The sequence below is a fragment of the Rhinoderma darwinii genome, chromosome 9 (genome assembly GCF_050947455.1).
Source record: "Rhinoderma darwinii isolate aRhiDar2 chromosome 9, aRhiDar2.hap1, whole genome shotgun sequence".
In the NCBI taxonomy this organism is placed as follows: Eukaryota; Metazoa; Chordata; class Amphibia; order Anura; family Rhinodermatidae; genus Rhinoderma; species Rhinoderma darwinii.
Genome location: NC_134695.1, coordinates 48,464,513 through 48,536,601, shown reverse-complemented (window position 1 = coordinate 48,536,601; position 72,089 = coordinate 48,464,513). Strand labels below are relative to the sequence as shown.

The window sequence follows — 72,089 nt, the reverse complement described above, 5'->3', positions numbered from 1 at the left end:
AATCTGTATATTTTGACTGATACTTTCTCCCTTATTACCGATACATATTGATACAAATGTGATGTAACACACAGGGCTGTATTTTCCCCCTAGGTGCCAGACAACACAAATTTTATTTTCAACCTCATCTCTTGTCCGACTTGCCCGTGAATCCAGCATGGGGAGGGACGTCGTCTCACTGGTCCTTAACATGCTGTAGACTCGTGGAGGTCTCGCAGAACAGAAGCCATCAACAGGGGCTAATGTCCGCTGCTCCACCAATCGGAGAAGAGAGCAATCTGCAGTCATCACCTGGGGATCCAGGAGGGAGTCTGTGGTCCAGCGACATTTCCTTCTGGCTCCCCAGGTGCTGAGTGCCAACCGTTCTCGTCTCTGGTTTGGTGGAGCAGCGGACAGCAGCCCTGTTGACGACTGCTCTACCAATCAGTGCTTTGCTAACTCTTTTTAGATTTTTTTTACATCGGTGTTGTGGTTTGACAAACCACGACGCAGTGCTGGGTAAGGTTTTATTTAGGGTGTATTCACACTGTGCGGTTTTGACAGTGCAGCGAAACTGCACCAAGTGAATACACCCTTAAGACTTATTTATGATCACATCAACGTCACAATTAATGGTGTAGGTTAATTGCCTTAGGTTGTATACATTCTTGGCCAAGCATGCATGTGTATGGGGAAAGCTGTCATTAGAGCTATCGACCAAATGATAATTACACTAAGTGTATGGGCAGCTTTTGGGTATTATCCCACGGCACAGCATCTGCATGTGGTCAAAATCCTGCCCACAAGCAGGGTCCAATGGCGGCATGGTTTTGCCTGTATATCCGGTAAAATCATGCAACCATTGGCCACTTGTGGATGGGATTTAGACCGCATGTGGACTCGTTGCTGTGGGGCCATACACTTAGCCTTACTCGCCAATAGGGGGTGTGAGCACTAAAAATGCCACGGGAAGAATGAACTCTTAATATGGCCCTGGTCATGTATGTATATCCTTGCACAAGTGCCTGATGGGTACAGGCTGCCTTAGAAGACCACTAAGCGTTTCAATGTAAAAGCTGAATATTCATGTGACACCTTAGGGAGGATATTGCCCTTTTTACTATCTTGTTGCCTATGCTGTTTTGTGTAAGGTTACTTCCTCTTTCTGCTCGCAACTTGTAAACGTGTAAGTGTTGGCAGGCATGTGCAATGCATGGGGCAACTCGGATCTGCAGATTACTTGCCAAGCGGGGCAGAAGCCACAAAGTTGCCTGTTGGTTGTGGGACTCTAAAAAGATGAAGTCGGCACAGTCACTTCTGGCTATAACTTTGTTCTACGCTCTAAGGCCGGATTCACACGAGCGTGTGCGTTTTGCGCACGCAAAAAACACGGCGTTTTGCGTGCGCAAAAGGCACTTAACAGCTCCGTTTGTCAGCCCCGTATGATGCGCGGCTGCGTGATTTTCACGCAGCTGCCATCATGACACTCCGTTTGGATGTTTGTAAACAGAAGCATGTGGTGCTTTCCTGTTTTACATTCATAGTTTTACTGCTGTTGCGCGAATCACGCGCATCCCGTGGAAGTGCTTCCGTGTGGTGCGCGTGATTTTCACGAGCCCATTGACATCAATGGGTGCGTGATGCGCGAAATACGCACAAAGAACGGACATGTCGTGAGTTTTACGAAGCAGACTCGCGCTGCGCAAAAATCACTGACAGTCTGCACTGCCCCATAGACTAAAATAGGTCCGCACGAGGCGCGTGAAAAATCACGCACGTTGCACGGACGTATATCGCATTCGTCTGAATAAGCCCCAAGTGTATGCCTAATCTGGGGCAAGTCCTGTCTGAGAAACCTTTTGTTGCACCATCCTTGTCTGCGTCATCATTCAGTCAGCCTTTGGTACATTACACATTACCATCAAATAACACTGGCTTCATATTGTAGACCTATTCTAAACCTATAAAAACAAACAGATCCCAAACACTCATGTGGGGCCTTACAGCTGAGAATGAAGGAGCACAGATCAAGTATGTTGTGCTTTACTATGTGCCTGGCACTGGCTACTACTATGCCTACTGTCAATCTTATCTTGTCTTGCGGGTCGGACCAGGAAATATTTAGAAGGCATGATTGTAAATTCAAGGGAGGAGCTCATATCTAAGAGCTTGGCATGACCTGCTGTCAACCGGTCCTTCACCAAATACACCCTACCCCCACTATGACCAATATTAGCTTTAACAAATGCAGTAACAGTTCAAATAGCAACATTTTGTGCCCCAAGTTAGGTAATAAACAATGGCAAGAAGATATTTAATGGTTCCATACGGTTTAAACCCAAAAAAAACATATGCAATCATATAACAAGTTAGGTTCTGATCAGTTGCTTATCATGGTAAAAATAGAGCAGCATTTCAGTGCTAGTCTTTCATTCAAAATGACGAAACCCATTGTAAGTCAATGGGGTCCGACGCTTGGTTTTTAAACTTGTGATGATTCTAGCACAATGCTTTGGCTGTCATAAACAGAAGCAATCATGCCATTGAACAGCCTTAAATGGTTAATCAGTTAACCCCTTCACGACTGCCATATGGCTATATACGTTCCAACCGCCGATGCCCCGTTCAGTTGTTTCGCATATAAACGAGGAACATGGGGTTTCATGAGTGCAGTGCTTCATTGAATGCCGTACTGCGCTAATGTCTGCCCCCTTAGATAGCGCCACACACAACCCCCCCCCCCCCCCCTGTAGAAATTGCCACCTAAGCACCCTTTAGGCGCCCTGACCAAGGATTCTGCTCCTAGAGGGAGCTTAGATGGCACGATCTGCAGGGGGGGGGGGGGGGGTTTTGCTGGCAGCTGGTTCTAATTTAAGGAGCACTGGTGTTTTCAGGTGGCTGGGACAAAAACCCAGACTAATGAAAAGTAAAAAATAAGAATTTTTAAAGGCCATGAAAGAGCTGATGGTAAATGGTGTTTAAAAACAGTCAGATGGCCAGGAAATGGATTCACATTTAGAGATACACTGAGGCAAAACAGACTTATAGCCTTCACTCTCCCCTCACAGCAATCCAGGCTGACTGAGCAAAGACTAATTGTTACAGAGCTGCAACAGTGTATATGTATTACACAAGTGTTGGCTTTTTTTTTTCCTCCACCTTTTTAGTGATTATCTGCTCAATATAAAATCTAAACATGGAACTAATTAATCTAGAAAATGAAAGCCTCAAGTCTTTAAAAAAAAAAAGACCCATTTTTAAAAGACCTATTAAGAGTTATCTACTACATTGCTGGAGATTGGTAACTGACCTAGGAGTATGTGTATGCACTCCAGCCATCTCAATTTGTGCTGGTCAACAGACAAAGTTTATATTTCACTATAAATGGGTTATTCTTAGTTCAGCACCAATGTTTCTCCACAGCTTCGTTCTCAAAGTATTTGCCTCTATTGTTCAGTATCTAGCCATGTATGAATGAATGACAGGCTGCAGCATGACTACCCATACAGGGAGGAAAGGTTATTTGTGTCCTAAATACTTTTTATAGGCAAGGTATTTATGGGAAGGTGACCCACACACTTCACTGAAATCTAAGAACGGTAGGGACGGGCATGTGGGGGTAGGGGGGGGTGGTTGATGATCAATGGAGTAAAAGACTGGGTGTACACCGAGCCTTGGGGTACGTTGAAATTGACTAAGTGGCTAGACTGAAAGGATGAACTAGTGTAAACCTCAGATTTTCTTGTCTGACAAATTTCACGAGTTGGTTATCCCTAATCAATGGTGTAGGTACATTGTAACGTGTAAAATCTTGCTATTGTTGCTGGACTTTGAGCGTGTGTGTATGTGTAGTGTTGACAAACCGTAGCCCATGGCTTTAAAGTGGTAATTTTAGGGCTTGATCGCATGTAGCACTGGTCTAGTTATCACTCTGGCTATAGAGATTCTAGCGGTGGTGGACAAATGTTCTATGTCTAACCGTGCCAAACACCAGAAGACATCAAGGAATTTAAGACCATTAAACTATGGTGCACATTGATAGTACGAATGCTGGCTGGGCTAGGTAAGGTCTATGGGCAAACATTTGGGGCCTCTCTGATCTTGGAAAGAGGGGACATTTATTGTAATACTGCTAGAATTCCCAATATAGTGCCTAAATAGTACCATCCTACAGTGCCCACAGTGCAGACCTAGAGTGCCTACATAATGGTGCCACACCGTGAACGCCTAACCATGCCTAAATAACAGTAGAACTACTAAATTTTCTGACTTTATACCACCATTTGTGGTATTATGTAAGCCCATACTTAGGGGGGTAATTGCCCCTTTTGCCTATAATCTGACTATGAATGCTGGGTTAGGCCTCAAGCACACAACTGTAGCCATGTACACGGCCGTGATTTTAGGATCGGCCGGCCGCGGAGTCCTCTACGAGCCGCCCGCAAATCGCGGGACGTGCTCGTGGGCACATTATTTTTTATGAATCTGGACTGCATAACCCGGCCATAATAAGATATGTCCATTCTTTCTGCAGTCCAGGCTCCTGGGCCATGCACGGACCGTGGAAACCACGGTCGTGTGTATGGGCCCATAGAAATGAATGTGGTCGCATTTCTCCCGTGGGAATCGCAGCCGCAAAAGCACGTTCGTGTGCATGGGGCCTTGCGTTGCTCTAGTTATGCGTATGTATGTTTACATAGTATGTAGGTAGACTTCTGAATATCCATAAAGATTCAATTACTATATAGAATAAAACTTTTTTTAGGGATTTGGCAACATCCATCATTGGAAACTCCTATGACTCATTTTCAGTAAATGTTGCAGAATGTAGAGGAATTTTTAAACTGATCCAATTATTTGGGACACGGGCCCCTCTGCTCCTCCTTCCTTTGACTAACTTTCGGTAAATGTTGTGGTATATAGCAGGGGAATTGAAACTGATCCTATTTGGAAACACAAGGCTCCTCCTTCCCCCTCCCATCATATAACTCTTCACTATTCACTCCCTCTCATACAGATACTTTCCTCACTAATCTCTCCAACAAGACTCCTAGATCTACACTTCAAGAATCATGGAAAATAGTATTTATGGACGGGAACTTAACGCACCTCCTCTATATGATTCCAAATCCTATGAGCCCCTGAAGGAAGAAATGGAGTTTCGGCATTGCCCTGGTCAGACTGTGCAATCCACAGTCGTGACAATAATGCCTGAGGGTCCTCCTGTACGTGATCACATTATCTGGTCCTTTTTCAATACCATATACATGAATTTCTGCTGCCTGGGACTCCTTGCCTTTGTATTCTCCGTCAAGGTAATTCGAATGTGGTATTAATTTGTAATGAGAGTGTCTAACATTGTCCCATCAGCCTAAATTGTGTGTGCTTTCTTTTTTTCTTAATTTCTTTATGTAATTTATTATTTTTGTATCTCCTTGATGCAGATAGAGCATTGTGACTGTATCCTGATTCTCCCCCACTCTTCTGTCTATTCCCACTCTTGCTGTAACAGCCTTTCATAATCTGTTTTTCATAGCCTGTCCCAAATTCTGACTCCTACTCTAATTCTGGAGTATAACCTGATCTCCGTAAATGATTGTACGACCGTGTGGTTAGTGCCTAGACTTTATTCTTCTTTGTCATGGGACACAAAAAAAGGGGAAAGTGCAGAGCATACAAGTCCTCGCAGATAAACTATTTGCTCGCTTTAGAATTTAAAGTCCAACATCTGCAAATAATTAACCAAAGGGGCCATCTATGGGGACTTGTAGTCCAAGCACAGGGTTTACAAAACCGGAGGGCATGAATATACAGTACATAGATGGGGGAGTGAGGCCGACTTGTTTAAACGTGTTATTTATTGAACTGCTATTTTGCTTAGCTTTCCGTTTGGTATTGAATTCTAGACCGGCTATATACAGATATAGTATCCTAAGAAGTTATCTTAAAATTGTATCCTAAGAAGTTATCTTAAAATTGTCACAATGCACACACCATACAACCCCCAAATAGATAAATAACTGACTAATCTACCCCTGCTATATCTGTACTCGCATAAGGGCAAACTATTCACTAAGTTCCCTCGCTTAACAAAAAACTGCTAAAAATACAGAGCTGTTTTCAAGGGAGAACTGCCTCTGTCTCAATGTTTTTTTTAAGCAACTTGCATTATTATATATATATATATATATATATATATATATATATATATATATATATTTTTTAAGTGATGTCAATTTGAAAGTATTGTTTCCGCAATATGAGAAACTGTTTAGATCGACTTTTACTCCTGGCTTGTGAACACAGAATTCTTCCTTGCCTCCATACGCTCTCACTGAAACTTCTATAGTGCTGACAAAGAAATTCATCCCCCTCCACCCCTCCCCAGAGAATAAAGGTCTGCAAAGGGTCATGAACAGGAAATCGCCAGTGATCTAATCTGGAGCTATGACTGCAGGCCTGGGCTTGATGGTTTTTGAAAAATATTCTATTGAAATACAACCTGCTTGAGATTTGCCTCATTGACTTCTTTTTTTTTTCTAATTTTTATTTTATTTTTCCCCACAGTCCAGAGACCGGAAGTTGCATGGAGATAGACATGGTGCCCTCAGCTACGGTTCCACCGCCCGGTCTCTAAACATCGCCACCACTGTACTGTCCATCCTGTTTACTATTATCTTTATCATCATCATCGTTATACAAGTGGAGTATGTTATTGAAACTGCTCGGCAGATCAGCCAGATGGAAAATGATAGATATGGAAAGTGATGCAACGTATTCCAAAAAAAAATGATTGCTGCCTGTTTGCCTTCAACCTTTTCTTACCTTTTTTCTCATTGTAACAAGATCCAGACACGTGTTTTTAACACTAAGTGCTTGCTATCCTTCACTTTCATATTGCTGGGATGTAGGTTTTCTGTCTGGAGATTAAAGTGTCTGGGACTATAGGGACCGCACTATTTCACACTAGGGGCACGCTTCCATTCAGCAGTCGCTGCCCCCCCCCCCGGGCAGTTTATAGACACAATCCCACTGTGCCTATAGTTCTTTTGGCGCCTGTATTTGTTCCTTTTTGCCATTATACAGTAACGAACTATCACTCATGGTACACAGTAATCACTTCTTTTTTTTTTATACAAGATGCAAGCAAAGTTTCCCCTCTAAATAGTCGTTTTTTTTTTTTTTGTGTGGAGGGGGGATTTTCAAATATTATAGCATAGAAGCAATAAGTACAATGTATAAATGAGATTGGCATATTGCGATAGTAGAATGTGTATTATACCAACTGATCTGTATTTCATACAAAGTGGTTTAGAAGTACTTTGTGTAAAATTGTTCTGTCTTCATGTATAGGTACTATACTGGTAACTTTTTTCCGTATGTCTGTTTTTGTAAGTTAATTTAATTTTTCTAATTATTTTTTTTTTCTTTATGGGTCTATTCACACTATTTGCATTCTATATTCACTGGCGCATATGTCAAACCTATCTATAGGGCCCTATTTACTCAACAGATTCTGGAATCCATCAGGGCAATATGTCGGTACACAGTGGCAAACGTCAGAGGGGAAAATCCTTTTGACGTGTCTCCCAATGGTAATTGCATATCTATTGTGAATAGACCCTAACTGATGAGCACTTGTTGAATTGTTCTGTGCCCCTAATTGTTCACGTGGTTTTCTTGGTGTGTTAAATTTAAAGGAAGTTTATATTAAAACCAATTGGAATGATGAGCACTGTTCAGTTAAATGATAATAAAATAGATGCTATCCCATGACATTTAGTTTACAATATTTTACTAATGGGAAATAACAACTTTTCCAATAAGTTGAAAAATCTCCTTTTTGATTTAATAGTTGGAGCGTTTCTGAAATTCAATAGCCTGGAAAATTGGGTTGCACTGACACAATTGCACCATGTATGGTCTCTTAAATCATCAAATCCTCATGTGAACATGGCCTTACTATTACATTGTGATGACCTTCTGCATCCAATGCAACTGAATGTTGAATTTTATACAATTCTTAGCACATTCATTACTGTGCTGAAAAGCCACAGATAGCTTTATTGAATCACGATGGGACTAATCCGTGTGTGGATCCGCTGGCACGTCTGCAGCAGAAATTAACGTCAGCCTTGGATTTCTGTTACGGAGCTCTGGGTAGATTCAGACGATTGAACACAGAAGTGATTGTAGTATAACCCCAGAATGTGCTCCTGAATCCAATCCTGTGTTTTCTTCAATTGTTGCAAAAGAACAGATCGCAGCATGCCCGGAGAACACCTGCTGGGAGTTTTTCAATAACACGAGAGCCACAGGTTGCAGATCACTGCCGTAATGGAACGCTAAATGTCAGCATAGGTGAAGCTTAAAATAAGTTGCTACAACATTTTGTCTGAGAGATCGAAGAACTATAAATGTGGGATAAAGTAGTCATGGGGCAGACCTATTTGTGGTCTGTTACTAGTTCCATTGCGGAACACTTTAGTCAGTCTCTCCCTAGACTGAAATGGCAGCTACAAAGCCCCAATAAATAAAACAATAAATTTATATAGGAAGTACAGATAGCGTGCGTTAGTCTCCATTTAAAGGGGTTGTATCACTAAAGACATCGATGTCATATACCTAGGGCATACAATCGGTGGAATTCTGAATGTAGCAGCCCTTGCCAATCTCTAAAGCACCTATTACACTGGCCGATAGTCGGCCAGTACAGTAAGCACCGATCAACAAGACCTGGTTGATCGGCGCTTCTGCCACAAGTGGCCATGTATGGGGATGAGCGGTTGTAGTAACAATTGCTCAGCCCCATACATGATCTTGTTGGCACCACATCTCCCTGTTTACACCGGGAGATGTGCTGCCGACAACAATAATATTTAACTTTTTTAAAACTATACGATCAGCAGATAAACAAGCCTTTGCTGGTTTATCTGCTGATCGTTCCCCTGTTACACAGGGCCATTATCGGCAACGAGCGGTTTATGAACGCTCGTCTGCCGGATAATCACCGGTGTAAAACCCCTTTAACACTAGGAAAAGCACTGTGCCACTTAACCTCTAGTCTACTCCATTTCTTATCAGCTCAGTATAGTTGTTAGCCAAGCATGCAGCGTCTGGGATGGGATGATAAAAAAAACAAAACTGGCACAGCGATTTCTTAGTGCTGTTGCTTAATCATTCTAGTAACTGGGGAAAATCCTACTGTTACCCCCTGCCAATCGGACATTCGCTGCATTTAATAGATGCCATCGAGGACTTTAGTAAGATGACACCCTACAAGTACAGTGTTCCGTGGTTTTTTTTCCCTTTTGTGCTCTATGGTCTAGACTTCTCCAGGCTTCAGCATCTAGGAGAAGTAACTGACATTTACAGTAGCTGTACTGGAGCATATCTCTCAGCATAGAAGCCAGATACTTTACATTTGCAGCGTGTGGATTTAAGGCTAAGGGCCTGTTCACAGCACCGTTCACTTTCTGTTCCGGTGTTCTGTCGGAGGTTTCCGTCGGGTGAACCCCGCAACGGAAAGTGAAACGTGAAACCACAGCTTCCGTTTCAGTCACCATTGAAACCTCCGACGGAACCCCAGAACGGAAAGCGAACGGTGATGTGAACAGGCCATAATTTCTCTAGTGTGGCTTGCAGCAGTATTGCTGATAGGGGGTATGGTTTAAACTTGGCTCCTCTATCCTGTGGGGGTGTGGGCAAAAGTGGTGACTGAATGCCTTTTTTTTTTTAAACCTTAATTAAAATCACAAGAATTCTGGTAAATGTATGATGACCACGCAGAGTGAGGAAGTAACTAGCTTCTCCTCCTATCTGGGTTTTAATAGAAATGAATAAAACCGTAAAGCTAGGGCATGGCTGCATGTAAAGAATGTCAAGACATGCAGAACAGTTTTAGTTTGCCCTCCCTCACCCATGCCCTAATTTTTTTTTTTTAATTTACAGTATATGAAGACACTTTAGTAGCAGCTATTCTCTTTATAATTATTACATGATGGCCTTTAAAACCAGGTGTCCAGCATAACAATCATATGACTTATTACCAATTTGTTCTCCATAATTCAATAATAGACATTGTATGTACAGATGTAGAAATCCTTATCTTGATAACTTGGTGCCTATGTGATAACTTATGACTTAAACCATTGAAGTCAACTTAAGGCCCAATTTTGGCCGTTGCAACGAATGCCGATCAACAAGACAGCTTGGCGCTAGTTTCCTCCTTTCACAAGGCACTATGGATGGGACGAGTGGTTGTTACGCCGATCGCTTGTCCCCATACGTTATGTCGGCCACGTGTCGCCCTGTTTACACAGGGAGATGTGTTGCCGACAACAATATTTCAGGTTTTTAAAGCTATATGATCAGCAGAGGAACAAGTGTCTGCTCGTTAATCTGCCGATTGCTGCCCTGTTTACACAGGACATTTATCGGCAATGAGCATTCTATGAATGCTTGTCTGCCCGATAATTGCCCAGTGTAAAACACCATTTCTTGCAACTGTGTGTATTTAATGCATATAGGCTCTGTTCAAATCTGTGTTGGGGGTCCGATTCTGATGATCCGTCAGCTACACTGGATAAAATCCCTGCTTGTTTCCATGACTTTGGCCATGCACCAGTGACCATTATGCTGCCCCAGGAACTGTTCTCAGGTGGCAAGATCTTATAGAACTGCTAAGGGCAAGCGCAAAAAAATTATGAGTAAGGGTATGTTCACACGGGCTATTTTCAGCCGTTTTTCGGGCCGTAAGCGTCCCGAAAAACAGCTGAAAAATCGGAAACTGAACACCTACAAACATCTGCCCAATGATTTCAATGGGAAATACGGCGCTCTGTTCCGATGGGGTGTTATTTTACGCCTCATTTTCACATAGCGGCCCCGTAAAAAGAAGTGCATGTCACTTCTTGAGCTGTTTTTGGAGCCGGTTTTTATTGACTCAATAGAAAAACAGATCCAAAAACGGCCGTAAAAAACGCTAGTTGCTTGAAAAATGGCTGAAAATCAGAGGCTGTTTTCCCTTGAAAACAGCTCTGTATTTTCAGACGGGTTTTGTTAAGCGTGTGAATATACCCTAACTGCCACTCCTGCTGTAGCCGTGTCCTCCTGCCCATGGGCATTATCAAACAAGCAAAATTCAACTTCCATTGTACTTTCCTGAGCTGCCCTTTCTTGGCCCTCTGCACTTGTTGCACAACGATCCTTATATTTTGCAATTTATCCTATGATACTGTAGCCTACACTCCATAAGGTCTGAATAATATAATCTGCAGAAGCTTTACAATAGTACTGGGGCGCTCTGTTTTCTCAGTTGCCAGCAACACCTGAAACTGCCTAGTTACCCATTTCCATAGTTTGCAGTAGCATGCAACAGACTTTAGATCCAGTTGGATCTAAAAAGACAACATCCGGTACTGAAGCGTCAAAGCCCAAACAACCTCAAAACCCACTCCAAAAAGCGGAACTGAAAGTTTCAAAATAAGCACAAGATATCAAAATAATAACCACCCTGCCAGCAAAAACCTAACAAATGGAAACTATCTGGATGAACTAGCAACAAAGGAAACGCCGCCTCTATATAGGTGTAAGTCAACAACGCTCCTGCCGAAAAACGTACTAACCCTGGCAACAGTTACATTAAAGTGTATGAGACAGAACAGATGCAAGGCCGTATTTGGAGTTAGTGCTGCCCTAGGCACTTCTTTTAGTGCTAACGCCCCCGATAAAGAAGCTTTTCCTCTGCAAAAATTGAAAAATGTGCTAAGTGTTTCATCCTTGGCCGCAGACCATCAGGATTTCTCACCCCTCGACGGCCGCAGCCATGGACTTGTGAGTGCTGGTCTCCATCTCCTCCCCAGGAGATGCGAGCGTTCACTTCCGCTCCGCTGTGTCCCGTAGGGTGCACGCGCACGCTTGCGCCCAGCCTTAAAGGGCCAGTGCGTGCACATGTAAATCATCAGTAATTAGCCCATGATCCTGCTTGCCTGTAAGGCTGGGTTCACACGTGCACGTCCGTTACGGCTGAAATTATGGAGCTGTTTTCAGGAGAAAACCGCTCCTGAATTTCAGACGTAAATTGCTCGTACTCACGTTTTTCGCGGCGGCAATTACGGACATAATTGGAGCTGTTTTTCAATGGTGCCAATGAAAAATGGCTCCATTTACGTCTCAAGAAGTGACATGCACTTCTTTGACGCGGGCGTCTTTTTTATTCGCCGTCTCTTGACAGGGGCGCGTAAAAAAAATGACCGTCGTTACAGTACATCGTAAAACCCATTCAAATGAATGGGCAGATGTTTGCCGATGCTTTGGAGTCGTATTTTCGGGCGTAGTGCGAGGCTAAAACGCCTGAATTACGTTCCTAAATAGGGTGTTTGAACCCATCCTAAGAAGTGCTCTGCCTCGTTATTCCTTCCCTGAGCATTATTTTTTTCCCTCTGTTAGTCTTGCAAATGGTCCCTTAGTCGTATCCTGATCCCTGTGTTCGATACTACTCGTATCCTGTTCCTGTGCCATCTCTAGTATGGAGTCGCGTTGTGTTGTCTATTATGCCTGCTGTGTTACACCACACATGGTGTCCTCCGCCACGTTTTGCATCACCTGCTGCCATGGTCCCGTCTGTGCCTAGCCGTTACTACTGTCTGGACTATCACAGGTACCCTTGTGCTTGGACTATATATATATTGACTTGGTACACTGTTGTTTGGCCAGCTATCTCACTACGGTGGTGTGGCCCAGTGGGTCCACACACCAACAGATTGTGACACAGGTTTTAACTACCGAATGAATTCAAAGGGGAAAACCTGCAACAGAAAACCATCGATCTCACAGCCTAACTGGACATGCTTGCGGATTTAAAAAAACGCATTGCTGATCAATTTATGAATGTTTTTTCGTTTGTTTTTTTTATGCAGCGTGTGAATGAGATTTGTTCAGATTTTTCGCAATGAAATACGTTGTGGAAAATTTTCAGTGTGACGCAACGTGTGAACTGACCCTAAAAGAAATGCTCAGCACTACCCTGTTAACATTCTTTCCCCTGCCCCCCACATGAACACTGGGGCCCATTTACCCTATTATTGATTAGGTCACAGTCGATTATTATTATTATTATTTTTAAATACTCGCTTCCCAACTGGAGAAAATAACGCCCCGCCGGTTATATCAGTACGTTGTCCTACTTTTAAAAGTAGGCCAATGAACTGACGTAACCTTGGATAACGTGATGTAAACTAACCAATGGGTAGCTTAGAGCTGTCATTGCCTAGTTTACTGTCACAGACCCAGGAAGGTAAGTATGATAATGGTTTTGCTTTTTTGGTTATTAGTGTTACTAATGTTGTTTTTTTACAGGTTCGGTCATTGGACTACTTTGGATTTGAGGACTACTTTGATGACAGCGTTTTTATTTTCAATAAAATGTTTAACGTGCGTTGTGTGGGGGGTTTTATTTCAATAAAATATTTTCAACTTAAGTTCTACTGCCTTAGTAATGGCAGCTGTCTGATAGACAGAGGTGAAGAGGCTAACACTAACCCCCTTCTATTATTACCCCACAACCCACTGCCGCCATGAGTGCCGGGAAGAGCTGGGAACAATCCAGTACCCGACCATCCGAAGTGATGGTAGGGCACTGGGGCGTCCGCAGGCTGGTATTACCATCATAACCTATTGGTACATTCAGGATAAATCTTGCTCATGTAAACATATCAAAGTATCCACTATATATCACATAGGGGCAAGGACATATTCAAACCAAGTATAGCTTGGTGCATTGACCCACAATAATCGATATATGAACTACAAACACGGGGTGCAATTAACACATAGCATATGGAAAAATACCAAAAATACTTTATTTGAAAATGTATACAAACAATTAAAAGATGAGCCATGCAAAGCATAAGAAAGGTGTCTGTCTATGCAGAGAGCATGTACAATCAGTAATGCAACAGGGACATGGACTACACAGCAAATGGAGAAAGAGCAAGTATGTGTGTATCGGCAAGGCCATGGGAGACCCTAGATAAAGAATAAACCCACATATATAAATGCAAATGTAGCATGTAAATGACAAAAAATATAATCATCTGTAACATGAAAAGGCCTAAACAGATCTGCGTAAAGAGGATGGAAACATACCCATGATGCTGCTCCTGCAAAGAGAGACGTCCGACCCGACGCGGGTTTCGGCAGAATACCTTCGTCCGGGGGTGGCGTCTCTCCAGCAGAGGCCTCAATTTAAGGTGAGTCTGTCTAATCGGGCAGATGTGGGCGGATATAATATTATGAAGGGTGCTTGCCTGTTCTGGCGTCATGTGCCAGGTATAAAGATGGCCACCGTCATACTTCGGGTTCCATGTCATCGAGAGGGGCGTAGGTCAACGGCGCCTGACGTCTCAAACCACGCCCATCGCGATGAAGACACACACACCGCAAGCCGCCCCAGCCACTCCCTCCTAACGTAAGCACTCGGCACAGCACAGATTGATGCACAAGATAGATATGTATATACAAATGCCCGACTGGGGAGACGCACCGGAGAAGGAACATGATAATAATAAAAGGGAGATAGAAAAGAACATATGAAGCAGTAATGCAATTCAAATATAGATGTGCTAGGTATAAACACCCGCCAAAAAAGTGGAAAAGAATGGCTGAAGGCAAGGCTATTTTTATCATATAATGACACAAGGTCAAAAATAATAAAATGTGATTGAAGTAAATGTGCATAAGTGCTGAAACAGAAAAAAAGAAGGCAAGCAGTGAGAAAAAAAGAACACATATGAAAGTATATCATACATTATGTGATGCTGTGTAAAGATAATAAAAAGCTGAAACTTTTTAAAAAATGGAAATAATAATAAAAAGGTGACTAGAGATGTGTAAGAATATATATACATATGAGGTGCTGATAAAACTTATCAATGAGTATCACCCAAAACTGACACTAAAGGGGCTGGTATTATTAGGCTGGGAAAGGCCAAAAACAATGGGTCTTCCTACCCTGGTAATGAATGCTAGGCTTTACTGTATATAGATGGTTATGGTAAAAATGGGGGGGACCTCATGTTGTTCTTTTCAATTATTATTATTATTATTTTTTCATAACCAGACAGATACAATAAAGAAGCCGGAGCCTAGCAGTAACAGGGTGGGAAGACCCATTGTTTTTAGCCTTTCCCAGACTAATAATACCAGCCGCTTTAGTGTCAGTTTTGGGTAACACTCATTGATATGTTTTAGGGCGCTCCCAGCCTAATAATACCAACCTGCAGCCGCTCCTGTGCCCGACCATCACTTCAGATGGTCAGGTACTGGATAGTACCCGGCTCTTTCCGGCACCCCTGGTGGCGGTGGGTACCAGGGTAATAATAGGGGGTTAGTGTTAGCCTCTTCACCGGCTAAGACTAAGCCCCGGCTTAGCAATAGACACTGTCTATCAGACAGCCGCCATTAATAAGGCAGTAGTAATAAAGTAAAAAAAAACACAGACAAATAGAAAAAATATTTTATTGAAATAAAAGCCCCGCACACAACACAATTTTAAAAACGCTCTTGCAACACCCATGGCCGTGGACCATCAGGGTTACTCACCTCCTGATGGCCACAGCCATGGATCACTCTGCTGTGTCCCGTAGGGTGTGCGTGCACGCTCGTGCTCGGTCTTAAAGGGCCAGCACGCGCACCTGAATTAGTTAAAAAATTAGCCCATGATCCCTGGACTATAAGAAGGGCCCTGCCCCTTCCTGCATTGCTTGTGTAGTTGACCTATATTTGCCTCTGCAAATGGTCCCTTAAGTGTTTTCCAGTTCCCAGTGTTCCCGTTCCTGCTACCTGTATCCTGTGTCCCATGTTATCTTGGTCCAAGTGCCGTTTAGAGTTGGAGTCGTGTTGTGCTGTGTACTACGCCTTCCTTGTTACACCAGGCCTGGTGGCTGCCTGCTACCAAGGTCCCATCTGAGCCTATCCTCGCTACAGTCTGAAGTTAACACAGGTACACCTATCCGAACTATAGACTCTGAGTTGGTATCCTGTTGGCCAGATACTATACCGTCAAGGCGGTACGGACCAGTGGGTCCACCCACCCAATGTGATAGCTGTTATCGAAGTAGTCCTCGAATCTGACATAGTCCAATGACTGAACCTGTAAAAAAACACACACAAAAAAATAAATTAGTAACACTAATAACTAAAAAAGCAAAACCATTATAAGGGTATGTTCACAAGGAGTTTTATGCAGGCAGAAAAATCTGACTCACAATTCCTTTAGGAATTTTGAGGTAGATTTTGACCAGACTGCACTCTCTTTGCCGTTGAGTGCAAAAAAGGCAGCGAAAACCACTTTCTCTGCCAAAAGTGGTCAGAGACGGAAACGCCTGAAGAAAGGGCATGATGCTTCTTTTTCCTACTAGCTTTTTTTCCGCTCGTGGGGAAAAAAAAGCCTCCACCTCCAATTGATTTCAGGAATTTTGAGGCAGATTTTGAATTGACGGCGTTATTTGACTTTTTTTTTTTGCCGTTGAAGCTAATGCAAAAGACGCAGGCAAAAAAAGTACTCCAAACAAGCACCGCAGGTATTTTCTGCCTCCTATTAATTTTAATTGGAGGTTAAAAGTGGAAACCACTTGAAGACTATCAGCCCCCCACTCACAGTAAAATGACCATCAGCCCGCCACTCACAGTAAATGACCATCAGTCAGCCATTCACAGTTAAATGACCATCAGCCGCCCTCTCACAGTAAAATGACCATCAACCCGCCACTCACAGAAGCCCCCTGTAGGTAGTGCCACACAGCCCCCTTGTAGGTAGTGCCACACAGCCACCTTGTAGGTAGTGCCACACAGCCCCCTTGTAGATAGCACCCACCTTCCTGTACATAGCACCCCCCTTCCTGTACACAGCGCCAAGTGGATTCTGCTCCTGGTCGTAGCGCTTGATGTCTCTGTCCATATATGGACAGTGACATTAGGGGAAACTCCTGAAGCAGAATCCCTGTTCACAGTGTTGCCAACACTGTTACCAGTGATTCCACTCTAGGAGAAGCCCCTGACGTCTTGGTCCATTTATGGACAGAGACATCAAGCGCTACGACCAGGAGACACAGGGGATTCCGTTCCTTCAGGGCGCTACATTGGCGCTATGTACAGGAAGGGGGAGGGTGCTATGTACAGGAAGGGGGGTGCTATCTATAAGGGGGCTGCAAAAAAATCTCCTCCTCTTTGCGCTGTGAGGAGGTGAGAAAGCACAGCCGTAGCAGATGTTCAGAGGAGTGTCGCGGCACCCCTGGAGGGTTCTCACGGCACCCCAGGTTGCCGCAGCACCCCGGTTGGGAACCACTGCTTGGCTCTGGTATGACGAACAATTTAGTCTGCGAAAAGCGGTTCGGCCAAACATACGGTGGGACCATAAGGATATTGCCTTGTGGTTAAAGGTGACTGCTCTGTTTAAACAGGGTCAGTCCTTTCCCGGGATCGGGACCGCGGCGGGAACTTCCAGTCAGGCAGGTCAGGACTCGGGCTCCAAGCTTGGAACGTGTTGGCAGTTTAATGAGGGGCAATGCAAATTTGAAGCCACTTTCAAATTTAAACATGTCTGTTTACACTGTAACGGTCAGTCGCACGGGGCTTCCAAATGTTTTAAGAAAGGGCGACGGCAAGGGGGAGCCAGCGGTTTCTCTGATCATGGGGGTGATACTGGTGAGGCTCACAAAGATGGCCTCCTTTCTAAGTAGATACCCCGATAGGGAAGGGGCACAGTTGCTTGGCTCGGGTTTTGGCTCAGGTTTTATTATTCCGCCTCCTCCTCACGTGGTCCCTTTTACACAGCGCAACCTTCAGTCTGCCTGTCAGCATGCAGGGGTGGTGTCGGAAAAACTTCAGAAAGAGGTTGCGCTGGGTAGAATGGCGGGTCCTTTCCCGACGGTTCCGGTGACGGGTTTAGTAGTTTCGCCCCTGGGTGTGGTTCCAAAACGGGAACCTAACAAGTTCCGTCTTATACACCATTTGTCGTTTCCTAAAGGGGCGTCGGTTAATGACGGTATAGATCCAGAATTGTGCTCCGTCGTCTATACGTCGTTTGATGCTGCAGTAGCACTGGTGCGCAGTTACGGAAAAGGGGCCTTGATGGCAAAGACCGACATCGAGGCCGCTTTTCGATTACTGCCGGTGCACCCGGACAGCCAGCGGCTGTTGGGCTGTTACTGGGATGGGGGGTTTTTGGTGATCGTTGCCAACCTATGGGCTGTTCTCTTTCGTGTGCGTACTTTTAAGTTTTTAGTTCGTTTTTGGAATGGGCGGTTAGAGTTGTCGCTGGGGTGGATTCAGTTATTCACTATCTCGACGATTTTTTGTGCGTCAGCCCTCCGGGTTCTGGAGTGTGCGCGAACTTGCTAGAGACGGTTACATGGGTTTCGCGGGAGTTTGGTGTCTCCCGTTGGCTGTGGGGAAAACTGAGGGCCCTGCGACGTCCATTTGTTTTTTGGGTATTACAATTGACTCGGTGGCTATGGAGTGCAGATTGCCGGAGGATAAGCTGGTTGATTTGTGTTCTGAAGTGGAGAGAGCTTGTTATCTTAAGAACATTACGCTACGTGAGTTGTAGTCGCTGCTAGGGAAATTAAATTTTGCTTGCTGCATCATGCCGATGGGCAGGGTGTTTTGCCGTCAGTTGGCGGCAGCGACGGCGGGAGTTAGGGAGCCACATCATTTTATTCGTTTAGTTGCTGATCACCGGGAGGACTTGCGAGTGTGACTTAATTTCCTGGCTAGGTATAATGGTCGCTCATTATGGATGGATAGTTTTGATCTGGAGTTGTTCACTGACGCGTCGGGCGCGGTGGGTTTCGGCGCGTTCTGTAAAGGTCAATGGTGCACGGGTAGTGGCCGGCTGCTTGGGTGGAGGCGGGTTTTACGCGCAACTTGGCCCTGCTCGAACTGTTTCCCATCGTGGTAGCAGTTACCATTTGGGGGGACAGGTTCCGGGACAAGAATGTTTGCTTCCATTGCGATAATCTGGGGGTGGTAATGGCGATAAACAACGATTCGGCGGCGTCTCCTCCGGTAGTTCGCTTGTTACGTCAGTTGTTGCTCACCTGTGTGCATTTAAATGTGTGGGTGGTGGCGGTGCATGTCCCGGGGGTGGAAAATTCTATCGCTGATACGCTTTCTCGCTTGCAGTTGGATCGTTTTCATCAGCTGGTTCCAGACGCGGATTTAACTGGGGTGGACTATCCCAGTCGTATTTGGGAGCTGGTATCCGGGCTGCAGGTGCCTTAATCGAACGATCGCTGGACAGCTCGACGTGGGCGACGTATTCTGCCGGATGGCATCAATGGGAGGAGTGGATTAGATCTCTGGGGGATGTTGTGTCTGATGCTGACAGGATACTTGCTTTGTTGTTTTGGTTGGGGGAAGCCTTTTCTGCTGGTTGTACGGTTGTCAAGGTCAATTGCTTCGTGGCTTTCGGTTTTAAGCTCCGGGGGTTAGTGGACGTCACAAAGCATTTCTTGGTGGGCCGGGCATTGAGGGGCCTGAGAAGGGGTCTGCTGGTGAGGGATCAGAGGCGTCCAGTGTCATTCCAACTGCTGGTGTGTCGATCGCCATCTGAGAGCAAGCTGTTTCGATTGTCTTTCTCGCTGGCTTTCTTTGGGGCTTTTCGGGTAGGGGAATTGGTTTTGACTAGTTCGTCCAGACCGGGGGGTTTAAGGAAGGATAATGTGGATTTGTATGAGGATAGGGTAGAGATAGTTCTCCGTAGTCTGAAGACGGATCAAATGGGTAGGGGGAGACGGGTGGTGTTGTTTGCATTGCCCGGGAATGCAGTATGTCCAAATGTCTGCCTCAGGGAGTTTTTAGCGGGTAGATGTCTCTCGGATTCCCTGTTACTGTGGCATTCTGACGGTACTTTTTTGTCACATTTTCAGTGTGTCTCGGAATTTAGGAAATGGCTAGTGGCGTGTCACGTGCATGCAGAACAATACTCGTCTCATTCATTTCACATTGGGGAAGCAACAGAAGCGGTGAGGTGGGGTTTAGACGAAGCAGGGGTGCGGTGCATAGGGCACAGGGAATCGGTGCGTTTCCATTCGTATGTTCGCCCGCATATGTTATGATCTGTTTATTTGTGTATCAATGATCTGGGTGTGTGCATTCCGCCTGTGATGTGTTTTCTGATAGCATGTGTGAGTGGTGTGCGTGTATATTCTCCTTTGTCCTGCAGGCCATAACCCCTGCTTGGTATGGATTATGGGGCATTCATATGTGTACTGGGGTGCCCTACGGGCGGATGTACGGCCGGACGGTCGACAGCTCCGGATTCCACGGGACACCACGTTCTTGCGTTGGATGGGTTTACGTGGCATGACCTGGAGCCGAGTGTTTCCGGAATTCAACAGCTACGTACTTTTAGACAGGGCACCAGAGGTGCTGGTGCTGCACGTTGGGGGCAACGATTTGGGCTTACGCCCTTTTCGGGAATTGGTGCGGGATGTCAAGCATGACCTGCTTTGGGACGGGGAATTATTAGAGGGAGGACGGAGTGCACTTGAATGAGGTGGGAATGGCTATGTGGAGTCTGGCTCTAATGGATGGGATTGAACGAGCGATGGGTGTGTGGAGTAGCTCACAGGCTTGAGGTAGTCAAGGCCTATTTCGCTTTGATGGGGGAGTCCTTGAAGTAGGTCGAAAAAAGTGGTGGGGGGAATGCATCACGGGATGCATCCCCCAATTAGTTGGAAATCGGCTTCTTAGGGTGTTACCCCTTTTGAAGGCTGTGATATATATGGTGGAGGTCATCTGCAAAAGGTAATCGGTGCCCCCAAGCTGGTTACGGCTGGGGGTAAGATATTGGTGGGCAGATGACCAGTAAATAAAATATCGGTGTCTTCATGGACTTGCCCCTGTCATTCTTTGGTTAAAATGGTAATGTTATGACCCCGATAGGGTCACAGTATGTTATTTATGTATATGATGAATTCCTCTGTGGGAATTCAAAAGTTATTTTATTTTGTTATTTCAAATTCCTTGTTATTTAAGATAAAAAAACGACTGATGTGGCCATTAAAATCCAACTCTGTTTCTGGGTGTCTGCTTTATTAAAAGGTAAGGGGAATATAGGTGTACACGACTCGACTTATTTGAGTCAAGAGGAGCTTCCTGCATACATATTCATATGGCTCCAATTAAAGTGGTATGCCCAACAAACACTTTTCTATCCTATTCACTGGATATGCCATCAATGTGTGATAGGTTTAGGTACCACATCTGGGACCGGCACCTATGTGGAGAACGGGTGTCCCCCAAGCTACTTTGCCTTGGCCAGGATATTTAGATACAGGGATTGGGGTAGCAAACTGAAACTTTGCCCCGGGTGACAGAAAGTCTAGCTGTGGCTCTGGACATGACCGCCCTTTATCATATCCAGTCGGAGAATGAATGGAGAGGTGGGCGTGCGTGTGCTATTTTCACTTAGAGGGGTATTCCCATCTCGAACATTTATGGCATACAGTATCCATGAGATATGTCATAAATACCTGATAGGTGCAGGTCCCACCCCTGGCCTCACCATGCAGGACGGTTCTCCCCCAGAGGTGGGATCCACCACTACCTACTACTGTTGATATGCCATCAGTGCCATAAATTTGAGTTTGAGTTGGGAATCGGAGCAATATCAATACATGTGCAGCAAGCTCCCTCTAGTGTTGGCTGCAAGTAACCTCTGCAAGACAGTTACCTGTTTGTCGGAAGTCTATGAGATCTTTTCTCTTTCGGGACACTTGCGTAGGGTAAGCAAGTAAAGTTAAGAATATCAATCATTATATAGTCTGTACACTTTTGTCTTTTCATTCTTTCCTTCATCTCCTTGTCACATTACATTATCCACTGTTTTTGCCAAATTTTTCTCTCTTTCTCCTTTCCTGGCAGTAATCACTAACTGCACCATTCTTCTGGGGCCCCTTTTAGTCGTCAGGCCCCCTCAGCGACTGAGCTCTGCTATCACTGTAATGTTACCCTAGTAGCTTTGCCTTTGTCTCAGGTGCTACAATAAGCCAAAAAGGCCCAAAGAGCAGTAATAAAGGGATGGGGTGAGGCCATAATGCTGCAATTATGCCACCCTACATATTAAAGTCTGTTATATGCTATATGCTATAAGTTAAAGCTGACTGAGGACATTGTGGCTGAAGCTGGGGCAGTATAAATTAATCTGGGGGGTACTATGGCTTATTGTGGGCACTGTAACTGGCTACAGGGTGCTCTGTGGCTGGCACTGGCAGCCCTGTGCAATAAGAATGATATAGATGGGCCCATCAGGAATTTCTGGGTTCCATACAGGCAATGAGTTTGGACCCCCACCACCCACATTACCGGGGGTTGATGCAAACTACCAGGGGCTCTTTGGAGGTGCAGGGTAGAGACACTAGGTGGGCAGGGGCTCTGTGGGGGAGTAGGGGTGCTAACATAAAAATAATCATTGCACTGAAGCTGCTACCTGTACAGAGCACAGTTACTCCCCAGGTTGCAGTGCAGGCAGCCGCTTCTGGCTTCTGCATGCTCTAAGACAGGGGCCTCAAACACATGGCCCGCGGGTCGCATAACGCCCCTGAGGCTGTCATCTGTGGCCCGTGGGCCACTGTAGCTCCCTCGGGAGAGGAGAGAGCAGGCCGAAGGAGGTTTGCGCCGGCGCTCCTCCATGACGTCCCGGAGCAGAGCTTATACTAGCGCTTTGCTCCGGGACTCCTGCTATGAGGAAGCCCCTGACATCACTGTCCATATATGGACAGTGATGTCAGGAGCAGAACTGGAGTCCCAGGCAGAGTGCTAGAAGCGTTCTGCCCGGGACTCCGGCTCTGGGTTTGCCCCTGGCATCACTGTCCATATATGGACGGTGATGTCAGGAGCAGAGCTGGGGTCCCAGGCAGAGCGCTAGCAGCCCTCTGCCCGGGACTCCGGCTCTGGGCTTGCTTTTGACATCACTGTCCATATATGGACAGTGACGTCAGGAGCAAAGCTGGAGTCCCAGGAAGAGTGCTGCTAGAACTCGACTTGGGACTCCGGCTCTGGGGTTGCCCCTGACATTACTGTCCATATATCTACAGAGGGCACTGTGGCATTATTTACAGAGGGCACTGTGGCATTATCTACAGTGGGCACTGTGACATTATCTAGGGGGTGTGTGGCATTATCTACAAAGGGTACTGTGACAGTATCTACAGAGGGCACTGTGGCATTATCTACAGTTGTCACTGTGGCGTTATCTAGGGTGGGGTGTGGCATTATTTACAGAGGGCACTATGGCAGTCTCTACCGGTGGGTGTGCGGCAGTATCTATTATTATAATTATTATTATTATTATTATTATTATAGTAATGTAGTAATGTTATAGTAATGTAGTAGTATTATAGTAATGTAGTATTGTTATAGTAATGTAGTATTGTTATAGTAAGTTGAATAACTAATTGATTTATAAAACTTTTGTATTGTATCAAATTTGAAAGTAATGCGGCCCGTCAACTTCACATTTTTTTTATGTGCGGCCCATTTACCCGCCCCGAGATTGAGACTCCTGCTCTAAGATCTCCCACTGCCACTGCACACCTGGACGAAATCTTCATGCTCTCCTCCCTCACACGCAGCGCTCTCTTCACATGGGTAGACCCAGACCAGATGCCCAAATTAATTCAGACCCCCAAACCAGGCCACTAAATTATTTCAGACCCCCAACCAGACCACAAAATGAATTCAGACCCCAGACCAGACCACAAAATTAATTCAGACCCCAGACCAGACCCCTAAATTACAGGTATAGCAATTGTTGACGAATTTTAACGCGTTAAATACACTGTGGCAAGAAACTTTAGCTTGACCTTTTCTTAATGGTTTTTCAATGGCTTTTGATGGGTGATATCACTCTGTAGAAGTTATCAGTCAAGTTAAACTGTGATACATAGCAATTCAGATTCCAGACCCCAATTTTAATTCAGACCCCAAACCAGACACCAGACACCCTAAATTAGTCAGATCCCAGACCAGACCCCCCCAAAAAATGTATACCTAACTTGAGACACCTAAGTACTTACCACTCCGAAGTCGTGCCTTAAAGAGGCTCTGTCACCAGATTATAAGTGCCCTATCTCCTACATAACCTGATCGGCCCTGTAATGTAGATAACAGCAGTGTTTTTTATTTTGAAAAACAATCATTTTTTTAGCAAGTTATGAGCAATTTTAGATTTATGCTAATTCGTTTCTTAATAGACAACTGGGCATGTTTTTACTTTCGACCAACTGGGCATTGTACAGAGGAGTGTATGACGCTGACCAATCAGGGACCAATCAGTGACCAATCAGCGTCATACACTTCTCATTGTTCCAGCCAATAAATCCCTGTATCAATGACACATCTATAGTAATCTAGTACATATTACTTGGAATATTTTTACGCTCAAGAAAAACATCCAGGTCTCTCTTGAACTCTTTTGGTAAATTCCCCGAAACAATTTTCTCAGACAGAGAGTTCCATAGTCTCTCTGCTCTTACAGTAAAGAATCCCCTTCTATGTTTGTGTAGAAACCTTCTTTCCTTTAGATGTAGTTATGGTCTTGAGCAGGGCCGCCATCAGGAATTTCAGGGCCCCATACAGCTACATTTTCTGGGCCCCCCTACCGTGGCACCGCCTGTTAATGGTACTCCGTCCAGCACTATATCATGCTACCCAGGGCCGCCATCAGGGGGGTATTAGGGGTACTGATGTGAGGGGCCCGGCAACTGCCGCGACTTGCCTTTGGTAGAAAAAAAACAGGCCCCTGCAATAAGGCTCGTTTTTTTGACCAAAGGAATGTCGTGAGCTGCGGGGCCCCCCCTCTCGTCATGGGGGCCGTCAAACACCGCCCGCGTGACCGATCGCGCGCATCCGCAAACTCCCGCGCTTCCGCAAGCGCGCACCCGCGACCGCCCGCGCATGCGTCCACCAGCGCGCACCAGCGACCGCACGTACCCGTGACCGCCCGCCCGCGCACCCGCGACCGCCTGGAACCGCGCACCGAATTTTGAGGCAGATTTTGACCTGCCCACACTATCTTGCCGCGTTTTTTGCCCGCGGCGATTGAGGACAGCAGACAAAAAAATGCAGCGAAAAATGCATTTTCTGCCTCCCATTGATTTCGATGGGAGGTCAGAGGCAGAACCGCGGCAAGAAAGGACGTGCTGCTTTTTCTTTTTTCCGCGACTGGCTCCCATTAATTTCAGATTAAATCAATGGGAGGCGGTTTTGGAAGTTGTTTGGTGCTGATTCTGACGCAGTGTCCGAGTCAATATCAAGGCCCAAAAACTCTGTGAACTGGGCCTTATTGTTAGGGCTTATTCAGACGAACGTGTAATACGTCCGTGCAACGTGCGTGATTTTCACGCGCCTCGCACGGACCTATGTTACTCTATGGGGCCGTGCGGACTGTCAGTGATTTTCACGCAGCGTGTGTCCGCTGCGTAAAACTCACGACATGTCCTATATTTGTGCGTGGTTGGCGCATCACGCACCCATTGAAGTCAATGGGTGGGTGAAAATCACGCCCAGCACTTCCGCAGCCGTATAAACTATGAATGAAAACAGAAAAGCACCACGTGCTACAAACATACAAACAGAGTGTCATAATGATGGCGGCTGCGCGAAAATCACGCAGCCGCGCATCATACGCTGCTGCCACACGGAGCTATAATGGACCTTTTGCATGCGCAAAATGCCACTTTTTTTGCACGCGCAAAAAGCACACGCTTGTGTAAATCCGGCCTTAGGGTAGGAACACACTAGGCATGAGCACTGCAGATTTTATGCAACACATTTTATTGTGGAGAATCCGCAGCGTATTACAGTCGCAGCCGAGTGGATGAGATTTAAACAAATCTCATCCACACGCTGCAAAAAAAAATTTGACCTGCAGTGTGACTTTTTAAGCTGCAGCATGTCAATGTATTCTGTGGAATCGCTGCTCCTCTGTTCTGGAAATGCTGCGGTTCTGCCGCAAAAATCATAAATGAGAAAAAAAAAAAGGTACTTTTTTAAATTTATAAAAAAGTTTATACTTACCCCGGCCGTAGTTTAGGCGACGCGATCCTCTATTCTTAGCACAGCCCAGCCTCCTGTCATGACGTTTCATCCCATGTGACTGCTGCAGCGGTCACATGGTCTACAGCGTCATCCCAGGAGGCGGGGCTACGTTCAGAAAAGAGAGATGCGTCACCTAAACTATGGCCGGGGCAAGTCTAAACTTTTTTTTCCCTGCAGGATTCCCGCAGCGGACATGCCTCACGAAACCTGCGCCACTATTTGGTGCAGTTTTGCTGGCAGAATTCCCTGCGGCTACCGGGGCGGATAAGTTGTGTAGTTTTACTCAGCATATCCGCCTAGTGTGTCCCTTATGATGTCGCTCCTGGAGCTGCTGCCTGTCTCTAAATAGTCAGTTGGTCCAGTAGAATTTGGAATTATTTTTTTTTGTGAACCAGCTTAAAAAAAGACAAAACTTTTGTGTTAGGGCCTGTTCACATCACCGTTCGCTTCTGTTCCGGGGTTCCGTCTGAGGTTTCTGTCGGGTGAACCCCGCAACGGAAAGTGAAAGTGACAGCACAGCTTCCGTTTCAGTCACCATTGATCTCAATGGTGACGGAAACATCGCTAATGGTTTCCGTTCGTCACCGTTCCGGCTGGTTTTCGGACGGAATCAATAGCGTAGTCGACTGCGCTAAGGGTGACGGAAACTGTGCTGTCACTTTCACTTTCCGTTGCGGGGTTCACCCGACGGAAACCTCAGACGGAACAAGTCTAAACTTTATCAATTTAAAAAAGTGCCTTTTTTTTTTCTCTTTTGTGATTTTGGCGGCAGAACCGCAGCATTTCCGCAACAGACGAGCGGCGATTCCACAGAATACATTGACATGCTGCGGCTTAAAAAGCCACACTGTAGGTCCATTTTTTTTGCAGCGTGTGGGTGAGATTTGTTCAAATCTCATCCACTCTGCTGCGACTGTAATACGCTGCGGATTTTCCACAATAAAATGTGTTGCATAAAATCCGCAGTGTTCATGCCTAGTGTGTTCCTACCCTAAGGCCGGATTTACACAAGCGTGTGCTTTTTGCGTGCGCAAAAAAAGTGGCATTTTGCGCATGCAAAAGGTCCATAACAGCTCCATGTGGCAGCAGCGTATGATGCGTGGCTGCGTGATTTTCGCGCAGCCGCCATCATTATGACACTCTGTATGTTTGTAGCACGTGGTGCTTTTCTGTTTTCATTCATAGTTTATACGGCTGCGGAAGTGCTGGCCGTGATTTTCACGCACCCATTGACTTCAATGAGTGCGTGATGCGCCAACCACGCACAAATATAGGACATGTCGTGAGTTTTACGCAGCGGACACACGCTGCGTGAAAATCACAGACAGTCTGCACGGCCCCATAGACTAACACAGGTCCGTGCAAGGCGCGTAAAAATCACGCGCGTTGCACGGACGTATTACACGTTCGTCTGAATAAGCCCTAACAATAAGGCCCAGTTCACAGAGTTTTTGGGCCTTGATATTGACTCGGACACTGCGTCAGAATCAGCACCAAACAACTTCCAAAACCGCCTCCCATTGATTTAATCTGAAATCAATGGGAGTACGTCGCGGAAAAAAGAAAAAGCAGCACGTCCTTTCTTGCCGCGGTTCCGCCTCTGACCTCCCATCGAAATCAATGGGAGGCAGAAAATGCATTTTTCGCTGCGTTTTTTGTCTGCTGTCCTCAATCGCCGCGGGCAAAAATCGCGGCAAGATAGTGTGGGCAGGTCAAAATCTGCCTCAAAATTCTTTAAGGAATTTTGAGTCAGATTTTTTTTTGCCTGCAAAATAATGTGTGAACAGGGCCATAAATAAACAGCACTTTGAGGTAATTTACTCACTGTGTCAGAAGAGCTGCTGCTGCTGCTGCTGCTGCCGCTGCTGCTGCTGCCACTGCCACTCCAGTCCTCTTCCGGCGATGTCTTCCAGGCGAGGTCTTCGGTCCAGACGTCCAGTCCATCACCTCCAGCCAGGCTCCAAGTAAGTTTTGTCCATGTGTGTCCGCGGCTGCGCGCGCGGGCGATCGCGAGTGCGCGCGCGGGCGGTCTCGAGTGCGGGCGTTCGTGGGTGCGCGCTCGCGAGTGCGCACGCGCGGGAGTTTCCTTGTGCGCGCGATCGGTCGCGCGCGCGGGCGGACGGTTTGACAGCCCCCCATGACGAGGGGAGGGGGCCCGCAGCAGCTCACGACATTCTTTTGGTGAAAAAAACGGGCCCCATTGCAGGGGCCCGTTTTTTCCTACCAAAAGAATGTCGTGGCAGTTGCCGGGCCCCCCTTTCAATTAGGTTTGGCCGGGCCCCTCACACCAGTACCCCTAATACCCCCCTGATGGCGGCCCTGGTCCTGAGTATAAATAGATCATGAGAGAGATCTCTGTATTGACCTTTTATATATTTATTCATAGTTATTAAGTCACCCCCTCAGCTGTCTTTTTTTTTAAACAAAGTAACCCCAATTTTAGGCCATAAATAATTCATTTATTACTGTTTCTGCTCACCTTTGATATCGCTAAAGGTCTACTATGTTTTTCTTGTGCACTGGTGCCCAAAACTATACACTATATCCCATGTGCGGCCTTACTCGGGATTTCCAATTTTGGGAAGTATTTGCATGCAGAGGTGTTGCATCTCTTTTATAAACTGTTATAAGCTGTGCACTTTAGGTTTTCTGGTTCTTGTGAGATGTAATACTGGCTATAGTGGCAATGAACAAGAGACTTAGAGGTTTGACTTTAGGTAAAGCAATCTTGGGGTCAATACTTTATATATATTGCAATTTAATGATACTAATATATGGTATCTTTTTGTATTATGATAGTAATGTGTTACCTAGCAATGGAAGTTTTATACTAAAACACATTTAGATGTAATCATATCATATACCATATGGTGCATTCTAAAAAAAGTAATAAAACCTCCTGGTATTGGTGAGTCACATTATCATTTCATCCGAAACCCACTAGAGCATCATCTGACCCTCTGGTGATCCTGTCTGACCCTGATTAGGTTTTGCCCAGAGTGTAATCCGCACCAGTATTGTTTGCAAGAGTAGAAATGAATGACAAAAACTAATGATCACTTGCTCAATGTTATTTTAATAGATTTATGAATACACCATAATTTATAAAATATATGGACCCAGAGTAAACAGGTACATTCACGACGACAGCTCTCCCAGTATACCGTGATTTCAGCTACAGTAGGTAAATGTTAACTTTTTTTATTTCCAGACAATTACAGCTCAACAGAATAAGAGACCAGAAAACAGATAAAGAAAATAGGGTATTTGTACAGTATACAGAATTCAGTTTTTAAATTATTTAGAATTCCAAATTTATGATCATTTCAGGAAAATACAATTTATTCAATTGAGTACATAACTCAATTGAATAATTAATTGTATTGTAGATGATGTTCTCCTTTGGTTTCATGTTGGGCTTGCCAGATGTATTTTTCAACCAATGGTAACTTGATATTTTTCTTGACCTCAGTTGGATTGTTGGCGGTGGTCACTAGTTTTTCTATTGCCTTTTTGTCTTTTGAGTTCCCATCTTCATTAGGCTTTCGCTGTGATTTGCTTTTGTTTTCAGAATCTTTATTTTTGTTGTTATTGGGCTTAGATTTTATGACTTTCTCAGTTGAGAAATTAACTTAGAAAATAATTTATTTTATGGGCAGCTGTTTTCTGGTTTGTTATTCTCATTATTTTTTAAATGTGGTTCGTTATTGTCATATCATCTTGCCCTGTGTTGTCTTTGGACTCTTTAACCACCATCATTAATTTTTCTCTTTTTGTTTCTTCTGTAGAACTGTTTTCTGGCTTTTTATGTTCTGTAGGTTTTTAATTTTTATCTGAATTGTCACTCTTGTTGTACTTTGACTGTTTTGTAGTTTTTATTCTCTTTATTGTTGTCTTGGCAACTGGCTTAGTCACTAGTTTCATTTCCGAATTATTTAGTTCCAATTTACCATTGTCACCAGACTTAAAATCTGATTTTGTAACTTTCTCCTCAGGCTTCTCAGAAGCCATCATTTTTTTTAATCTGTTATCCTTGATACCTGCTTGGTTACAGGAGACATTTTCACTCCATCATCTTCCTTCTTCTCATCTACTTTCTCCTCAGAATCGGATTTGTTGTTTTGTACAGAACTTCCATTCTCCTCACTATTTTCAGGTTTTTTGTCCTGATTCTTCTTAGTGGTATCTACTAGTTTGCCTGTGATTCTAGGAACCTGCTTGGTTACTGGATTCACTTTGACACCATCATCTTTCTTGTTATCTACTTTCTCCTTTGTATCGGATTTGTTGTTTTGTTCAGAACTGTCATTCTCCTCACTATTTTCTAATATTTTGCCTTTTTTGTCCTGTTGCTCCTTAGTGGTCTTCACTAGCTTGTTTGTGTTTCGAGGAATCTGCTTGGTTGCAGGAGTCTCTTTGAAACCATCATTTTCGTTCTTCATATCTACATTCTCTTTAGAATCTGATTTGTCCTCTTTAGAGTTATCCTTTTCCTTACTATTCACTCTGTTTTTATCATCTTCCTCTTTCTTGCCCTGAAACTGACTAGTGGTCTTCATTGGGGTGTTTTTGATCGAAGGAACCTGCTTGGTTACTGGAGCTTTTTTTATCATCGTCATCTTTCTTTTTCTCATCTACATTTTCTTTAGTGTCAGTTTTGTTATCATCTCCAGAGCTGTCTTCTTCTTCTTCTTCTTCTTCTTCTTCTTCTTCTTCTACGTCTTCTTCTTCTACTTCTTCTTCAGTATTTTGCTTGTTTTGCTCTATTTTGCAAGTGGTGCCAGCACAGTTACAGCCGTTGACATTAATAAAAGAGTATTTAATTGTCTCTCCATTGGGACAGATTAGGTCAATAGTAATCATTTCTGTTTTTGTCTCTCGGCAACAAACACACTTTTGCTCCATAGACTTTGATTTTTCAGAGTACCTGAAAGGTAATAGAATACGTTTGTAAAAAACAATGCAATAAAACAATTAGTCACTTTGTTATTAGAAAATAGAGAAACATAATGCATAGCAGTTGAAGCCACACAAATATATTATCATATTTATTCTACAGGTAGATTAAGATTAATAATTAAACATCATATTGTCTAGTTCAAGAACAATCTGAATATGAGCTTTCTCCTTAAGAGATCTAATACGTTCATACTGAATTATTATAAATAGAATTCGTTATTTTATGTAAGGGAATATGGGAAAAGCATTATATAGCAAGCTTCCTGTTCACAAACACACAAGTTATAGTTGTAGGTAACTTACTTGGAATGGCTTTCACAGCTTCCTTTACAATATGACATCTCAACAGGATTGATAGACTTGCAGCCATTTTGAAGAATGATGTCTTCGGACTTTACCTTCTTTACTTCTTTACTTCTTTTACGCCTTTAAGTAAAGCTCATATAAAGTTTTCAGAAAGGTGTATTTACACTGTCATACTTAAAAATAACCACTCCATTCTTAACTCATTACTCAAACTATAGAGTGACGTGTTGGCATAGTGCTTTGGGGCACTCGGTCCACAGGTTAGAATTGGAGCAGGCCAATATCTGCATGGAGTTTGTATGTGTCCTTAGGGTATTTTAGTTTATTTCTTGGACTCAAAATGTATTCTGATAGGTAAATTGGCCTCCTTTGGAATTTTTCCTGTTGCCTGCATGCTTGACATAACAAGATTAGCTTGTTAGACTGGAATAGGGACAGTATATACTCAATAAAAATAATGGTTAAGAAATAGGGAACATCACTGTAACTTTGTGGTGTTCGCTTTATTTTCTTGAGGGCAATGACTCCAAATGGAATACTTACATGCTATGCAACATCCTTTGGGATCTTTTTTAATGGTTTCCTATGAAAGAATAACAATATTTGTTAACATTTTATGATTTGGAAAATTCTTAACCGGAAATAAAAAATAGCTAAGAGGTTGCATTAGTGGATACTAATTCTAGGGCTTAAAGGGGTATTCTGGCCAAAAACATTTATGATCTATTCACTGGTTAGGTGATAAATGTTATATTGGTGGGAGTCCAAACAGTGTGACACCCACTGATCACTGGAACGAGGGACTCAAGTCCGCTGTTCCCCTTCAGCCGCATTACCATGATAAGGAGGAGTTTTAATAGAGCAGCGGTCGGGGATGCGTGCTTTGGCTCCATTCAAACTCTATTGAAATGACAGAAATAGTGGCAACTGCCAACCAGATCACTACACATGCAGTAAAAAGTTTGTTTCACCTAAACATTATGACTTCAATTATAGATCCATTAATCTTTCTTTAATATGTAGAAACATGAATAGCCATTGGATGAATGTTTCCTAAATCTAAACATGGTGAATGTTCACCTTGTAGAAGATATCAAATGATACTTATTTACAATACTTACTGGTACACATTCATCAAGGTTAATTTTTGGGCATGATATTTTGGAAGCCACAGTCAAAAACTTGTCCTTCTTACGAACACACTCATATTCAGTGCAGTTATCCCCAGGAGATGACCAGGTGTCTCCAGGCTGTGAGACAGCAAACATTTATTGGTAACTGTTCACTGAAGTACTTAAAGACTTATAGGGGTTATCCAGAGACCCAAAAATGGTGATCATTCTTGATATTATCTGTAAAGATGTCACTTACCAAAATGCTTAAATTTTCAAATGTGTGCAGAAGTCCAAAACCCGGTCACGTGGTATCAGCAGGCTTTAGTTTCCTATTACTCGATGACGCCCCGACGCAGCCCCACTTGACTGAGGGCTGCCTCCTGCTCCCATTCGTGTTCGTGCGTCATCAACCACGTGATCACAAGGGGCAGGCACTGTGACTGCTCCGTTGTGTGACTGCAGTTACTGAACAGATTTCAATTGCCGGCCCCTTGCAGTCACTTAATCAGTGACAAGCCGACAAGAAGAAGAAAGGGAGCAAGGGACTGGCTTCATGCTGGCTTTCTTCTTTCACATTGATGAGAGCCTAGTCCTGACATCTGACTAGCTTAGCTATAGAATAGAGTATTAGTGCTAGCCCCTTGTGGTCACACGTGAAAGAAGAGCATGCCGGGATTTGTAGTGTTTTAGACTAAAGCAGGCAGTAAACCAGCAGTGTGGCCATCATATCGGGGAGTAAGATGTCATGAAATAATAAAAAAAATTCAAGTTGATTATTCATAGGAGGATGCCTAATGGTGTTTACATGTGTTTGATCATTTTTGGTGTTTTTTTCCGGCCGCCGGATAACCCCTTTATTTCAGGTTGATGTTCCCCATGGTACTCACCTGGAGAAGATAAGTAAAGTTATCAGGCAGGTCCATAATACATTCTGTCTGTTCACATGTTCCACAGCATTCTCCTTCGACTTTTGTATATTTAAAACCCTGAGGGTGAATTGTGAATTATAGATTAAATGTCCTCATTTATGAATTTTGATGGTTTAGAATGATTTCTTTTGTCACTTGGTATATGAGGACTATACCTGAATACACTTCTTGTCACATATAATTGGAGTGCAGGAAACAAGATGTATTCCTGTTGTCTCATTCATTTTTCCATCACACATACATTTTTCACAAAGGTTTGAAGAAGGAACTGTGGCACCGGGCTGGAACAGAAGAGTATAAATTAGAATGACCAGCAGGTCATGGACATGGACACACGATATGAATAATGTGAATGGAGAAAATTTGTAACGATAATAATTCAGTGTTGTTATATTGTACCTGATATTCTGTACCATTATGTACACACACTTCTTTGGGTTCTGTCAAAAAAGATGTATACACAAGTTATAGATGGTGCTAACCAATCAAGTTGAGTGAGCAATGGATATCTAGAATGGACTACATACCACATTTATAGACTGGGCAGCAGACTCCTGGGCTCATATCTTGCAAAGCCTCATATCCGGGCTCACAGACCTTTTTAATGTTGGTGCAAAGACTCATGTTATAACCTGTCAAAAGAAACATATCAACCTCTCATTATATTGTAAAACCGGATAAAAGAATACAGAAGCAAAGGTGATCAATAGATAATAGATAAATAGATGGGCTACTACTAGCTACTGTATATGTAATGGAATAGGGTCTGAATTTCTATAACGGATTTAGTACTCAGGCAGGTAAGTCAGTTTACTATATAATTTTATGTACTGCCATTTAGAAACTAATTTGGACATCCAAAGTTAAAGTTCTACTTGTTTTAAATAGTAGTAAAGTTATATTTTGAGCTAAAGGTTATGTCTATTGATGTAGTTGAGTTGGAGGTCCATGTTACACAATAGTCTACTGTATGTTGCGCAACTGCTTTTCTTTTTGTCTTTTGAGTTTAACATGGGTATTTATGTACTCACGGCACTCAGTGACTTGGCAGCATGGATTAGACAGATCTGGTACAGGAACAGGCATATATCCTTCCTCAGAGCAATTTTCAGGGACAGGTAAAGCACAGGATTTTTCGGCACACAGCACACTCATTGATGTGTTATCACAGATACAGGTCTGGCAGTTACTGTCCCACATTTCACCAGGCTAGAATTATACAAACAATATCAGTATATAGGTCTAATATATCATACACATGACATAAGATCATGCCGCCATGTCTTATCATTACCTCTCTGAGCATTCCATCTGGACCAGTACATCCTACACAAAGATGACAACAATTAGAACCAGTAACAGATGACAATTCATTTTATTAGTTCTAAAGATAAATCTAAGATCACTACATACCACAATTGGACACACAGTTGTTTGATACGGTGTTGAATTTTGTTGTTCCGTCAGGGCAGTAGCATCCTTCCATAAAGTCATCTGTAGTCTTGTTAAAAAAGACATCATTATACCTAAAAGAGAGGCACATATCAGGAAAACGAGTAGTAAAACAATACAACACGTAAAGCAATAGAGTACCGATGCTTACCTGGAATTACAGGTAGGTTCTAATGCAGGACCACATGGATTGTACACCAGGTGTGAGGAACAGTTCCAAGCTGTTTAGAAAAATAGATCGCGATAACATTTACAAGCTGACAACTACTGTATTTAAAGACCTTTGGGCATGTAGAAAATGGTTTAAAGAGTTTTTGTGATTGTTACATTAAAGTTTTACTTACGACATAAACCATTAGTGCTGTCTCTCCAGTCTATACAGACACCTTCTATTCCGCAGAGCCTAGCATAGCTCTGTAAACTATAGCACAGAATGTCACCTACTGACTTGGCGCAAGAATCACTGACACAGGCTTGATAAAATGGTTCTGGGGGTACAATACTGTGGCATTCTGTGAAGACGCTAAAAACAAATTGAAATGGTTATTAGTTAATATTACTGCTGTATCCCACTTTTACAAGACATGAACAATGGCTTTTCTAGCTTTCATTGTAATGTGTCATTTGTATACTTCGGGAAATTTCTTTTTATCGTGGGTCCTTTTACCGGGTGATTTTTTTGCGAAACTATGGCCTCAATCCCATCTGCCATTATGTCACGTGACCGCCCGATTCCTACAGCTCCTACTAGGCCTTATTTTGTGATTCTCAATGTATGTCTCATAGGAATGTATAGTGAAAGTGACTTCCAGTCCACAAGGCAGATGCAGTAGGAAACAGGCAGTCACATTGCGATCCCATAACATACCGCCGGCAAGGATCAAAGGAGATAGTTTGGCAACAAAGCACCCGGTAAGAGGATGTCCTGCCTTACCTTTAATCGGATGTACTTTTCAAATGGGGGCCACAATAAAAGAATTCAACAGAGTATTCCTTTGAATATTGTCAACCTAGTCATTGGTGTTCAAGAGATGCCAACTTTAATTTAATTTCACTTGCTGCTAGAATTTTTGCTTTTTATCCGGTAGTATATTTACTTTTCTCCCAACTCAAACTTTCTCACTCTATTCTATATTAATAATACCACTTATAGAAAAAAAATATCTTATTATGATGCGTACCTGCTTAAGATAATTTCACAGATCTCAGGGGAATCGCAAGGTCCATCTCCGTGAGTTAAGTAATTGTCAGTTGAGAAAGCATTTGAGGGAAGATGAGAAAGCTCAGTTGATGGAACTACTGTTGTAATAGTATGGGGAACACCGGACATAAGAGTGGAGAAGTATGTGGGTGACATTGAAGAGAATGGGAGAGTGGATTGGCTAGGAATACTAGTTGGGGCACTTGTAGGGATGGAGCTACATGATGATGGGTCTTCATTTGGTGCACCCCATTCCCCTGCCATCTGAGTACATGATGGAGCCAGTTGTCCGTTTGGAAGTATCCAGTCATCAACACGATTATTGGAGATCAGTATGAACCATTTGATATATACACTATATATTTACAATGTATTCATGAATATTTTTGTCTTAACGAATTCACTTGAGATGCTTACCACAGTGACCTTCGGTATTACCAGAAAACTTGCTGATTGGAAGTTTCACTGTGAAGCTAAGAACATTGAATGAGATGTATACCTCAAGCTCTGGGATCTCCACAATTGCAAATATCCCCGAGGATGTGATCGATATACCATTTCTGTAGATTGCTGGATACACTCTCTCTTCATTTATATAAATATTGAACAAAGAAGAAAAAAAACGTTTAACTTCAGTTGTGCAAAACAAAATGTTTTATAGATATATCTTTGATTTATGCCGCCCCCAAATATCTATCTATCTATCTATCTATCTATCTATCTATCTATCTATCTATCTATCTATCTATCTATCTATCTATCTATCTATCTATCTATCTATCTATCTATCTATCTAGTTACCTTGTTCGTTACTCTTTTTTCCAAAGACTGAGATTGCAGCACAATTGTTTCAGTTTTGTACATAATGCCAAGAGTCTTGACACAAGTTGGGTCATCAGGGTCACAGGAGAAGTTGTCAATATAAACTTGGAAGTGATCAAAGACTGGAGTAATTTGCTGCACCAGGACATATGTGCACTGGCCATTGAAAGAGTAGTAAGTACCATCAAAGGTGATATAATGAGATGTTCCCCAACCACCACATACACCTAAAGGAAAATAAAATCATGTCAGGATTTGTTGTATTTTCTGTATAAACGTAAAATAAATACATCAATACTATCACGATGTACTGGCTAGCATACAGTAGGAGGCTGACTCACATTCACACCCCATCTCGTAGCAGCAGCCACTCTCATCAAATGTTTTCTTGGGCTGTAAGCGGTTGGCACAGACCACCTTATTTACTGGGTTACACTTTTTCTTATTTATTGCTATGTTGTTTTGACCAATACATCTGGCCTGGGTACATTGGTCTATCATCCAGGTTTCGTTCACCTATAGATGGAAAGATGGTTAAATCTTTTCGGCTAACTTTAAGACATTGTCCTACATATGGCATATTAACAGATATCTTGAGTGCTCAAGGGATAGCAGCATGAACAGCCCTTTTATTTATAACAAAGTTACTATCACATATTATCACCACTCAACTACCGGACATAGAGAAAAACAGTACCCTGGAAAGGAAATTGATTCCAAACTAAGGGACTCCTAAAGGGCATAGAGTCCCACTGAGGACCCAGTCCTTCGCTAACAGGCTATAAAATAAACTAATGTCATTATTTATATTAAATGTATCTAAAGTGAATGGGTCAAAAATGTAGTGATATTAAAAACTGTGCGCCAGTACTCCTGTATATGTCTTGTATTAATGGATTAATTTAGATCTATATCGCCATTTATTGCAATAGAGGCGAAACATGTGGGGGGGGGGGGGCACTAGCAGAGTGTGTTAAGATTTAATGTCCTCTGTGTCAGTATCTAGTTCAAATATTTAGGGACGGGGGATCCTTACAAATAAATAGTGCAATACATACCAATATAGGAATTAATTAATACAAGACAATATACATGTATACTGGCACACAGTTAGATTTTAATATCACAAATTTTTGAACCATTCACTTCTGATACATTAAATATAAATACTAAAGTTTGTTGATTTTACAGCCTGACAGCGAAGCGCTGGGTCTTTAGGAATGCATTATGCCCTTTAGGAATTCATTATATATATATATATATATATATATATATATATATATATATATATATATATATTTAAAAATAAAATCATAAATATATATATGTGTATATGTGTGTTTCTCAAATTACATGAACAATTTTGAGGTTCATTATTGTAAAAGAACCAATAAAAACTATGAGAAGGTCTAATTCTGAAATTTAGAGACCAGCAGGAACTTACCATCCGTGGAGGCATGAGAGCACTGCACCCAGGATTGATAGTGCTGGCTGAGCTAACACTTGATTCTGAAGTCTTGGCTTGTGATGTCTGAGCTATCTTGGTGCTTGTTCCTGATGCTTTTGTAGTGCTTTCTGTCTTCTTTGTAGTCATAGTACCTGTGCTGGTAGTTACAGTTTTTGTGGTCTTCGTACTGCTGGTGGCCGTTGGCTTGGTAAAACTGTGACATTCTTCGCTGTATCTTTCCAACTTGCAACTTTGATTGCATTTTGCATAGAAACACCAGCCTTCATTGTCAGTGGTGTTGTATATCACTTGCCCTATAAAACGGAAACATATAAAAAAAAATAATGCAGGTCTGGTGTCTACAGCATCTTTTTTATATATATATATATATATATATATATATATATATATATATATATATATCATAGGACTCATAGAGATATCATCGACCTTCACTAGCATGAAGTAAGTTTGCAGCACTTTGTTTGCCGCTATTCTGCTCACATCATACTTTTTACAGGTGACATTAACATAGCTTCAAAAACCACATGGCTAAGACATAGTCAAATGCTCTCCTGCATTTAAGAAATTTGTTGGGGTACACACTGACGAACACTAACTTAGGATCACCAGATTCAGGAGCAGAACATGATCAATGATAAAAAAATAAAAACTAGGTAAAATTGAATTATAAAAACTCCCATTCGAACAAAATATTATCATTCAGATATTAACTAACAGTTAAAAAGTGGTCCTTAAAAGTATGTTCATCTATTAAGGTGCAAAACTACTCACACCAGGCTACACAATATTTACAAATTAATGGAGATCCAAATATTCTTACAAATGGGAAGCTATTGCATTGTATAGAGCTTCAGATCATGGTATATTATAAGAATGAGATGTTTTGGTATGAAGTAGATATTCAAAATGTTTAATGCTACAAAAATACACACCTGATGGCACCAAAACTCCATTGACATTACACATACATCGGACTGTAGAAAAGGATTCGGTGGTTGACGGGTGAGAAGATATTGTAACAGTGCATTCAGTGTTCATTTTTTCAAAAGTTGGAAACGTTGATTGTTTTGTGGATTTTGAAGGCTGAGAATTGAATTTGGTGGTAAAAGTTCCTTCAGACATGCTCTTCGTAGTAAAAACAACATGGGGTGTTGCAGTTACTTCACTAGATTCTGTATAAACGTTAGTAGTTTTAACTGTTCTTGGTTTCAAAGATGTCACTTCTTCGTGTTCAGATTCAGTGGTTGACTTATGAATTGCCGTACTTAGTATGGATGATGTTGTCTTGGCAGAAGTTATCTCACCAGTAGTTTTGAAGGATGATGTCAGTTCCCCAGATACAGTAGAAATTTTAGTGGTTTTGATGGAAACAGGTTTATGTGAGGTAGTTTCTTCTTGCTCAGCTTCTGTAGTTGACCTTTGGAATGCTGTTGTTTATTTTGGAGATGTTGCTTTAGATGTCATTGGTTCTCCAGGTGAAGTTTTGTGTTCTGATGTTACTGCTCCAGATTCTGTAGACACTTTGGTAGTTTTAGCAGGCTTTCTAGTTGTCACATCTTCATGTTCAGATTCAGTGGTTGACTTATGACTTGCAGTACTTATTATGGATGAGGTTGTCCTGGCAGAAGTTATCTTACCAGTAGTTTTGAAGGCAGATGTCACTTCTCCAGATTCGGTAGACATTTTAGTGGTTTTGATGGAAACAGGCTTATGTGAGGTAGTTTCTTTTTGCTCAGCTTCTGTGGTTGACCTTTGGAATGCTGTTGTTTCTTTTGTAGATGTTACTTTAGATGTCATTGGTTCTCCAGGTGTGGTTTTGTGATCTGATGTTACTTCTCCAGATTCTGTAGACACTTTGGTAGTTTTAGAAGGCTTTCCAGTTGTCACATCTTCATGTTCAGATTCAGTGGTTGACTTATGAATTGCAGTACTTAGTATGGATGATGTTGTCTTGGCAGAAGTTATCTTACCAGTAGTTTTGAAGGCAGATGTCAATTCTCCAGATTCAGGAGATATTTTAGTGGTTTTGATGGAAACAGGTTTGTGTGAGGTAGTTTTTTCTTGCTCATTTTCTGTGGTTGACCTTTGGAATACTGTTGTTTCTTTTGGAGATGTTGCTTTAGATGTCATTGGTTCTCCAGGTGAAGTTTTGTGTTCTGATGTTACTGCTCCAGATTCTGTAGACACTTTGGTAGTTTTAGAAGGCTTTCCAGTTGTCACATCTTCATGTTCAGATTCAGTGGTTGACTTATGACTTGCAGTACTTATTATGGATGATGTTTTCTTGGCAGAAGTTATCTTACCAGTAGTTTTGAAGGCAGATGTCACTTCTCCAGATTCGGTAGACATTTTAGTGGTTTTGATGGAAACAGGTTTGTTTGAGGTAGTTTCTTCTTGCTCAGCTTCTGTGGTTGACCTTTGGAATGCTGTTGTTTCTTTTGAAGATGTTGCTTTAGATGTCATTGGTTCTCCAGGTGTAGTTTTGTGATCTGATGTTACTTCTCCAGATTCTGTAGACACTTTGGTAGTTTTAGAAGGCTTTTCAGTTGTCACACCTTCATGTACAGATTCAGTGGTTGACTTATGAATTGCAGTACTTAATATGGATGATGTTGTCTTGGCAGAAGTTATTTTACCAGTAGTTTTGAAGGCAGATGTCACTTCTCCAGATTCGGTAGACATTTTAGGCTTCTACCTGGCTATACACGTTGTGCCTCATGACGTACACAATATCCCTCCATGTTTCACTCACTTGCACCCCATTATCCATTTATTTCTTTTGAGGCACTTCACTCATTACTGCCCCCTATATTTCACTTATAGTATTACACTTGCACACACACTATTCATTTATTATTTCTTACTACACATCCCATGCACCACACACCACTCCCCTCAAGACCAGTGGGAGTGGCTATTATTATTTAAAGCACCTGCTCACTCCTTCATCAGCGTTTCTGACCTGGCTGTGTCCATTTGTAAGTATGGCCTTTTTCGGTGTTTTTGTATATGTCCCCTTGTTTTTATCGGTTCTGTTTGTGCATCAGGAACGTTCTGTTCCAGTTTAGGAGTTAGGGACTCGCAAATCTGGGGATCCTTGTCGTGGATTGCGAGCTTGCGTCCTTTTGGCCAAAATGATTACCAATACCCCAGGTATTTTTCATTATTATGTATATTCGCTTCTCTTGGACACAGCCGGGTCTTTGATGCTGGGAGAGCATGGTGTGTTGTTGTTTGGCATAGCAAGCAGGGTAGCCCGCTCTATGAATTATCAAGGCGTCACAAATAGGCTTCTACCTGGCTATACACGTTGTGCCTCATGACGTACACACTATCCCTCCATGTTTCACTCACTTGCACCCCATTATCCATTTATTTCAATTGAGGCACTTCACTCATTACTGCCCCCTATATTTCACTTATAGTATTACACTTGCACACACACTATTCATTTATTATTTCTTACTACACATCCCATGCACCACACACCACTCCCCTCAAGACTAGTGGGAGTGGCTATTATTATTTAAAGCACCTGCTCACACTTTCATCAGCGTTTCTGACCTGGCTGTGTCCATTTGTAAGTATGGCCTTTTTCGGTGTTTTTGTATATGTCCCCTTGTTTTTATCGGTTCTGTTTGTGCATCAGGAACGTTCTGTTCCAGTTTAGGAGTTAGGGACTCTCAAGTCTGGGGATCCTTGTCGTGGATTGCGAGCTTGCGTCCTTTTGGCCAAAATGATTACCAATACCCCAGGTATTTTTCATTATTATGTATATTTGCTTCTCTTGGACACAGCCGGGTCTTTGATGCTGGGAGAGCATGGTGTGTTGTTGTTTGGCATAGCAAGCAGGGTAGCCCGCTCTATGAATTATCAAGGCGTCACAAATAGGCTTCTACCTGGCTATACACGTTGTGCCTCATGACGTACACACTATCCCTCCATGTTTCACTCACTTGCACCCCATTATCCATTTATTTCTATTGAGGCACTTCACTCATTACTGCCCCCTATATTTCACTTATAGTATTACACTTGCACAAACACTATTCATTTATTATTTCTTACTACACATCCCATGCACCACACACCACTCCCCTCAAGACTAGTGGGAGTGGCTATTATTATTTAAAGCACCTGCTCACACTTTCATCAGCGTTTCTGACCTGGCTGTGTCCATTTGTAAGTATGGCCTTTTTCGGTGTTTCAGTAGTTTTGAAGGCAGATGTCACTTCTCCAGATTCGGTAGACATTTTAGTGGTTTTGATGGAAACAGGTTTGTGTGGGGTGGTTTCTTCTTGCTCAGCTTCTGTGTTTGACCTTTGGAATACTGTTGTTTCTTTTGGAGATGTTGCTTTAGATGTCATTGGTTTTCCAGGTGTGGTTTTGTGATCTGATGTTACTTCCCCAGATTCTGTAGACACTTTGGTAATTTTAGAAGACTTTCCAGTTGTCACATCTTCATGTTCAGATTCAGTGGTTGACTTATGAATTGCAGTACTTAATATGGATGATGTTGTCTTGGCAGAAGTTATCTTACCAGTAGTTTTCAAGGCGGATGTTACTTCTTTAGACTCTGTAGATATACTAGTGGTTTTGATGGTAACAGGCTTATGTGAGGTAGTTTCTTCTTGCTCAGCTTCTGTGGTTGACCTGTGGAATGCTGTTGTTTCTTTTGGAGATGTTGCTTTAGATATCATTGGTTTTCCAGGTGTAGTAAAGTGGTCTAATGTTACTTCTCCAAATTCTGTAGACACTTTGGTAGTTTTAGAAGGCTTTCCAGTTGTCACAGTTTCATGTTCAGATTCAGTGGTTGACTTATGAATTGCAGTACTTAATATGTATGATGTTGTCTTGGCAGAAGTTATCTTACCAGTAGTTTTGAAGGCAGATGTCACTACTCCAGACTCTGTAGACATTGTAGTCGTTTTGATGGTAACAGGCTTATGTGAGGTAGTTTCTTCTTGCTCAGCTTCTGTGGTTGACCTTTGGAATGCTGTTGTTTCTTTTGGAGATTTTGCTTTAGATGTCATTGGTTCTCCAGGTGAAGGTTTGTGTTGTGATGTTACTTCTCCAGATTCTGTAGACACTTTTGTAGTTTTAGAAAGCTTTCCAGTTGTCACTTCTTCATGTTCAGATTCAGTGGTTGACTTATAAATTGCAGTACTTAATATGGATGATGTTGTCTTGGCAGAAGTTATTTTACCAGTAGTTTTCAAGGCAGATGTCACTTCTCCAGTCTCAGTAGACATTTTAGTGGTTTTGATGGAAACAGGTTTATTTGTGGTGGGTTCTTCTTGCTCAGCTTCTGTGGTTGACCTGTGGAATGCTGTTGTTTCTTTTGAAGATCTCGCTTTAGATGTCATTGGTTCTCCAGATGAAGTTTTGTGTTCTGATGTTACTTCTCTAGATTCTGTAGACACTTTGGTAGTTTTAGAAGGCTTTCCAGTTGTCACTTCTTCATGTTCAGATTCAGTGGTTGACTTATGAATTGCAGTACTTAATATGGATGATGTTGTCTTGGCAGAAGTTGTCTTACCCGTAGTTTTCAAGGCAGATGTCACTTCTCCAGTCTCAGTATACATTTTAGTGGTTTTAATGGAAACAGTTTTGTGTGAGGTGGTTTCTTCCTGCTCAGCTTCTGTGGTTGACCTTTGGAATTCTGATGTTGCTTTAGATGTCATTGGTTTTCCAGGTGTAGTTTTGTGATCTGATGTAACGTCAGGATTCTGTGAAGTGGTAGATGCTTTTATAGTTGTAGTTGAAATGGGTCCCTGTGTAGGGATTTTTTTTGTAGTTTCAGTAGTCATTTCAAGTGGTGCAGTAATTGCTTTAGTTGTTTCTGTTATCTTTGGTGTATATATCTGAACGTCTTGATCGGTTAACAACTTTCTAAAATCTGTAGTTGATTTAGTATTTGGTGAGCTATGCAGTGATGTGATCATGCTCTTTGTGGTATTAGGAAGACTAGTAGTAACTTTTGGAAATGTTGTTACGTGGTTACTGCTCATTGGGTGTTGAGTGGATGTAGGTATGCCCTCTGTTGATGTGCATCCAGAACAACAGTAGACACGAATTTCATAATTATAACAATATGGAAATGGGCCACTTTGTTCCTCATTTCGACAAACAAGACCATTACTGACGTTACACTGCACATTTTGTTGAAGTTCTTCCAGGGAGATTTCTGGAACATCAGCAGATCTACACTGAATATCAGAAGGCTCTTGGCAGATTTCAAATCCTGAATTTCTAATATCTTTATAAGTTTCAAAGTCTCCATTTTTGTCAGAATCAGGGAAACTTACATCAAACCACTGAGACCACCCACAGACAGGTACACAATTTATTTTGCTTGAAGTGGTTTGAAAACCATTGAACAGTGTGCTAGACTTACTTGAATGCTGAAATGTTAAGTCGATTTCAGTTGTATAAGACTCTATTTTAGTGTTTTTTTTTAATTGTGGTGTTGTTCTTGTTAGCTTAGAAGTGTCTGAATATTTTGTTGAGTCAGCTTTTGCAGTTGTAGGAGCATGGGTGGTAAATAGTTCACAATCTATCAAAGAGCAACAAAGGATTTGTACTTGGTAGTTGTAACAAAGGGGAAAATTCTTGATCTGCTCTTCGTTATTGAAAATTAGACCATGACTGACATTGCAGGTAACTACTTGGCCAACTTCTTCAATAGTTTTATTTGGAAATCTCTCAGCTCTACACTTAATGTCCTCTGGATTTTGGCATATGTTGTTTCCAGCAGCTCTAATGTTCTCTATAGTTTCAAAGTCTCCATCAGATGTAATAGTGCTGGGGAAATGTACATCAAGCCATGATGTCCAAGTGCACATCTCTTTCTTACATGGAGGGTTGTGAGCTGTTGCTGGAGGTTTTGTTGCAGAAGACTTGGCAGATTCTGGGACTGATTTTGTAGTGGGTGTAGGTCTAGGCGTGGTTGTCATTGATGATATTGCACTTAATGTCTCTTTTGGTGGTATAGATGATGTAATCATAGTCTTTATGGATTTTGTTGTGAATGTTATGATGGGAGATGAAGTTATAAGAGGTGTTGGAGAGGCAGGAGATTCCCCACATGGAACATAGCTACAGCAGAGAATACGGATCTCATAATTAAAACACAGTTGAGAGAATTGATCTCAATTGTAACATACAAGGCCATCTGATGTATTGCATTGTATTATCTGGCCCAAGTCTTCAACAGGGATTTTGGGAAATTTTTGTGCTCGACACTCCACTTCAGAAGGAACTCTACACACAGAATAGCCTTTATTTCTGATATTCTCAAGGTTTCAAAATCTCCTTCATTTTCTCCATATTTTGGACAGGTGACATCATACCAAGTTGACCACTTGCACACTTCTTTGAGGCAGGATACAGAAGTTGATGACATTGGCTCTGTACAGGAAATAAATACATTTTGTAAATTAGCAGCATATATAATATACATACATCTTATAGTTTATAAAATGCATAAAGAGTGGGTCTACCCAAATCGAATAAATCATAGAACAGAATTGGGTACATTTATTTTTTAATAATTCTTTACATTTACTGATAAAGCTCAGGGTCCTAATCAATATTATTTTATACTTTTCTTGAAAAATGAACAGTCACTCTGTTTTGGGGAGAACGACTCTTTAGAGCCCAGAGCTTTAAACAAGATTACAGCACTATTCAATGGTGTTGGTAACAGAGACGTGGCGGTAGGAACCTCATTGATTTGGAAAAGTGGACAGTTTTCAGCATTAATGGATAAAGCAGGTGATAAGTAAGATTAGTGAATGACTTGAACACTTGGATAAAACGTAAAATGTTTGCTTACTTAAATCAGGAATAATTTACCTAATATTTCTCAATTACAGGGAGGGGTTGACATATACAATTAATAAGCACTGCATGAAAGGATAACAAATATGAGCATTATTCAAGTCATTGTAGAAAAACAAATCTTAGAGAATACCGTTTGTCCCTTAATACATGATGCTGTGATATTCATTGGAATTTTACTGGTTGTATCAAAACGGAAGGTTGTAGTGGGAGCCTCGGTGGTGGGAACACAAGGGTAGACGCTTCTAATGACGGTTCCATTGGATGAACATGTGGCTGTAATGCATCCACCGATTCCATCTGTAGTGTTGTAGATGACATCTTCATAGTTGTACTTCATATTTCCATAGTAACAGAAACATGCTGTGAATTTAAAAAGAATGATGAAGTTCAGTGGAATTCTTAAAATACATATTATTTATGTGCATTGTGTTTATTCATATATTTTAAAATGTGGCTTTGAATGTGACCATAAACACATTGCTGAACTGTCAACCAAGTAGCATTTTTTGCAATAGAGAAGTTTTTATTGCACATAATCAGAAATAGGTTATACCCAGAGCCGCAACTTAAAACTCCAGGGCCGCAATGCAGACTCTGTAAAAGGACCCTCACCTAACATGAGCTGTTCATAATACTGGTGTCTTCTTATGTGGCAGAGGGAACCTTGACCCCTCTCAGGCACCAGAGCCAGGTGCGAGTGCTAGCTTTTTACTCCCTATGGCTACATCTATGGTTATATCCAAGAAAAGATGGCCCCCCTGATTGGATAAGATTTCATGGCACAAAACTAAGCCTAGGATTATTCTCCTAGAATGTAAAAATATATAAATGTTATGAATAGTCACAATGTAGCACTTACCTCTGACATCCATCTGACAACGACGCCCTTTCTTTGTGCAGATACTGAAAAATATACGTGTTTTTAGGATGGTAACCAATTCATGAACTAAAATGTTCTACATACAAATAACAAAGGTAATTACCATGATTCACAGTTCTTGTCGGAAGAGACCATATCTCCAACATTGTAACGTTTGCCATCTTCATCATAACACCCACAATTTGCCTGAGTAACACACTTCATAATATCTTCATCAAAAAAAGGTCGCTCTTTAGGGCATTTTGGATAACATCCTAACATAGAATATAACAAAGCAAGACATAGTTAGAACCACATACGTGGCCCCCGCTCTCTGGAGAACTCATTTGAATAGGCACCATGTGTATTGTGCGACTCTCCGAAGCTTCTCTCGAAGATATCAGCTAATTGCCAAAGCAACTGGACCCATGAAAAATAGTAGATCATTAATGGGGAGCTGTCTTTTGATAAGGAGTTGTAATAATGACCAACCCCACCACTGAAAACAGCTCAACAAATCACCTAGTAGAGTGAACTGTCCATGTAAAAGGTGGAAGAGAGAACTAAACCAGACTAATACAAGATAGGGCATATTTCAGATGGGCTTACCTTCTAAACCAGGTAAGTCATTCATGCACTGGCCACTTGGGTTCCTACAGGTCTTCATACAAGGAGCTCCACAGGGTTTATAGGGCCAATCACACTCGCCTTCAGGGTTATAGTAGTCGCAAAATAGAGCTGGAAATAACAACATTGCACCAGTTAAAAGGTCATAAAATCCGATAAAACATTTATTTTTATGCTTAACATGCAGCTTCTTGACTTTCAAACTTTTTAGAGTTCATTAAGATTTCATTTAGATCATATCTCCCCAAACATAACAAAGAATAAGCTTCAAATTCAGCTATGAACTGATTCCTGAGCCATTACAGTTCTAGAATACTTGTTTGTTATGGTGGTTGAAAAAACTTACGGCAAATCTCAGGGGTTCTCCATGCTACACAAATTCCTGCTTGACCACAAGCAGCAGCATAAGCGGCAACAGCAGTACAATAGCACTCACAGTCCCCACCAGAATCACAAGCACATGTGTCCCGGACACATCCCTCAAGGTAAGGAGTAGGAACAACCTAAAAGTTTATTAAAGTTATAAGATTGTTGTTCTTTGTGATGGTATGAAAAAAAATAAAGACAAAAAAAACAAATATTTGTCTTACCTTGGAATGACACTTGGAGAAGCTGGAGCCCATGATAATGCTGCAGTGCTTTTGGGACCAGGTCTGACGGTATGGGTTGGCAAGACAAGGGTCCCTTAGGGGTAGAGCATCAGGACATGTAGGGGCAGCTTTCCAACTGTTTCCAAACTCTTGAATATTGACTACTACTGACTGACTTCTTGTGGTAAAATCTTTGGATACACTTCCATCGTAGTTACCACAAAGACCACAAACTTGTCCCTATTGGGAAGAAAATGATTTCCTTTTAATGGAAATGCCCCTAAAATAAACAGACTAGTTATGACATGCATTTTATGACATTGTTTGTAGCCCCTATACCCTTTTTTATGACACATGGACCATTCACCCACAACATTTTTTTTCTAACAATGCTGTTCTTTAGGAGAGGGGAGTTATGTTCCGATATTAAATTCCCAGTAGCAAAGAGGTTGCGACTAACTAGGAATGGACCATTTCTCCAAGAGCCCCCTAGTAGCTACATTGGCTGCCTTTATAGTATGCACGCCCTTAACCATGGGGTAGTAGCAGAACATATATATTATTTATTATATTTTACCACAATTGAAAACATGGCTGAAAAATATGTGAGATTGCTCACCTTGAACTCTGGGCTTAGCTTGATTAAGATACTAGTTTTTTTGACCCACATGAGAATCAATCCATTTTTTGCTTCGATCACAAGGTAAATACCCATCTGCCTGACTTGGTAGGGGACTTCAGTGCCAATGTCTCCTTTACTCAGTTTCAGTTCAAAGTTCTGATGAGTAATATAGACATTAAACATTTAGAACAATTCTTATACAATGAAGGTAACAACAAAGTAACAAGTTGTTAATAAGCCTAAATCATATGTATATTGATCAGACCACCCCTCTAAAAGACTATTTTCACTGCAATCATAAGTGTCAGTGTATAAGGATTTGCCATTAAAACAACTTTAGTGTGAGAAGTTATGTGATAAATACAGAAGAATTAGAAAAATAAATTTGGGGTGCAACTGCTGATAATGAAGTGAGTTATACATTAATAAATTAACTTCTTATAACTTACTCCAAGAAAAACCTTTATAGATTTAGAACAAGTGGCCCCAGTTGTCCCACATGGGATGTTCTCAGTGATGACTCGGAATGAACCATTTCCAGAGTTGTATGAGCAATAATCCTATAGATAAGCACAGTACAGTGTATTAATATATGGATATAGGTACAAAAAACTTAATTTAATTAAAAAAATTTCAAGATCTGGGGACAAATATACCAATTTGACACAAAGTACCTCTATGCAGAACTCCGCACAATATGTATTTTCTGTACCTGTGTCAGTGTGTATTCACAGTCGCCATTAAAATCAAAACGTTTGCCATCAAAGGTTACATAGTGTCCTTCTCCATATACAACACAGGTCCTGTGACACTCCTTCTTTGTACACTGCCACTTTCTATCACTGCAGGTGCTAAAAAAAGATTTAAAATGATTCAATTGTAAAAGTTTTACTTTTTAAAATATACAAATACCATGTGTTAGAGTTCTTATTTTTTATTATGTCAAGAATTCCGGGAAAATGTTTGCATAATAATGAATTAGTCTCTACTGCCACATTGTGGTTGCTTTGTATATTGCATATACAGTTGTGACAGTTTTGTTGTGAAAAATGGAACCATTATATACAGTACAATTAAATGGATCTTAGTCATTTTAGCATTTTCCTTACCATGTATTACAGTCTTGTTGGATGGTTTCTTCACTTTGGTAAATTTCACCGTTGTGGACACATGGACACTCTTCCTCAAGAAAACAACTACCATTGTTACTGAGCACAAGGTCATCCGGACAAACACAGCCCGAAGCACACTGAATACTGAACTGTGGGCACAAGAAAGACAATGTAATGCTTTCTTCATAACCGGGGGAAAATCTTTCAAAAATGGGGCCATAGTTGCATGCCTAATTATTGTGTGGGGTATATAGACTACACCTATACTTTTTTAATTTGTCTTCTCAATGGCCGCCACCATCGTCATCTATAGCAGATGCATGCATTGATTATTTTCTCAGGATGATAGACTGTCTTAAAGGTTACAATCATATTGATATTTTATATGTGAGGATCATGGACGTAAGTACCAGGGTAGCAAGGATAGCAGCTGTTATAGGGTATAACATCTAAGGTTGCCACTTAGGACTTCCACTTAGAGGTGGTACTTACTGTGGATGATAGAAGGGCTGAGGAAAAGAGGAGGCAAAAAACGAAATGCAGATTTCTGGGAATTATTATTATAGTAAGAGTAGAGACCAAAATAATCTCAAGATTCTTATGTCTTGACCTCACTTGCCAATAAAGAAAGGGATCATGGTGGGTTGGGGGACCCATGGCTAGTTGTTACGCCCCAGTTACTTACACATTCAATGTCCAGCGTTTGGCATGTCTTCTGACACTCGGCTCCTTTTCCTTCCTTTGTAGCTTTAGTGCAGTCGAAATAAACCATATTTTCAGGGCACACTATGAAAAAAAAAAAGGAGTGATGTGAGACTACACAATTCTACAATTAGAAGTGGTGGAGTAACTACTGAAAAGAGCTACTGCACCATTTGATGCTTATACATATGGTTTTAATTTACAATATCACATTCATTCCTATGTAAAATATTATTCAGAAGTCAACCACAAGAACCCAAACAATTCTTTATATTTATTTACCTGCAACACTTGGTGTTTTGCCAACACAGTACAGTCTGCCACTCTGGCATGTGCTGAAATGAAACATACATACATATCATTGTAAATATAGAATATTCACATGAAATCAATGGAGGAAAATTGCTACAAAAACATCAGGGATGATGAAAAGCAGGCGTGCCATGGTAACAATATAATTCTAAAGCAACATCAAGCTGTTGAGATGAACCAACAAATCCGCCAAAACAATTCAGAGCCGTAACGCGCATATTAAAACTTCATATTCATTGCAACACGATATGGTGATAATCTGGCATGACTCTTTTACTTACCACATAGCCCCATTGTCAAAGACGACCTCTCCAGGTGGCATTATTGATCCCTTGTAGTAACAGGGACATTTCTTATCAGGTACGCAGGCTCCGCTATCATCAACAAAGGTTCCATTTGGGCAAGCGCAGCCATCGACAGTAGGCAACTTGAAGCTGCAGCTGGGATCGGGTTCACTCAGAGAACGACAGGTTTTTTGGCAAGCACTAATGGAGTACTGATAGGTGCTGTTCTTTAGGCAGTTCTTTGTACCTTTAGCTTGAATTTAAAATAAGGATGATATTGTTAATAATTGTGAATTCCCCATGAAATAACAATTCTGGAACATATTTTCTTAGAAGTCTTCGTTGTGCCGTTCCTCTGTTATTCCTGCTAAGCATTTCTCAATACATTGACAACTGGGTGTTACCATTCCTCGGGTCAAGGGGGTGTGTCCCTACACACTCTCACTCTGTCACTGATTGGACAGTGTCAGACTGTGTAGAGAAACGCCCCCCAACTTGTAACAGCCAGTTATCAATTTATTAATTAATTTCTAAGAGGAATAACAGAGGAACGCCACAAAGTAGAGTTCTAAGAAAAGATGCGCAAGAATTTTTATTTCATGAAGAATACATGTATTTACTAAAACAGATATGTGAGGAAAGATGACCTCTTTAAGACTAGATATATATGATCATAGCAGCACAGTGTTATGTGTACTGGCTTACGTTCTGTAAGGCTTAGTAAAGGTACAGTATTACTTTCTAGAAAGGTAATTTATAACTACATCTGTAATGAAATGGTCAGATCCTATACTTACTACAGATGACACCTCTCCACCCTTCCAGGATCACTCCCTCAGCGGCGCAGGCCCGAGCATAGGCTGCTAATGCTGCACATACACTGTCCTCACTCTTTTCATAGTTACAGCTGTCATACATACAGTTCTGTGGAGTGTAATTGCCAAAACCATTATTTTGGGTTCTGTTACCCTATGTATCTGACTATACGGTATGTAAATTATATATTCCTAGACTATGGATGGCCAATGAAATAATCCCAACTAATAAGACCATATACACAAATCAAAAGTAGCACAATGCAATAAGCCCAGAGCAATAAACATCTAAAAAAAATATTTAAAACCCTGATAAAGTATACTTAAAGAGGCTCTGTCACCAGATTTTGCAACCCCTATCTGCTATTGCAGCAGATCGGCGCTGCAATGTAGATTACAGTAACGTTTTTATTTTTTAAAAACGAGCATTTTTGGCCAAGTTATGACCATTTTTGTATTTATGCAAATGAGGCTTGCAAAAGTATAACTGGGCGTGTTTAAAGTAAAAGTCCAACTGGGCGTGTATTATGTGTTACATCAGGGCGTTTTTACTTCTTTTACTAGCTGGGCGTTCTGACGAATCAGCATCATCCACTTCTGTTCGTTAACACCCAGCTTCTGGCAGTGCAGACACACAGCGTGTTCTCGAGAGATCACGATGTGACATCGCTCACTTCCTGCCCCAGGTCCTGCATCGTGTCGGCCACATCGGCACCAGAGGCTACAGTTGATTCTGCAGCAGCATCAGCGTTTGCAGGTAAGTAGCTACATCGACTTACCTGCAAACGCCGATGCTGCTGCAGAATCAACTGTAGCCTCTGGTGCCGATGTGTCCTCGCTCGTCCGACACGATGCATGACCTGGGGCAGGAAGTGACGTTACAGCGTGATCTCTCGAGAACACGCTGTGTGTCTCTGCACTGCCAGAAGCTGGGCGTTGTGAAGAGAAGTGGATGATACTTCTCGTCAGAACGCCCAGCTAGTAAAAGAAGTAAACACGCCCAGATGTACGCACATAATACACGCCCACTTGGACTTTAGCAAGCCTCATTTGCATAAATACAAAAATGGTCATAACTTGGCCAAAAATGCTCGTTTTTGAAAAATAAAAACGTTACTGTAATCTACATTGCAGCGCCGATCTGCTGCAATAGCAGATAGGGGTTGCAAAATCTGGTGACAGAGCCTCTTTAAAGATATTCTTCACCTACCTTTTGGTATACTGTTGGATTCACAGCAGCATGACATGGTGCAAAGGGTCCATTACTTTCTGAGAGCTGAGAACACCAGTGCAGAGCAAATCTCTCTGTAGTAACCAAAATGAAATTGTATCCATTTCAAATCAACCAAAGTAAAAAATATTGTTGATGCTTGTTACTATGTATATTGATTACTTATAAATGATTATGAGAAAAGTAGTTTTACTATTCTACAATAAGATCCAATCATAGGTTTTACTGTAAGTTCCAGGTCAACATACCAATCTCCACACTGAGTAGGCATGGATTCTCATAACTATCCTTCACATCATCACAGTCTGTCTGACTCTTCCATGTGTTGGCAAAAGTGGAACCTGTTCCTTACAGAGCACCACTGACAGCTCGGAAATCATCCGTCCGGATATTGTTGAAATCTCCACAGAGACCTGTTCATCAAAAAAAATTAAGATTTCGGGTACTGTATCATGGCAGTAAGCAGAATGCCTTCCCTCCACATAAAAATAATATAATGAAAGCTCCGTATTACACTGCTTTGGGTAGGCTAATTAGATAAAGGGCAGGGAAGGGTGGAATAGTAGTCCTGAGCTAAATCTTTGGCCCAAGTGAAGGAAAGTCTAACTATCCCTCTATCAAGTAGAAGCCTCCTAAGGGCTGTAGGAGAGAATGCAATAGACTAAAACAACAATGAAAGTGGCTAAAAAAAAAAGAGAATTGACAACAGTCAGTATCTTACCACATGCATCTCCCTGATACTCAGGGTCCAAGCTCACAGAGATCTGCATAAGAGGGTTGAGCTGGATTTGGATCTGGATCCCATTAAAACTCTTAACAATTAAGTAAAAAGAGGAAGGCTGGAGCAGAGCAAGGCTCTCTGAAAAAGAAGTGATAGAATTTAAGTTACATTAGGGAAACAAAAGAACATCAAGGGGAAATATGTAATGCACAGTATAAAGAGACCCATAGTCAGGAAGTTCCCAATATTGAGACATCTGCTCCATTATTGGATCATTTATTAGGATTGTAAAAATATTAACAAAAGTCTAAGTTAACGTTCCCATTGATTTGACATTCTACAATTTTGACTATTAAGTCCAATAAAGTTGGCGACTGAGTAATTTCGATTATTTGAAACAAAGTTTATATCACCATTTCTTGTCAAATTATTAGTTTCTTCTAACAGCTTTTGGAATTTAACTCTTATTTGTCTTCATTTTTAACACTTATACCACCGGACAATGATCTCAGAAAATGATTCCATTATACCTTCCTTAACAACACCCTACAGGAAGGAGTTTTTAGTCATTAGACAGTAACAGAGTATATGAGTGCTTAAGAACCTATTTGCCTATGCCTTAAGGGAAATTCTACATTTCTTCTCTTCAGTAGAAGATCCATACTATGATCCATACTAATTAGTCAAATTGAGTAATTAACAATGACATCAACATGCATCAGATTACACAGAGTATACTGTACCTGTAACAAGAGCTGCACGGGCATAGACTCCATTTAAGAGGACAGCACCAGAAGATTTGATTGTGACAACCTGGAGGAAAAGTCATGTCAATCTATATAATTCTGAAAGCTGTATATATATATATTGTTGGATATGTCACTTAAATGAACTGGGGTTAAGTGCTGGAGTAAAGCCATAGGGGATGCAGAGGATAGCAGGCGCACCCAGCCTTGGTGCCTGAGGGGGCACAAAGGCTCCTTTGCCACATAAGAAGGCGCAAGTATTATAAATAGCACATGGTAGGTGGGGGGAGGGTTGTAGCTGATTTTGCATTGGAGCCCAGGAGCTTCAATTTATTTCATCGGGTAAGTAAAGAGTAACTTAATTTAACAAAGGCCAATACTCACAGTCAATCCTTTCTCCAGGGAGAGGGTAACACTTTTTAGGCAGGTCTCTGTGTTGGTGACACCACATTTCCTCAGCTCAACTAGCACAGTAAACATGCTCTGAACACAGTCCTAAGAAGATACAATTCCATTTAGTCCACAACTGGAAACATATGAAACATACAGCAAAGTTGTAAGAGTTTTAATCAATCCATTTTTACTGTCAATTTTGACTTTTAACAAATTATTGTTTCATTTTTGCCACACCACCATGGTTTTTTGGGTACACATAGAAGTCGCAAGAACTGTTCTGTTTGAAAGTTATACCCTGTTTGATGTTCAATAACACTAGGTGGCCACTTGCAAGTAAGACTTGCTTTAAAAATGGCCAATCGAGCTCAAATAGTATATTGGGCCTGAGTAAAGAATGAGTCTTATAAACTGTGCATAAGCTATAATGGGAGTTTGGGCATACTGACAGATTCCTTGTCCCATAACTTAATTGGGAATGTGTTAAGAAAATCCAAATAAATATTTTCTGTTAACAAATATTTGGGTGATCAAATCAGAAAAGATCATGCGCCTCAGCACTGTACCAAATAAAAGAATTACGATAAATGGATGTACCTTTGTAAAAATGTAACTACAATCTCCATGGAAGTTATAGTGACCACCATCATAGGTGTAGATGTGAGACCCTCCCTCCAAAGAACAGTGTCCCGCACATGGTAGTGCCTGGCAGCTCCACTGACAGCCTTGACAGGTGCTAAAATGGAGAAGAGGTAACAGAAAAACAACAATGATGAATACCAGAATAGCTATACTTTAGAACAACTAAAGGTAAAATAGAGGTTTATGTCAGGTTTTACAGTAAGGCAGTGCCATCATTTCAGATGATTATCTTTTTTATGTACCAGTGATGGCAGTTGCTGCTGTAGGATTCTCCAAATGCATATTTCCTATTGTTGTAAGTACAGGAGCATTCGGTTAGTGGGATACAGCCTTGGTTGTTAACGTCATCCAATACAGTTCCTGAAAGAAACACAACCATTTACTATTGTAGATAGATGTAAAAGAAGATATTGAATTTGTCTACTGGAATGAGTGATGTCATCGTGTTTGTGAAAACTGTAGTACCAAGATGGACGTGTTACTAAATATAGAGTAGTAATAAAATGAATGATCATGAACTACATCATAAATAAGGATTCAATCCCGATTCAATATCACTAGCATGATATTGTGACTGTGATGTCTCGAGGCCTCTGAATCTTAGTGCTAGACAACGAGCAGTATGATTTCATCTGAAATGGGAATTTAAGTGAGTAGGAAAATTGGAGCTGTTACTCAGCAAAGGACATTACGGTATCAAGATGAGTGATGTCCTAGGAAATATCTTACCTGGTGGACAGAAGATCCTTCTACACAACGTTCTTCACATACAACGGCTCTCTCTGAATTTGAACAGGTGTCAGCACAGGGGGAACCACACTCATCATACTTTAAATTCATTGGGCAGTTCCTCTCTGTAAATCAAAATGCCCCCGGTCAATGTAAGGATGGCAATTCTTGGAAAACATCTGGCTTCTAAACTAAATCTGATTGAATTTCACCATGCTTGGCCATACTTCATGTGCTTGTTTCTATTAAAAATATACAAGAATATATTTACCGCACATCTTCTTTCTCCAGTTACTTGGTCTTCCACCAGCATGGGCACACTGTCGAGAATACTCAGCCAGAGTGTCACAGAAACAGGACGTATCCGTTGAGGATTGACAGCTACAGAGATCTGAAATACAAGCTTCTATGTAGAGATTCTTGTGGAGACGTATGTCACAGTCACCAAATGCTGGGCTGGAGAGCATGCTGACACAAACCTCCCTCTGTGGGGGCAAAATTGAAATGATCAGTCAGTAATGTTTTACCCAATACTTAGAGTCAAATTTTGTTAAGTCATTTATATTATTGATCTCTAACTACAATCTACTGCAATCACATATAAACTGATAATGCAAAACAAAAATAACCGATACAGTAATTTTACTGTATTACAATCAGATTTTAGATTTGTCAAAGTGTTTGTCTGCTTTAGAAAATCCCTTTTTTGTTAGAAGGGTCCTTTTAAAAAATTATCTGCAAGGCAATCCGGCAGCCAGTGCACAATTCCCATGCACCATTGCCGCAGGAGAAATGACAAAATTACATGGTGCCCATTGACCTCAATGGTAGAAGGATGCACTTTGTACCCATTCTCCGATCCAGCTTTCATGAACTAGGGAGGTCCTGAACTAGGAATTCCCCCCAGAAATATGAACAGACCATACAAAAAACATAAAATATAGCATGTGTTCAGACTTACCAGACCACTGCAGTTTTTTGGAGCAGATGGTATTATATCTTCACATTGTTCCATAGGCCAATCCAATTTTTGCAGGTTTCCAAATTGCACAGGAGTCAGTAGGATATCTGTACAGAATGACAAGTTTTATCATATTCTTCCCATTAAATTCCAGTGAAACCTATATCTCATTTACAAAAATACTTATTTTAGTCATTAGGCAATGATCAGGTTCAGGAGCACAGATTTCTGTATTAATCCCTTACTGAACATTTCTATTTGATTTGATTTGAAGTTATTTTACTTTATACATATTCTCATACCAGATGTCAAATCTCATCCTATGAAAATAGACACTTTATTTTCTGGAATAATATATCTGCCTCCTGGTAATGCTGTATTTGTTTTTAGTGATGTTGGCTCTTGTAATGTTGGCTCCAAACAACTACAATAGCCAGAAATACTAAAACTGATGTCTTCTTAAAGAGGCTCTGTCACCAGATTTTGCAACCCCTATCTGCTATTGCAGCAGATAGGCGCTGCAATGTAGATTACAGTAACGTTTTTATTTTAAAAAAACGAGCATTTTTGGCCAAGTTATGACCATTTTTGTAGTTATGCAAATGAGGCTTGCAAAAGTCCAAGTGGGTGTGTTTAAAAGTACAAGTCCAAGTGGGTGTGTATTATGTGCGTACATCGGGGCGTTTTTAATACTTTCACTAGCTGGGCGCTCTGATGAGAAGTAACATCCTCTTCTCTTCAGAACGCCCAGCTTGTGACAGTGCAGACCTGTGACGTCACTCACAGGTCCTGCATCGTGACGGCCACATCGGCACCAGAGGCTACAGCTGATTCTGCAGCAGCATCAGCGTTTGCAGGTAAGTCGATCTTACCTGCAAACGCTGATGCTGCTGCAGAATCAGCTGTAGCCTCTGGTGCCGATGTGGCCGTCACGATGCAGGACCTGTGAGTGACGTCACAGGTCTGCACTGTCACAAGCTGGGCGTTGTGAAGAGAAGAGGATGTTACTTCTCATCAGAGCGCCCAGCTAGTACAAGTATTAAAAACGCCCCGATGTACGCACATAATACACACCCACTTGGACTTGTACTTTTAAACACACCCACTTGGACTTTTGCAAGCCTCATTTGCATAACTACAAAAATGGTCATAACTTGGCCAAAAATGCTCGTTTTTTAAAAATAAAAACGTTACTGTAATCTACATTGCAGCGCCTATCTGCTGCAATAGCAGATAGGGGTTGCAAAATCTGGTGACAGAGCCTCTTTAAACTGGAATTTACTGTTGAATAATCAGCAGTACTTTATCCAAAGTTCAGCTTTTCATTAAATTAGGTACCCTGCAGTCTAACGTACCGAAAAAAAATAAAAGCTAATTCCCTTATTATAAACTTCCAATTGTGGTTTCTTTCTTATCACTTTGTTGGACTTTGATGTTTTTTTTTTGCCTGGAATGGCCCAGCTTCAAAGTTACACTTAGCTGGTTCCCGCCATTCCGGAGACTTAGGGTTGGTTTTATATAAGCAGCTCCATGGATCTTTGGATTTGCGAGACTATGTAAGTATAAATGGGGTGGGGGCCTTCCCTCTGGAAAGAAGCATTTTTTTGGGGGGTTTTGGGGGTTCAGCTTTTCAATGAGGGTCACTTTAGGGGCCAAAATAACCTGGCATTTTGCAGTATTGTTTGCAGTAAAATAAAAAAAATGGAAACCTGTGGACCCATCATAAGACAATAGGATTGGTCATATATGTCATGGCTCCTATAAAAACGGGAAAAAAATGTAAGAGCAATTGTTCCTGTACTTATTCAGCAGCTCCGCTTGATTATGAAACTATATTGTCTGTAATGTATGAACATGATATAGAGTCAACTATCAGACTTACCATCAATTTGAAACTCATCTTGACTGAGCCCATTCATATTTCCGCACAATCCACATACCGTGTTCATGTATTTTGGGGACAATTCAAGCGGGAAAATAAACAAATGATATAGTATTGCAATTAGATTTAATTTTACAGGAATTTTTTGCAGATGAACGATAAAAACTTAATCTGAAGATAAGGTTTCAAGTTATTTCAGGGGGTAAAGAATTTGATGTTGGTGATAAATTACCATTAAGTCGCCATCAGTGGTGGCAAAATATGACCTATATGAAAAGCTTATATATTCATTTTAGAATTTAGTTTTTTAATATCTTACCTTCAGAGCGTCTTTATTATTCCACATGAGAACAAACCCAATCTTGGATGACACCTTCACATAGACACTGCTTTGCTGTATTTGAACTCCAAACTGGCTGAATGGAAGGGAGACTCTAAAAAAAGAAGACATTTTACTCTCTCTATTTTATCTTTAGGCTTGTGTCATTATTTTGTTATTTTCTGAAACTGTGGACTTACTTTTCTCTTCCCACCATGATGTCTCCTTTCTTCATCTCAATGACAAGCCCTTCAATCTTTATAACAACATAAGATATACCCGGCTTTTCTGTGTCAACAGATCGCCGCATCTGGATATTAAAATCTTCATAGGTTTTTTTACAGTTGGAAGAAAAGACGTAGTTGCAGGGTCCAGTGAACTGGTAAATGTCTCCATCGAACGTCTTGTAGTGGAAATTTCCCCAGGTGCTGCAGACTTGGCCAATGTGTGCAGGGTTCAACACTGTAGTGATACATTTGTGAATTAGTATTTCTGAGGCAAAACAATATTAGATACACTCATATGAAATAAAAAGTTGTTTAGTCAATACAGATAACATTTGTCAGGATCCACCAACAATCTAAAGCCGGCTATACATAGTGTACTATTTTCGGATCTATATGTGGAGCTTGCAATAACTCTTGATATCCACTGTATCAATGAGAGGTTAGGAAAATAGGAGATTTCACCATTTCACGATATTCAGCCAACTTGATTTCAATGGGTGTTATCATACATAGTTGAGCATCTTCTGTTCCCATGAGGGAAAGTAAATCAGATAGGTGGCTTTTTCCTGCCTGACTCTATTTTCTCACATAGAGAGGAGTCTTGAGGATTCTGACAAGCCTCCATAGGAATATATGCAGAGTTGACTAGGCTTATCAGTTTTTTTTTTGAAGAGGTTGTCCACTTCAGTCATGTTTTTGTAGAATTAAAAGTTTTCAATTTTCCAATATATTTTCTCTATTAACCTCTTAACGCCGAAGGACGGATATATACGTCCTCAGCAGCTGCTAGTTCGCGCAGGAGGACGGATATATCCGTCCTGTGATGGCGCGGGTACTGTCACTGTACCCACGCGATCAGCGGCAGGAGCACAGCTGTTATACACAGCCTGGCTCCTGCTGCAACTGCCGGAATCAAAGCGCGCTCCGATTGCGGCAGTTTAACCCATTAAATGCCGCTGTCAATAGTGACAGCGGCATCTAATGTGTTTGACAGAGGGAGGGAGCTCCCTCTGTCACCCGATCGGCGCCCCCGCAAACAAATCGCGGGTCGCCGTCGGGTTTCCATGACAGCCGGGGGTCTAACAAAGACCCCCAGGTCTGTCTTCAGCAACTGCCTGTTAGGCGATGCCAGAGGCATGACCTAACAGATTGCCTGTCAGTTTTACACTGACAGGCAATAATGCTTTGGTATACTAAGTATACCAAAGCATTATATATGCGATCAATAGATCGCATAGTGAAGTGTCCTGATGGGACTTAAAAAAAAAAAATGTCAATCAGTTAAATAATGTTTGTGGAAAAAAAAAAAAAAAAAATGACAGTGAAAATCAAATAAAACTACTTTTTTTGCCCAAAAAGTGGTTTTATTTAGTAAAAGTGTCAAAACAAATCACACATACACATATATGGTATCCCCGCGATTGTAACAACTTGACCAATAAAATGAACACATTAATTAAACCGCCGGATGAACGGCGTCCAAAAAAAACTCAAAAATCAACGGCAAAATTCGCTCTTTTCTCCCATTCCCCCCATAAAAAATTAAATAAAAATTAATCTATAAGTCCTATGTACCCCAAAATAGTACTAATGAAAACTACACATTGGCCCGCAAAAATCAAGCCCACGTACGGCAACATCGACGGAAAAATAAAAACGTTACGGCTCTTGGAATGCGGCGATGCAAAAACAAGTAATTTTTTTCTAAAAGGCTTTTTATTGTGCAAACGTAGGAAAACATATAAAACATTTACATATTTGGTATCCCCGTAATCGTGCCGACCCATAGAATGAAGTTAACATGTTATTTACGCTGCATAGTAAACGGCGTAAATTTATAACGTGAAAATCAATGCTGGAATAGCTGCTTATTTTCAATACTCTCCTAAAACAAAGTTAATAAAAGTTAATCAATATATTATAAGCATCTAAAAATGGTACAATTACAAAATACAACTCGTCCCGCAAAAAACAAGCCCTTATACGGCTATGTCGACGGAATAAAAAAAAAGTTATGACTCTTGGAATGCGACCGTGAAAAAACAAAAAATAATCCTTGGTCATTAACGTACAAAATGGCCCGGTCATTAAGGGGTTAATTCTTCACAGTAATTCAAGATCTCTGCATGTTGTTATTCAGTAGGAACATTCATTGTTTACTTCCCTCTAGCCCACTCCCCTTTGCTGCTAAGCTGTTCACCTAGTGTTTAAAACAGTTAATAAATGTGGTGCACAGCATGTACGCCAGAATTCTGGCTCAATTTAAACTAGATTTCCAGCGCATTTTGATTAATAAATCTGCACCTATGAGTTCTAACATTAGGTATAAGCATGGATGCCATGGGGAAAAGAATAAGCCCCGTAGCACTGCATTTGGTTCAAGCTAAGAGAAGCCCTTCATGGGGACAATAGGACCTATCACTTTCTTGCTTATCCTTCCTATAGCTTTTAGGAGTGAAGAGTGGTGTAACCCTTTAACCAATTCTCCCCTCTCCTGTTTGCTAATGTTGCATTACATGTGGAGGGGGATTTATTCCACTCATGAAGAAGTGGAAAGAGGCTAAACCCCCATGTCCACTGGTTGCAATAGTAGACATAGGGTCTGCCAGAATGCAGAATTCCTCTACCTTTAAGGTACTTAATATAATTTTAAAATTTATGAAACCTAAAGCTCCAGAATTCCTCCATGTTACAAATAGTTAAAGGTTATACTAAATGACCAAATAAAAAAAACGATGCAAATGTCCCTCTTGTTCTCCTGTGCTGTAGTTTTCAGAATTGCCAACAATTAAATATGTATAATAGAGTCAAAGTACCAAAAGATTAAGATTTAATGAGAGCAGTCTAGTTACATAGAGTATGTTTAATGAAATGCACCTGTGATTATGTATCCATTGTCCCCTGTAATATCCCTGCTGTGTAAATTTCCTCTAAAATAAAAGTTATTACTCACCTCGAGTTGGAAGTTCCAAGGCATAACTAAGTGTCAAAGCAGTAAGGATCCAGAGAACTGGACCCATAGTCCCCATGGTGCTCAGTGACTGTGGGTAAAGTTTTCTGAGCAAAGTGTTGTGGACGTTGGAGTCCAGCTTGGCACTATATAAAGGGCAGTTGCTTTCACCTCTCTAGTGGGAGTTGCCAGTGGGGTCTTACTGCTTATCCTCATAATTATACCATAGGAAAAAATGTCAAGCCCATGCTTTCATGATAGAGCTGATCAGTTATTACTTGGGATTACATTGATCCCTTGTTGCATGTTCTGTTTCTCCTACATCACATCTATTATAGGATTTCTCACTTTTACGCATCTGTTACAGCAGAGCAATTAATGACTAAAAATAAATGTTTATCACATATCTCAAATGCTGTTTTTTTGGGGGGTATCTTCCAGTAGAACCCTGCTTTTGAGTAAACTACTGGTAAAGTATTAAGAGATGATGGTGCTTCTTAATATGTACTCTTAATTTCTTCATGCTTAAACATACCTTCATATGCATTTTTCCTAAATCTATTCATAAAAATAGCTGTTTTTTTTTTGGCAGGTCCCATCATCTTGGGCAGGATCTGCATATGTCTATAAGCTCCAGCAAACTTCATCAGACAGTCTTTTTGGGAGAGAGCAGAATTAGCTGGTGATTTTTATTTTATGTTGATCTCCTATTGTTTGAGTGGGGGAAATAATGTTGGATCAGCCACAGTATCATCCCACCATAGAAAATAACATGCATTCTGACCATGTTAATGGTGAAAATAGAGGTGATACACTCAACAGTTGCCAATTATCACATGTCTATGGAGAGGCATTACTTGAAGCTTGGGGGCCCACCTACTAACCCTCACATCCTATTGTATGCAACAACTTTACACTTTGTAGGACTAAAATCTATATACACTCCTCAACATTGAAATTGCAACAGCAAGAAGGAAACGTTTTGGAATTGTGGAAATCACAGGATCAATAGATATGTTAATGATATGTAAATGATAAAAAATGGAAACAAAATATTCCAAATATCTTGACTTATTCAGAATCGAGTATGAGGGTCTCACACCGAAATACACACACTTATACGCCTTGGCATGCTATCAATGAGGTTATTAATAGTTGTATGAGGAATGTTATGCTATGCTGAATGCACTTGGGCACACAAATCATCAAGATTGGCTGCTGGCAGCTCCCTTTGCAATTACCGACCAATGATCTCCCAGATGTGCTCGATGGGAGACAAGTCTGGAGATGCTGCAGGCCATGGTAGCACATTTATGCCACGCAAGCTGCTCATAGCAGCACAAGGAACATTCGAGCTGGCGTTGTCCTGGTGAAAAACGGCCTCTGAGACACTGGTGAAACGGCCGTACCACTGGTTCCATGACCAAATGTAACGCCGAGCTGTTAGTATACCTAAAATCAACACTAGAGGGGTCTGGCTACCGTACATTATGCCACCCCACACCATAATCCTGGGACTAGGACCTGTGTAATTTACCCTTGTCAAGGACTCTTCATGGCGTTGCCCACGTGGTCTCCAAACCAATCTCCATCTATTATTGTGTCCGAGACAAAAGCGTGACGCATCGCTGAAGAGGATAGACCTCCATCCCAGCCTCCATGGCCATCTCGCTGTGTACCATGATAGCCTTTGAGAGTGGTGGCGTGTGGTCAATGGAACACCTGTAGCTGGACCTCTGGATCTTAGCCCAATGTCGTGCAAACGCCTTCTGATGGTTTGTGTTGATTGGGATGTGACATCCAATTTCACTTGCAGTACAGAATGGATCACCAAGCGCCATTCTTCCAATCAGACGATCCGTCGATGTAGAGGTTCGCCTCCACGCACCTCTTGCTGTCATTCCCTTTTGTTGTTGTTCTCCCAACATCTGGAACATGCAACGTTGAAAAGTGACGACATCTGCAGCGATCTGCCGTAGTGAGAAACCAATGTCTCTCAGTTTAAGGATTCGGTCCCTCTCAGTTTGCGACAAGTACCGCTCGGAGTAGCAGGCCTCAGGGGAGAACCCAGTCACGCCCTGTACAGAGAGTGAGGAATAGAGGACGAGCAACCACCAGAGAAGGTTTTTTAGGCAGGAATCATCCCATTTCGGACTATATCCTAAGGGATCAAAGGGATTTTTAAATATTTGTCTCCCTGATCAGGATGATGATATGCAGATAATCAATCTGTCTGCCAGAAGCCTTACTACTGAAGAAAATAGTCCATTAAGAAAGGGGCTATCTTTTGTTGCAACCACTAAGTTCAATTTGTTTTGATGGGTCAAAGATCTTAACCTGTTCATTAGGAAATTAAAGTGGAAAAAGTTTTTTAAGACACACGATAAGAGGCAGTGTGCTGAATTGCGAATTTTGGAGGAAGATCTTCCTCATGTCAAGATGCTTGAGGAACTCTGGGACGAGGGCCAAAGAGATTTGGGTGAGGGGCCCTTCGCTGACCTCAGATTACCCTCAACAAAGAACCCACCCTTGAACGATAACAGTTTGTTGGACGTATTTTTGAAAATGGTCACTGACCAAATGAGGAGGTTGGAGGATGAAAATGAGATGAGTTACAACCTATTGTGGGAGGAAATGCTGGCCCTTCAGAGCCTTGAAAATGATTCGGGAATTATAATTAAACCCTCCGACAAAGGGGGAAACTTAGTTATGGACCGTAGCCAATATATTACTATGTGTACTAACATACTCAAGGATAAGGTATGCTATCATGTTCTAGCAGATAATCCACCGCCTAATTTTTTGGCTAAGCGTAAAGATATTACAGCCATGGCCAATCGTGAGAAGATTATTGATGAACGTGAATTAGCTTTCCTTATGGGACGATGTCCCCAAATGGCTACGTTCTATAGTCTCCCAATGGTCCATAAGGGACTCCATCCCCTCAAAGGCAGACCTATTGTTTCGGGCATTGGGAGTCTGTCTCAAAATGCCAGCATTTATGTTGATTTGATTCGTAGGCCATTTGTTATTGGCACTCCCATCTATTGTTAGGGATACTATGGATGTGTTTAGGAAACTAGAGGGCATTAGATGTGACCCCAATGTCCGTCTTGCTGGTCTCAATGTGGAGGCACTCTACAGCTCCATCCCCCATAACCTAGGGGTTGGAGCTGTGGAGTATTTCCTCCAAGACAGAGGAACCCATTGCTGGGCACACAATCAGTTTGTACTGAAGTTACTTCGGTTTGTCTTGGAACACAATTTTTTCTTTTTGATCAAAGGATCTTCCACCAGCTCAGAGGGGTTGCAATGGGCAGTCCCTGCACCCCTACCTATGCCAACCTATATCTGGGCTGGTGGGAGAAGGAATTTGTGTTCTTTGAAAAAATGGACAAATATACTAACTTCATCTTGATGTGGTTAAGGTTTTTTGATGACGTGTTCATCTTCTGGTCAGGTACCACTGAGGAGTTTAAGGAGTTTGTATCTATCCTGAATATCAATAATCTTGGCCTCTATTTTACATCGGACATTCAAAAAAGGAATATTATGTTTTTAGATGTCAAGATAGAGAAGCCTGATCTTGGTTACTTACTGTAATGACGGGGTAGGGAGACATACAGGTGAGCCCTAATCTACCCGCCCCTCAGTCCCTGCTTACTTGCACGACCCGTCCTAGGCGACGGCGTACAACTGGGCGACGGTCCCTACGCTCAATACGTGCATGACAGACAAACAGACAAGGGTACACAGAAACTAAGGTAAATTGGGCAGTTGCCCACGGCAACACCGTGAGCAACAAGAGTAGTGAACGAGCCGAGTCAAACCAGGGGCGTACGAGGTACCAAACACAGAGCAGGAGCGTAGTCAGTAAAGCCAGGGTCAATATGAAGCAGAGGTCAATAGTAATAGCTGGAACATCAAAGCCAGGAAACAAGAGAGAACCACAGGCAAAGACAAGAAGCAAATGAAGGTATACATAGACCAAGGGCGTGAGCTAGAACCATCTGGCCAGGCTGTGATAGGTTCTCCCACTCCTCAGCCTACCAGCCTGAGTGGTAGCAGATCGAATCACTCTATCAGACCTAGTAGCAGATGCAGACTGATTAACCACGGGTGTCGACACAGAAGCTGTGTCTGGAAGATTCTTTACACTTAGGGGGGATTCACACGAGCGTGTATTCGGTCCGTGCGGGCCGCGTGGTTTTCACGTGGCACGCATGGACCAATACAAGTCTATGGGGCAGTACAGACAGTCCGTGCTTTTTGCGCAGCGTTTGTCTGCTGCGCAAAAAGCGTGACAGGTTCAATAACTCTGCGTATTTCGCGCATCACGCACCCATTGAAGTCAATGGGTGCGTGAAAATCACGCGCACCACACGGAAGCACTTCCGTGGGACGAGCGTGATTCGCGCAACAGCAGTGAAAAGGATGAATGAAAACAGAAAAGCACCACGTGCTTTTCTGTTTCCGAACATCCAAACGGAGTGTCTTTGCGATGAGCGAAGCCGGACAAGCGAACCGAACTTCACCGGGTTCGGCCAAACTCGTTTTGGCCGAACCCGGCAAAAAAATTCTCGTTACGCAACGTCAGGAGATAGTCACTGTCCATGGTGCTGAAAGAGTTAAACTGTTTCAGCACCATGGACCGCGACTTCCGATCCCAATATACATGAACCTGTAGAAAAAAAAACGAAGTTCTGACTTACCGCTAACTCCCGGCTTCTTCCTCCAGTCTGACCTCCCGGGATGACAATTAAGTTCAAGTGACAGCTCCAGCCAATCACAGGCCAAGCACAGGCTGCAGCGGTCACATGGACTGGCGCGTCATCCAGGGAGGTGGGGCCCGATGTCAAGAGAGGCGCGTCACCAAGGACGCGTCACCAAGGACGCGTCACCAAGGCAACGGCCGGGAAGTTCTCGGTAAGTACGAACTTTTTCTTTTTTTTCTACAGGTTTTGCGATATTGTGTTCGGCATTCACTGTCGAGGGTGCTGAAAGAGTTAGCTCTTTCAGCACCTTGGACAGTGACGGCCGTCGACTAGCCTCATCTCTATGATGGCGGCTGCGCGAAAATCACGCAGCCGCGCATCAGACACGGATGACACACGCAGCTGTCAAATGGTTTTTGCGCGCGCAAAACGCCGCGTTGTTTGCGCGCGCAAAAACTCAACGTTCGTCTGTATCTGCCCTTACAGACAGAGATGTTCAGAAAGAGCACTGCTACTAACAACTTGCTTAGGTGAGATAGCTGGCATCCTACACCTTTAAAAAAGAGGCATACCTAAGGGGCAGACGAAATTGTACGACGATTTCAGACTTCAAGACCTCAGCAAGAGGTTTGAAGAACAGGTTTGAACGAAGGGTATATCCAAGTGGTGTACTTAAAACTGCTTACCAACATGCACTTGGGGCAAATAGAGAATCACTTCTCATTCCCAAAATTCATCAAGAAAAGGACGAGACTATTAGAGTCATAGGGACATTTGATTATGCGCATCAAGACATCAGGAATATACTCCCGTCATACTGGGATATCCTGAAAGCAGATCCAGATGTGGGTGATTTGGTTGGTGTGAGGCCCCAGATAACCTTCAGAAGAGGTCGTAACATCAAAGATAGGCTAGTACATAGTCATCTTGATACTGTCAAAACAACATCTTGACTCTCATCAAATCTCAAAGGTACTTTTCGCTGTGGTAGATGCAAAGCATGCACCTCGATTTGTAACACCAATACATTCCGGAGCAAAACCACAGCAGAAACCTTTGAGACAAGAACCTTTATAAACTGCCTCACCAAGGGGGTGGTTTATCTTATCACGTGTACGTGTGGGGTTCAATACGTTGGGAAGACCAAGAGGGAATTCAGGCGTAGGGTGAGGGACCATATGTGTGATATCTCTAGGAAAGAAGATACCTCAGTATCTCGAGACGTATGGGAACACCACTTGGGAGATTCCAAGGTCCTTAAATTCCAGGGGATGGAACACGTTCGACCATCTCTGAGAGGGGGTGATTGGGACAGGAGGATCCTACAGAAAGAAGGGACTAAATGAACAGATATCATTCCTCCCATTTATTTAGAATTGGTACCCTACCACTCGCCTGATATCTATCCCATTCGACTGACCCCACACACATAGTCTGTATGCTGTGTCCCTTTCTGGGGGCCCATCCTCCCATATATATATATATATATATATATATATATATATATATATATATATATATATATATGTGTATATATATATATAGGTATATATATGTATATATGTATATACCTATTAATTTTCATCTGTTATGTTATATAAGTTGTTTTTTTTGGTCTCTTTATCTAAATAAATAGGATACCCTACATAATTGTAGGATTTTGTCTTTAATATATATATTTGGCCATTGATCATCTTGTCATTCCCTATTCCTCATTGCTTACCATCTGATATGCTAGGCATGGAACTCAATACACTATCTTGCCTCATGCATTCAGTTTAATATCATACTCCGCACATCTATGGCTATGGGGGTATGGGTCGGATCTGGTAACATTTATATCTATACCGATCATAATTACATCCCTGAGCTGTTCAAATTGACATTTCCTAACTGCGTTCACATCCATTTTGTTGTACACAGTCAGCTGTGTCTTACGTAGCCGCCTGAAGTTCCCCTGGTTACTCTTTGATGCTCGATGCATCCTTTCCACTGGATGCCACATTACTATGGGGCCTCGTCGGCTGGTGGGCTTCTGTGTGATGCTTGATGCACCGATTGGCCGTTGCCCAGATGACGCGTCCTGTTGAGGCGGGGCTAAGCCCTATAAGGCTCTTGACTTTCCCCGGCGCGCACTGAACCAGCTATCAGTGTTTAGTGCACGCCGGATAATACAATGATACACAGCACCACATGTGCTGACCGGCAGAAATAGATACTAATTGATATTCTTAGCGATTTATACCCCTGAGGACGCTCCCCTGAATGTGCAGGGGCGCAGAAACGCGTTGGGAGTAATATTGCATGTCTTTGGCAAAACAGACCATTGATTTATATATCTAAAGCCTTTTTTGGAGTGTTGGTGTGAGACACACCTACTACTAGTGTGTCTGAGTATACCACAATAAAGGCAATACTTGTGTATCGCTCTGGCAAATAGATCAGTAGTCTTGAAAACTACTCCTGTGTAGTGCTGAATTGGCCTATGAAGTTTAGTCAACCCTAATTCACCATATGCCAGACACTCCAATTAGGAACTTTGATCTGTGCTGCCTATGCTTGTACTCAGAATTTTCAGCATAGTGCCCTTTTTTAAAATACCTTCAATAAAACAATTTTTTAATGTTTTGACAAGCAGTAAAATAAGTGGCGATAACTGTCACGTCGACGAACAGGAGTCATTGCACAATCATCCCAAACCACTTGATCCGATTTTGGAGGTTTCATGTGGCTAAAAAATGTTGCTTTCAATTTGGCTTTTATGCACCTCACATGCTGCAGATTGGAGCTAGGTGCTTGAAGATTTGATTATTGATTTGATATACATCCTCGATTTGCATAACCTTACGGCTTGCCCTTCTTGGTGTTGCAATTTCATGTTGAGGAGTGTATTTTTTTTGTTTTTTGAAACAATGGATTTTTATTGAAAAATTTTGTATAAAAAACAATACATTGAAAGCGATAACACACGTGAAGTGTATGTCTATTCAGTATACACATTTAAATTGTAGATAATATAACATTCAAAAAGAATGAACATTGAATACAAATTGCCATGGTAAATCACAGAAATGAAAGAGCTAGTATGAAAGTAGGCTGACATTTCAATGTGGTATATATATGAGAACTATAATATATCAGCTATTAGAGGAAATCATTGATTGCATTTGCTAATGAGCCAGACATTCAAATGTTTTAGAAAAATTTATTTTTATGAGAAGTTGTGGCTGACATACGTTCAAACCAACATTTATCATGTATCTTTCTTATTATGTCTACTAAAGCTGGATAAAATTTCTTCTTCCATATAGAAGCAATAGATTGCCTAGTGGTTATTAGAACATGTTGTAGAATGGTTTGGAAGAGGCTCTGTCACCACATTATAAGTGCCCTATCCCCTACATAATCGGATTGGCGCTGTAATGTAGATAACAGCAGTGGTTTTTATTTTAAAAAACTATTATTTTTGAGCAAGTTATGAACAAGTTTATATTTATGCTAATTAGTTTCTTAATGCCCAACTGGGCGTTTTTTAACTTTTGACCAAGTGGTCGTTGTAAAGAGAAGTGTATGACACTGACCAATCAGCGTCATACACATCTCTTCATTCCAGCCTAGCTCCTTTCACTGCACAGCGTGATTTCTCTGTCACTTACTCACACATTAACTTTACTGAAGTGCCTTGAGAGTGAATAGACATTGCCTCCAGCCAGGATGCGATGTCTATTCACACTCCCGACACTTCGGTAACGTTTCTGTGGGACTTACATAACACAACACAGCGTGATCTCGCGAGATCACGCTGTGTAGTGAGTACAGATGGACATGGAAGAAAGCACAGCGTGATCTCGCGAGATCATCGTGTGCTGTGTAAGTAAGCCCCACAGAAACTTTATCAAAGTGTCGGGAGTGTGAAAAGACATCGCATCCTTGCTGGAGGTGACGTCTATTCACTCTCAAGACACTCCGGTAAAGTTAATGTGTGAGTAAGTGACAAACTTCTTTAAGTTATATGGTCTGCAGAGTGTTAGTGTAGGACTGGTGTGGTCACTTTATGGTTGTAATATTGGTCTTTAGTTTACTACACACGTTTTACTACACAATTAAGAATTGTCGCATTATTTTTATATAGCTGACGGGTGGGATCCAATAATTATGTCCACTGGCGGTCCCAAGGTACTCCAGTCCGAGACTGTCTACTACTGTATGTACGGAGCCAATACTCTTGTCTGAAATGACAAATTCTAGTTTACAAAATTAAGCAAAATATATATATATATATATATATATAAAGATGTGTATATATATATATATATATCTACATCTATATATATATATATATATATATATATATATATATATATATACACAGAATAACATAAAGGTACAGTACCATTGTGTATAGCTGACGGGTGGGATCCAATAATAATGAGGATGACATTGACTCCAGTGACTCCGGTGGCCC

General features: G+C 41.7%; 2 protein-coding genes across 2 annotated transcripts; one reads left to right on the top strand and one right to left on the bottom strand.

Annotated features, from left to right (window-relative positions):
• The first annotated feature begins 4,970 nt into the window (after window positions 1-4,970).
• Window positions 4,971-7,755, top strand: LOC142660769 (interferon-induced transmembrane protein 1-like). Its single transcript, XM_075837610.1, has 2 exons — window positions 4,971-5,294; window positions 6,547-7,755. Exons 1-2 carry the CDS (start codon window positions 5,052-5,054, stop codon window positions 6,745-6,747), a joined length of 444 nt encoding a protein of 147 aa, XP_075693725.1. The 5' UTR covers window positions 4,971-5,051; the 3' UTR covers window positions 6,748-7,755.
• A 21,729-nt stretch (window positions 7,756-29,484) lies between these two features.
• LOC142660182 (uncharacterized) lies at window positions 29,485-62,988 on the bottom strand. Its single transcript, XM_075836762.1, is given in 51 exon segments — window positions 29,485-30,128; window positions 30,233-30,668; window positions 30,724-31,012; window positions 31,348-31,470; window positions 32,431-32,600; window positions 33,353-33,451; window positions 33,550-33,675; window positions 33,794-33,834; window positions 33,922-34,026; window positions 34,426-34,603; window positions 34,689-34,720; window positions 34,808-34,920; window positions 34,998-35,067; window positions 35,191-35,369; window positions 36,028-36,378; window positions 36,461-36,647; window positions 36,848-37,096; window positions 37,211-37,385; window positions 38,314-38,630; window positions 39,273-40,920; window positions 42,534-45,640; window positions 45,643-45,750; window positions 46,333-46,545; window positions 47,045-47,088; window positions 47,169-47,319; window positions 47,654-47,782; window positions 48,018-48,174; window positions 48,262-48,501; window positions 48,881-49,039; window positions 49,333-49,443; window positions 49,596-49,734; window positions 49,993-50,144; window positions 50,681-50,781; window positions 50,980-51,032; window positions 51,291-51,546; window positions 52,091-52,217; window positions 53,319-53,413; window positions 53,588-53,752; window positions 54,061-54,198; window positions 54,804-54,873; window positions 55,191-55,301; window positions 55,797-55,935; window positions 56,084-56,201; window positions 56,571-56,585; window positions 56,588-56,695; window positions 56,842-57,055; window positions 57,532-57,638; window positions 59,414-59,503; window positions 59,735-59,847; window positions 59,933-60,194; window positions 62,913-62,988. Coding segments are annotated over 51 exon segments (12,177 nt in total). The 3' UTR covers window positions 29,485-29,907.
• Between the last annotated feature and the right edge of the window lie 9,101 nt (window positions 62,989-72,089).

Bases quoted from the DNA above. Each gene is read 5' to 3' on its own strand.
- LOC142660769 (XM_075837610.1), top strand. From the start codon at position 5,052: ATGGAAAATAGTATTTATGGACGGGAACTTAACGCACCTCCTCTATAT. The intron at 5,295-6,546 runs GTAATTCGAATG...TTTTCCCCACAG, and splicing joins CCTTTGTATTCTCCGTCAAG to TCCAGAGACCGGAAGTTGCA.